Below are 72,089 nucleotides of genomic sequence, written 5' to 3' on the forward strand. Positions count from 1 at the left end.
TTTCCAGCATCTTAATCATTCTTGTTTGGTCATTAGAAGAGGGGGTTTGGATGAAGTTGTTCATACCTGTTTGTAAAAAACGTTCCCCGGTAGATTCTACAGCTTTACTAACATTAGTTGATACGGGCCGAGTGAATGCAACTGAGGCTGTAGAGGACAGTGGTGCTGCAGTAGATGATACTGGTGCATCAGAGCTTGCAAACCCTTGCTCTTCTGTGAACATGTCAACAGAATGGTCAGTTGTATCAGTTGTCTGCATTAAATCAGGTGTGCTTTGTTCAGTAGTTTCAGACTCCACTGTTGCATTGGTACTTTGGTCATCATTGCTATGAGGTACGTTATCGGTGGTGCCATCCTTTCTACGAACTGTTTCCTTCCCACTTGTATTGGCCAAACGTCTTATCTTAGATGGAACAGACACATGATTGATCGACACAATATCACGGAAATCAGTCTTAGACGTTCTCTCACAAGCTTCGCCTTTTTTTAGATGGTGTCGTATGTAATGGCGTTTCATTTGATGCAGATTGCCTCTGCAAAGGATTGCAATTTTCTGATTATTCAGCTTCGGATCATTCACACATGTTAGACATACATGAACATCACGATTACTTTTTCTTTCTTTCTCTTTTGCATGAGCTTTTGCCTTTCTTGGAGATTGAACTGATTTCTGCACAATACCGCTTTTACCAGGGAAAAAGGATGTAATTGCACCTTGCACATGCTTTTTTGCTGGGTGATGCGTAGGTGTCCGCTCTTCAATTTCATCAACTTCGAGTTCTGATGCACTATTGTCATCAACAACTGCTACTGAACTCTTTACCGCTGCAGCAGGACGAGTAGACTCGTTATCTGAAGATTGTGAACTACAAAGCAGTATGTTTGGTGATCACTGATTGTTGAATACATCAAATGCAATAGACAGAATAGTTGAATGGACAGATTTCAGTTTTCTCTGCTGACTACTCAAATAAATGAATATTTAAGGTGGCTCCATACAGTTTCTTGAAAAGTGGACAACACATGTTTCAGACCCAAAATCTTGTATATTGATATTTTGTTAGATGAATGAAACTAAGTGTCTTGTATAGAACAACGTTTTGAGAATCAGAAACTGTAACAAAAAAGTGCTTAACTGTGGTTGCTATGGCAACAATGGCGTTTCAAAATGGCCACTAATTCGTGTTTAAACTAGTTTAATTAATTCAAAAATAACGTCGGTGACCCCCAACTTTTATTTTGTTAAAGATTTTCTTATAGTATGAGTAATCAATAGGCCAATTTAAAAAAAAATTCTGTAGATGCAAAAAAATTTTATCAAAAATAATCATGTTTTTTGGATTTGATAAATTTTGGATCTACAGAATTTTTTTAAATTGGCCTATTAATTACCAATACCAGAGGAAAACTTTTAACAAAATAAAAAAGGGGGTCACCGATGTTGTTTTCAAAGTAAACTGGTTTAAACGCGAATTAGCGGCCATTTTGGAATGTCATTATTGCCATAGCAACCACAATTACGCACTTTTTCGTTACTGATTCTCAAAATGTTGTTCTATACAAGACAGCTAGTTTCATTCTTCTAGCAAAATACCAATGTACAGGATTTTCGGACTAAAACATGTGTTTTCCACTTTTCAAGAAACTATATGGAACTTAAATGACTTTAACCAAGGCTTTATTGAATTTGGTAATATATTAATATATTCATAACTATAAGTCATAACCGATCTTCATAACTTCATTGCAAAATGAACAAAATATGAAATTTACCTGTCAACATCACTGCTGTCATCCATCAATGTCCACGGTTTATATTCGAATTTACCTTTAATAAATACGTATTTTTCACACTAATTTTAATTTCGGGACCGGCTTAATTTTCCGAAAATTTTCCGAAAATTATTTTCGCTATTGGGGTTTTGGCGCCAACGGAATTCTGTCCAGCGGAATATTTATAATAAACTTCATGTAACACGATTTAGAGGGTTGAAAATACAACACAAATACCATTGCCCATTGGGATTTTGGCATTTGCCGATGCATTTCTATTGAGAGGCTGAGAGTGAGAAAGACAAGGGTCAAGGTAAAACAATTTTCAAATTTTCACTTCTAGTGCTTTCAAAATTCAAAATTCACGCCTTTGTTTGCACGCCAGATCTTCTGGAGCAAAAATTTCACGCCGACACACACGCCAATTTTTAAGACTGTACGCCGGACATGTCCGGCGTGGAGCTTCTACATTCCAGTCTGGTCTATACCTAAACAACTAGGAAAGTTTTGTGTTTACATTACAAAATTCACCTTCGTGCAGCTTTGTTTAAGTTTTCTTCTGGTTCCCATGTATTATTCATGCTAGAATAACCTGCCCATTTTATAAAATACTCCACCTTAAATATAAAAAACTGAGAGTCACCAAAATATATTCAATACAGGTGTCGTTAATAGTGCTTGTAACCAGCAAATTTTAGGATTCATTATTGTACAAACCTTTCCTGATATAATCCTACTGGACACAACTCTCTCGATTTTTTAGAACTCTTTAGATGCTGGAAGTTTTCTTTTTTTGCTTTGGTAAAAATCGGGCGTACTTAACTTGGCGAGTTCTTTGTAAAAGCCAAACAACATTTTGACAAAGCGCACACTATACTGAGCCTGCAATGTTATTAAGATATATTGCAGTATTTGTGGATAGAGGTGTATCAGATTTCTAGCCATGATACAGGGTATATAAAAAAATGTCCCAAATGTAAAATTTCCATTTTTCAGTATATTTTGTATAATTTGGGGAATTTTTTTGTTCCTAAGGATAGTTAAGACTTATCTGGTATACCTAGGGCAAGTTTGTTTTTCATTAACAAAATTATGTTACCAGGAGGGTGGTTCCTATTCACTGAAATTGTGATATTATTTAACTGTCTAAAAGTAAGAAAGGTTTTAAATAAACTGTCAAAGTTTCAGGAAAAATAATGCGTACTAGGAGAAAAACCTTTCCTACTTTAGACAGTTTAATAATGTTTGAATTTCAGTTTCACATCTTCGCGTAAAGCCCTCTTAATATCAGTGAATAGCAACCAACCCCCGGGTAACATGATTTTGTTGAAAAAACAAACTTGCCCTAGGTATACCAGATAAGTCTTAACTATCCTTAGGGACAAAAATTTCCCAAACTCCGCAAAATATTCTGAAAAACAATACATTTGGGACATTTTTTTGTACACCCTGTATAGTATTAATTAACGGCAAAATTTTAAAAAACAAGCCTTAATTCCAACAGTTCTATTATATCTCAAGTCAATGCAAGCATAAAATTATAGGCATATTATTGAGAAATTGAAAATGGTCTCACCTAGTGTAGCGCTACAATACATTTACCTGATTCATACTTGGACAAAGCTAACAAGTACCTATTTTAAAACGTTATGGTATCCTCATTTCCTTTGGTTTGCTTGAAATCCACAATTTCTTTTATTTGTTCGAAACTGATTACTTGCTGGTCACAAGTAGGAAAAATGATTTTCAGGACGTCACTCTGACATCTTCCGATAAAAGTGTGCAAATCAGTTTCGTTCAATCCTGGCATATATAGAAAAATACAAAGATTACTTTGTGTTATAAATCCTGTGTCGTACTTGGATTACTTTCATTTTTAGGTTTGTTTACTATGTTATACTGTAAAATACGTTTTAATTTCCAATATCAAAGTATATATGCCATGACTTATCAAAACAATCCCTTATATATCCTAATGCTAATTAATTTACATATTAAACTGTACAGTCATATTTACATAAATTGTCATACTAAATGTGACATCTCCCGTTTTTTCAGTTTTTTCACAATAATCATACATAGTTCCTAAATTATATTACCAGTATTATAAATGATGTTCAAACCTGAACTAAATTTAATACGTCCTATTTCTACTAAATTCAAACTCAAATATACTTAGCTAAATGTTTTCAATCAATCGGGATGGTGCTCTTCGAATTCTTGTACTTCTTCTCAAAGATGGTCGTACTCGGTCTTCCTCTATTTCTGTACTCGGGGATATAACTGGAGAAACAACTGGTAAACGTTCAATAGTTGGGGCTATAACTGGACAACATTCTTCTTCACTGACAGGTTCCATTGGTGGTGTAATGGTCATTGGTGGTTCGTTAGTTGGCATTAGATGATGGCGATTTCTACGTAACTGCGTTCCATTTGAAGTTGCCACAATATACGAACGAGGTGATTTATGTTGTTCAATGACCACAGCCGGATTCCATACACCTCCCTGTCGAACTCTCACCGACTCTTTTGGCTGTAAACTGGATAACTGTTTCGTTCCCCGATCGTATGCTGTTTTCTGACGCAACTGACGTACTCTCAATCTCTGGCGAACATCCTCAACTGGCTGTGACTTCGGCTTAAGAAGATGCTTCGGAATTGGTAACTTAGCTCTCAGCTTTCTACTCATCAACAGTTCTGCAGGCGATTGTTCCATACCACTAATTGGAGAATTACGAAACTCCAACAAAGCTAAAAATGCATCTTGTTTCGAATCATTTGATTTTTTCAACAGAAGTTTAATTGTGCTGAACATTTCTTTCCACAAGTCCATTCGAGCGCAGATAGTGCGGGCTGCTTGTCACAACCTCAATTTCCCACTCTCTAGCAAAAGTCTTTAAATCTAAGGCTGTGTTAAAAGGCATATTATCGGCTATAATCTTTTTTGGAATCCCATGACGGGCAAACATTTCTTTCATTGCTAAAATGACTGCTTCACTACTCTTGTGATTTATCCTTGTCACTTCAGGATACTTCGAGAAATAATCAACTACCAATAAATAATCTCTTCCTTTATAATAAAATATGTCCCTGCAACGGTTGACCACGGCCTCTCTGGAATTTCCTGCGGCATCAACGGCTCTCTCTGATTCCTTCGCTGAAATTGTAAACATGTTCTACACTCTGAAACCATTACATCAATTGCACTATTCATTCCAGGCCAGAATACTGAACCTCTCGCCCGTGCTTTACACTTCTCGATTCCCAAATGAGCTGCATGTATACGATCCAACATTTCTGATCTAAGAACATGTGGAACAATTACACGATCTCCTTTAAACATCAAACCATCATAACTGCTTATTTCATCTCTGTAACTCCAATAAGATCGAATTTCTATGGGCGTTTCAGGCTTTGTCTGCGGCCAACCATCCATTACTACTCTATGCAACTGCTGAAGTTCAACATCCTTCTTGGTCTCCTCAACCAACTTCTCAAACATAGTCTCAGAAATCTGACCCGATTCCAAAACATTGACCTCGAATTCATCTGGATCTGGATCGTTTATCTGTACGGGCATCTGAGATCTAGAAAGAGCATCTGCTATCAATAGCTGACTCCCTGGAGTATATTTCACTTTAATCGCATAAGGTTTAATTCTGAGTATCATTTTCTGCAATCTAAGAGGAGCTTGATGGATGGGTTTCTTCATTATTGCCTCTAACGGTTTATGGTCAGTTTCCACGAGAACCTCGCGTTGCCCATATAGGTATTGATGGAAATGCTCACAACCATAAACTATTGCAAGCATTTCTTTTTCAATCTGTGAGTAGTTCTGCTGACATGAAGTTAACGCTTTCGACGCATACGCTACTGGACGATCATTCTGAAGAAGCACTGCACCCATACCTTTCGAGCTGGCGTCAACCGACAAGCACACAGGTTCTTTCTGATCAAAGAATTTGAGGATTGGTGGATCGATAATTGCTGCCTTTAAAGTTGTAAACGCTTTTTCTTGCTCTTGTTCCCAAAACCATTCAACATTTTTCTCCAGCAACTGACGCAACGGAGCTGTTATCTGTGCCATATCTGGAATAAACTTGGCGACATACGTAACCATGCCCAAAAATCTCTTCAACTCTTCACTATTTGTGGGCCGCGGCATCTCTTTATTCACTTCAATTTTCCGGGGGTCTGGTTTCAGTCCATCTGAACTCAAAACATGGCCAACATAACTTACTTCAGGAACGCGAAATCTACACTTCTCTGGATTCAACTTAAGGTTTTTATCACGACAGCGTTCTAAAACCATACGAAGTCGTTCGTCATGTTTCATTACGTCTTCTCCCCAGACTACTAAATCGTCCACGATAACTTCAACTCCTTCTATATCTGAAAACATGTCCGACATAATACTCTGAAATACTTCCGGAGCCGAAGCTATTCCAAACGGCAAGCGTTTATAATTATACCGTCCAAATGGAGTATTAAAAGTGGCTAAGTCACTGCTTTCATTGGCCAATTTAACCTGCCAGAAACCATGGTTCGCATCAAGAACACTAAACACCTTGGCATTGGGCATTCTGCTGACGACCTCTTCAACAGTCTGCATAGGAAAATGCTCTCGCATAATCACTTTATTTAAATCACTAGGATCCATGCAGACTCTAATTTTGTTGTTTGCTTTTCTGGCGATGACTAGGCTATGTACCCAAGCGGTGGGTTCATTCTTTTTCTCAATCACCCCCAACTTCTTCATTCGACGCAACTCTTCTTCTAGTGGCTTTCGAAGTGCCATAGGAACTCTTCGAGGAGGATGCACCACTGGATTAGACAATGAATCAATCTTAATCTGGTACTGAACATCTTTAATCTCTCCCAGACCTTCGAAAACGTCACTGAATTCTGTTTCGATCTTCGGTGGATCCATTTCCAAACTATAAACTCGCTTTACCAATCCGAGCTCTAAACAGGATTTCAATCCTAAAATCGATGGTAGATCTTGCTCAACTAGTACAAAGTCTAACACAGTAAATTTGCCTTTATACTCGCACTCTAAACTGACTTTGCCTTTCGGATTTATCTTACGGCCATCGAACATCTTCAACTTGCTTTTGCTTTTAACAATCCTTGTATTTGTTAATGACAATTGCTCAAACGATGATTGCGAAAATCACATTACAATCTGCCCCTGTATCTAATTTGAAATTCAAATCCATTCTTCCCAACTTAAGCACGACATGCCAGTCATTCTTTGAGCCGCCTTCATTATTTGATTCTACTGAAAATGTCAATAAATCATCATCACTAACTTCGCCGTCTTTGGATTCCCCTACAACATTCATTTCTCTTGGTCTATAGTCACGTTGTCGTTGCTTCGCTCGACACACACGCTCAAAATGTCCCGTCTTCTTACAATAATTACAAGTTTTGCCAAACGCCGGACAAGACCTTGATGCGTGAACCATACCACAGAATCCACACTTTTCGGACTTTGTTTTTTCACGGCGGCCGCCTGTCTGCTCTTTTCCTTGATTAGCACCATATCGAAGAACATCTACCGACTGATTTGCTTCGCTTGATTGCTCCCTAACATTCATGACTTTAATCTGTTCCTTCGACGCTTCGGCTGCTCTCGCCATACTTATAGCTTTTTCCAGTGTTAGTTTCTCTTCTCGTAATAACCTTTCTTTCACAGCTACGTCTTGTATACTAAACACAAACTTGTCCCTTACCATATCGTCAACCGATGTATATTCGCACGATTTTACTTTGTTCTTTAATCTTGTGACAAATTGGTCAACCGTCTCTGAATCTCTCTGTGTAATTTTCCAAAACTGATATCTCTCGAATACAACATTTTTTCTGGGGTTACAATACCTTTCAAACTTCTCGATAACCTTATCCAATTTTTTTTCATCGCCAGCAACAAACTCGAAAGTATTAAAAACTTCTATAGCATCTTCGCCGGCAAAATTCAACAATATGGCTATTTTAATTGTGTCGTCTTTGTCTTCGCTTCCCGACGCGACCAAATATATCTGATACTGCTGCTTAAATCGTCTCCAATTTTCTGATGTATTTCCTTCGAAACTTAAAGAACTCGGCTTATGAAAGCTATCCATAATCCCACACCTGACACCATGTAAAATACGTTTTAATTTCCAATATCAAAGTATATACATATATGCCATGACTTATCAAAACAATCCCTTATATATCCTAATGCTAATTAATTTACATATTAAACTGTACAGTCATATTTACATAAATTGTCATACTAAATGTGACATATACAACATTGAGATGAGATGTTGTTGTACTTCGAGTATGAAGCTCCCCAGTGTATAAATCCAGAAGTCCATTTTTGGCCAATAAGTATTCCAGACACGTTTTATAATCGAATTCATGGTCTTCTCCTTCAAAGAAGATTACGGGCTTTCTGCTATGTCTGATACCTTCTCGGACGAGTTTCATTGCGCATAAAAGAAATTCCCTGACGAGCCCACTTCCCACATCTTCTTCGCCCTTGAATCTTACACGCAATCTTGCCCTCAGTTTGCAATTACTATTTTTGTAGTTACTAAGGATATCTCTTTTTAGCTCCTCAGATCCATCTTCTCACGACACAGTAAAGCGCTGCCTTGTTAAGTTTTCGTCGATGACTGCTTTTCGAAATGTATCCAGGTCAGAATACACATTCCCTTTAATATTGCTGGCATCAGGTTCAGGTTGCGTAGAAATACACGACGTTTACAGGATTTCAATTTTATAATCTATAAGTGAACATGTCATTGTAAGGGAAGCAGGCAACTCATGAAGATAACAGCAAGTGTAAATTAATTGGAGTTTGCAGCTTTGTTCTTTATATAAATATAAAACGCATATGAATATGTACAAAATTGATATTAAGGGATAGCTACATCTCAACTATTTGTATGTACTTTATGTTTATACAACCTGTATGTTTAAAACTTCAATAAAGTTTACACTTTACACCGTACCTGTGTCATCTCCAAGTAATACTTCCACTGCTTCTTCCACACAACCATTAACATTGTCCAAAGCTTGTGTAATCACGCATTCGTCAGGATTTGGAAAAATATTGAGTTGACCCAGACCTACAAAACAGAGACTGCTAAATGCCTCCCTCATTTCATATTTCCAAGGAAGAACGAGAACTTCCAAATGGCATACTAATTTTTAAACCATAATAACTGCATAGCATCAAATGCAGGTATAACAACTGTCTAAAATAGACAAACACTTCTCAAGGTTTTGAGGGTCTTCGTCAGGAGAGTTAGTATGATACTATCATATATTAACACTCCCTCAGGTCGAAACGTCGAGTGTTTAGTCTATTTTAGGCAGTTGTTATACCACATTTGATGCTAACTTGTTTGAAGACGCTGCCATGCTGCTCCTGGTTATGTTGGAAAGTATCTACATAAAAACCGCATTTGACACAAAAGGAAATGGTCATGCAGGTAGTGGCCAGACAAACACTGTAATTGTGTACAAAGCTCTTACATACTGCAGTTACCATTTTATGACTCTATTTTGTTGAAATATTTGCAGACAAAAACGGCAATAGCGGTAAATTTATACTTTTAAATCTCAGCGCCTTACCCGGTAATTCTATACCTCTATTTCTTGAATTGATTTCTCCAACTATTTCTGTTTCTCCACAATCACTGTAACAAAAAATATGACAAAAAATGACATGGACTGCAATATGAATTAAACACTCATGCAATGCATGTAATATAACTTAAATAAACTAATTGCAATTTAATCTAATTAAAAAATACTACCTGGTATTTTCATTAAATGTCATCCTTGAGCTCCCTCTGCCACAGGAATTGTTGTGCATGTGCATTATGTCTATGGCAATAGACTTGTGGCAATTGACATCAGCAACGTTTGGAGTCATTAAAAACATTGAATTACCAACATATCACATGTTTTATTGAAAAGGTAGTAATTACCATGAAAACAGTATGTTAGCTTACAAGCAATTAATTGTTAAGACTGTGAATCAAAACTACGGCTGTATGCACTCCTCATGCACAACAAAAACTCACTGATATGTAAAAAAATGTGTTAGTAAACTTCACACAGTGTAGTTCATGACTCATGCAGCCTGGTAAAATAAGGTTAGTATATAATAAAAACTAAAAGAAGACATTCTCTAACCTGACTTTGACCATATTTAAGAACTGCACACAATCTAAAGGTATGTCTTTTTGTAATGGCCTAATGTACGCTTTTGCTGACCCCATCGTTGATTTTAGGGAAGTCACTGTGTAACCTCCTGGTGGTATTTCTAAAACAACTGATGGGTGCTAGGATCCACAGTTCTCAAAATTTCATACCGCCTACATTTGCTAGCAAAGGATATGTTTCTAAAACTTTTCCGTCAACATGTTCGCTATTTCCATCTTTATTGAAACATAATATGGTGTGTTCTTTCAATCCAATCAATGCCATGCTCACTCTCTCTGCTGTAGTTGAAGGCATCACAGCATTTTTCTTAGGCAAGCACACAAATTTTTGGGTCCAAGTCAGGCGGTGTGCATATTGGGATCGCAAAGCACTGTGGGCGAAGCTTTTAAAAAATGGCGCCGAAAGTGTGAAATCCAGGTGCGTTTTAATGCAAATTTTATGTTATCAATATTCAATATTTGGTTATGATTTTTGCCGATTGTATTTTGTTAAGGTTCTATAAATACCATAAGGTATTTTTAGTGTGAATTATTCCCTCGTATTCACATGTTTAAGCCTGTCTGTTTGCCTGTATTTTCGTGTGCTAATTTGACATTTAGATTTGTTAACCAATTGTGTGTTACTCCTGGCAGTTTGAAGCTGAAAAGAGGAATGAATACCTTGTAAGATAAATATGAACGCTCAATCCTCCCCATTGCCGCATCCATTTTTAGCTCTTTCAAATTTACATGTAAATGTAATGGTTTTTCTTACTTGGAACAGGACGGAAAGGTCAACACGTCATGGCATCAAAAAGGCAAGTAACTGAAGAAGGCAACACGCCTGGAAAGCCATCAGAAAAACGTGTTATGGCAACTGCTACCTCTCAACCTCTCAAACAGTTGTTTGCTGATAAACAGATAAGCTTGTTTTACAGATAAAGGTTTGCCTTAGAGGTGGACAAAGTATTGGCAACTGGAAAGTTTCCAGAGATGTTCAATCACATATAATATAAATGTATACATCTATATAAATTAGCAGTCGACTCGATGCACATGAAATCATCAAAAATAAATTGACAAAATCACTGGCACTAAGCCAAAACCCTATTTAAAAAAAGGATACTTTCCACAGAGATACTGCACTTCTAGAGAAAGTTCAGTTGTTGTTTCTTGCAATGGTACAGTTTGACAAGTATTGATGTCAAAAACAGTTTGATGGTTAAAAACTGCAAAAACTTTGTTAAACGAATCTATGTACTCTGCAGGTGCATTGGGTATGAATTGCAAAAAATCAGATCCATACATCTTGATTGCCTTGTATGCTTTGTTGATGCCAAAACCTTTCACATTCTTCAGGTAGTCACATCCAGCAGCGATACACATGTTTTGAAATTGTGGAATGGTGAGATGTAAACAATCCAGTACTTTATCCAACAAAAATAACTCACCATCCCCATTCATATTAACCTTCGCCATTACCTACAAAGTCATAAAGTATTTATTCACTGTGACTTCAGGTTTACCGTGACCAACATATGAGGAAGATGGTATTCCCAAGAAGCAAATCACAGCAAATTGTTGACTGCTAATTTATTGGTAACACAAAAAACAAAGTTAGAAAATGTTTTATTAATCAAACCTAGGTTGCAATTGGGAAACAAGGTGTAGCATACCAGGAGAATAACAGCATGTAACAAAGTCTGTTCAGTCACCCACTTTTTTTCACCCATTAAGCTCCAGAGCTTCCCGATTGACTAGTAAAATTGTCTGACGTTTGTCAAAAACAAATAAGTAGGGTGCACTGGGGTCCATTGTGGCTTAATGGGTTAACTAAATAGATTGTCAGATTTTTTGGTTAACCCATTAAGCTGCATTGCGTCCCAGTGAGCCCTACTTATTTTTTTTGACAAACGCCAGATGATTTTACTTGTCAATGGGAGAGCTCGTCAACTTAATGGGTTAACCACAAAAATTGACAATGTCTGTAGTTAACCCATTAAGCCGCATTGCGTCCCAGTGAGCCCTACTTATTTTTTTTTGACAAACGCCAGACGATTTTACTTGTCAATGGGAGAGCTCGACAACTTAATGGGTTAACCACAAAAATTGACAATGTCTCTAGTTAACCCATTAAGCCGCATTGCGTCGTAGTGAGCCTACTTTTTTTTTTTTGACAAACGCCAGACAATTTTGCTTGTCAATGGGAGAGCTTGGCAACTTAATGGGTTAACCACAAAAATTGATAATGTCTCTAGTTAACCCATTAAGCCGCATTGCGTCCCAGTGAGCCCTACTTATTTTTTTTGACAAACGCCAGACGATTTTACTTGTCAATGGGAGAGCTCGGCAACTTAATGGGTTAACCACAAAAATTGACAATGTCTCTAGTTAACCCATTAAGTCGCATTGCGCCCCAGTGCGCCCTACTTATATATTTTTTTTGACAAACGCCAGACGATTTTACTTGTCAATGGGGGAGCTCTGCAGCTTAATGGGTTAAGTTCCAGAGCTTCCCCATTGACAAGTAAAATCGTCTGGCATTTGTAAAAAACATAAGTCATACTAGGGTGCATGTATTGTGGCTTAATGGGTTGAATTACCAATTGTCAAAACTTGCCAACAAGCTGGGAATATGCAGCGCAGACACAACCAGATAATTGTTCTGCTACAGTTTGTTTCCAAGTTGTGTGGGAGCCTCTGGTGCCTTAAATTAACACACCTGTTTACAGCCATAGGTCAAAAGGTCAGAGTATTCAGTGACAACAAAATCAGCGTCTCCATTCTTAACAAGATAAGCCATCTGGGCATCAGCTTCATAAGGGTAAACAATGTACATCACATCTTCAGACTTGCAGACCTTTCAACAGCAAAAATTACATGTAGTATACCAAAACAGCAACCAAACCATGGGTTTTGAACTATGCATTACTGTTAAATAATAACATGATCATATGATCATACAATGAATTATTCATATCACCTTACATTTATGTACATCACAATATCTTCGTAGGTGATAGATGCTGCCTGGCTTCGTATTTTTTTAGCCTTTTCTTCTGAAATACCAGGCTGAACAGCTGTAGCTAAAAGACTTTCTTTTTTTCAGAAGAAATTTTATATACATCATGATTGTTTATACTTGACAATATTTGTGAACTTCAAGCCTGGGTCTTGTCTAAAATAGTTAATGCTGTATATTTTCAAATTCTGAGCTATAATAAATCTGATATAACAGTACATGCTGTTAAATGGATGCACGAGTGGCAATATTTATTTGCTGCAAGTTTTCTTACTTTTGTCTATGTTGATGCTCGGTAGCTTTTGCTGGCAACGGTAACCCATCAAACACCACAATTGGTATTAGTCCGCATTCTTTTACAATGACCAAGTGTCGTTTGAAGATATTAGAACATCTATAAGGAGACCCAATATCACTAAAGTACAATGGCAATTTAAGTTATTATAAAACCAGCAACTATAAATATTTCAAGGCTGAATGGCGAATTTACTTACCCTTCGCGATCTCCATTTTGATTTATCAAAGTATACAGTCCTTTGTGGATCCAACACGAAGCATCTATCACAACCTTCTGGCCCGAAAACATGCGTATGTTGCATTGTTTACCAAAGCATTTTAAAAATGGTAACAAACCAGTAATTCCCATATAAATTAAACTTGCAAAACAATAAGCTTAGCCATTTATTCGAACGTTTTGCTCCTGCGAACATCACTCGAGCATGGTCTGAATGCAAATGAAGTATTTTTGTTTTCTCCCGTCATGCTTTGCGATCCCAATACGCACACCGCCTGGGTCCAAGTATTTCTTATTGGGACAGAAAAACATTCTCCAGATGCTGTGGAGGCTATTTTTCGAATGTCCATATGAATATATAATTCCAACCACCATCAAAAATGCAAGTAGAGATTATAAAAATAAGTTCCTGGATAACCTACAATCTTGGCCAAAAGTTAATAGGACGGCGCATGCTATCGCAATATCACAACTACTGTGACCACCTACGCTTGCTTTTTCCCCGATTCCCCCCTCCCCCTTTTCAATGTTAATATATTAATTGTTGTAATATCATAAAAACGAAAGTGCATTAATTTGTGGTAAGTACATCAATTTGTGTTTCAAACCAAACCAAGAAACAATGCCTGGGGGCAGGATAACTGCAACGCAAAAGGCCTATGCCCAATTCTTGCACACAAAAGCACATGCATCATACAGCGAAATAGCTAAGTTGTGTAAAATATCCAAGTCGTCAAGCCAAAGAATATGAAGAAAAGAATTATGTAAAAAAACGGGAAGACCAAGAAAGTTGGACGAACAAAATATGCGTCCTTTAATTAGAGCATTAAAAACATTGAGATTACACGAACCAAATGTGTCTGTTACGCCACTGATGACTGAAGTGTGGCCTTGATTCAAATATAACCATCCAAAGAACAGTTTCACGAATAATCGAATGAGCATGGTTATGGTTTTTTGCAACGGAGGAAGAAAGGAATATTGTCAGATAAAGATAAAAAAATGAGAAGAAAATTTGGCAGAAAAATCCAGCAATCCATGAGAGTAAACGAACATTTTTGGATGAATGAAGTTTCCTTCATTCTTGATGGGGTCTCATTTGTACACAAGTACAATCCAATGAGAACAGCAAAAAGAACTGGAAATGCTAGAGTCTGGCGAGGGGCTTGTTTATACAGGCACTGGGAGCAAGGATTTGGGGTTATTTTGGCAATTCCTTACCAAAAAATAAATGGACCATTCTTTGCCAATTTCATTAAGGATCATTTCAACATTACGTTTGGAAAAGCTGGTCCTAAACATCAAGGAAGCTGCATATTCGTCATATACAATTACCCATTGCAAACGAGTAAAGTTGTTATGAAAGCACTTGAAACTATCGAGGCACAGCTATTACAGATTCCTGCACGATCACCGGACTTAAGCCTGATTGAAAATGTTTTTCATCTGGTGAAACGCACCTTGTGCGACGAAGCTATAGGACAATCCTTTGAGGCTGAAAGCTTCTCTCAATTTGAGGAAAGAGTAGTCCAGCAATAAATAACACACCGATTGACGTTATCGCTAAAACTATAAGCAACCTTCCAAAGAGGATTTGCGCAATGATAAAGTCCCATGGCTGCCGAACGAGATATTAGCGGATGTTTATATAATTACCATGTTAACCCTATTAATTCATTAATGCAAAACGCACTTCTCAGTACATTACTCACTACAAATGTTTAAATTTTTTAGACTATTATTCGCTAAATACCAATGGAAAACATTAACTGTGATTTATATACATGCCCTCTGTCAATACAATGTGTTTATGTGTTAGAAATAGCAGTCTATATAAAAACCGACATTACTCACCTAAATTTGAGACTTAAAACAAATTATAGAATCATGACTTATAATAATACAGATTGGTGAGTAATGTGAATTTCACATTATAATACCTATATTTACAATTTAAACAATGTTTCAGATGTCAATTAGGGACCGGACATTTATTAAAGGGGGGGGAGGGCTAGTGCATTTCTATTTTCTGTTGCATAATTTTAAACGACCCTCCCAAGAATGTAGCAGGAAAAACACTAGCCCCCTATATAGCCTTGCATAAATTCATGAGACCCCCCCCATTTCTCTTAACACATAAAAAGCATACTTTCTTTCATTTAATAAAAAGCGGGTTGCATTTCTCCCAGATCTTGTCTTAGTTCTTACTACACTAGACATTTCAACATCATTTCCAGCTTTGTTGTCTTCCTCGGAGCTTGAACCGATTTCTGCAAGAGCAATGTCAGTTCCATCCTCATCGCACAATGAGAAAGTGGATTCAATATCACTTTCATCTCCAGAATCAGAGTCTGATTTCTCTTTTTCCGCTGTTTGACTGGTAGCAGTCGAATGGTGTGTAATATGTCTCTGGACTGCAGATAACTTTGCTTTCTTGTTTGAAGCAGAGTGCAGCTTGTGATGTCTCAGGTATTTATCCAAGACAGCTACTTTTTGTTTGGTGAGAGACCCATCATCCATCGAGCATGGCATTCCAATCATAATCTTCGTATTTCTTCTTTGCTAAAGCAGATGCTTTGGCAATTCTTTGTTTCTTTCTCTTATCTTTCCTGAGTTCAAGCAACTTCAAGTGCTTAAGATAATCTGTAACGCATTCTTCAGATACTATAAACTGTCTACTGAAGTTTGAGATACTGGTGGGATCTTCCAAGGAGCATTCGCCTGAGATATAAGCCTTCTTTAGCTGTGTTCGTGGTAAATAATCGTCGACAACCCTGTTGTTGGTTGGAGTTTTGTCCGCAGGAAGGTAATGATATCCAGGCTTTTCATGATCTGGAAATGGCCTTGGGACATGTTCAATCTGGCTACAGCACTTTTCTCTTGAGGTGCAAAAGTCACATAGTTTTCCATGAGCATCTTTGCAAGATCCTTTGAGGTATTCAAGAAACATCGCACCATGAAGACAATGAGAGTCTATAAATGCATATATTTTCTTGAAATAATTGCACCCTGTTACCTCATTCTTCTTAGCTTCTGTTTTAGCAGCTGCATATTTCATTAGGTAAGGTTGATTAAAAAAGAACTGATTTTTTTCTCGCTGAGTAACATAACATTTTATGAAGTCTCCAGCAGGACCTGGTTCATCATCAATCATTGCTGCCACATCATGGGCTACTCTCCACGCATTTTTTTCCGTGCATAAGTTCCCTTTTTCTTTAAGTTCATTTGATGATAGTTCATCTATCTCTTCACTTGTCAGCCCGTCAAAAGGCTTGAAATACTCCCACTTCAATGCTGTTCCATCTACAAGGGCCTCTTCAATGGATGCATTGGTTCTCTCTGCTTCATTCTGTGCCGAGTCACCTGGGGCACGGTGAATCCGATTTACACGATCACTTGAATGTATCCATGCAGTTTCTATATCTCTAAAACAAACCTCGGTATTGGTTACTCCCACCCCAGGACCTGCATCTGTAGCCTTAAGAATACTGCAGCAATTATTTGCGTATTTCAGAGGAACTAACCTTTTGAGATACAGTTCACAGGCTCTTAAAATGTCTTCAGTTACAGTCCACAAGTTGTCCTCTTGTATGTGGAGTAGCATTTCTTTCTGCACTGTAGCTGCATTTTCTTTGATACGGATAAGGTCTTCCAGCAGTTCATTTGCTAAAACAAGCTCAGATTCGTCAACCGCTTGTGGTGTTTCCTTCCACGTTAGTATAATTTCATCAATTTGATTTCAAAACCATGTAAGCTTTTCTGCCTCGTAGCAAAAGTGCTTACAGTCAGGCTGTGATGTGGCACGCACTACATCGTCTTTCATGGTAAGGTCAGTGAAGTAAAACATGGCATCATGAGAATGAATAGCAAGCCTTTGAAACTTATGCTATAGTCAGTGTCGGTTAGATTCTCTTGAAAAAGTGAAGGGAGTTCATGATGTAAGCGCATATAATCAGATGCCCATACACTGCCGCTACTTCCGATATAATGTTTTGGTCTTATGGTGACAACACTTTGATCTTGATCGGTGATTAACTCATTATTTCCTTCAATTTTCTCTATATGTTGTTTGATGAAGCGAAATGATGCTGGCGTTTGATTGACTTCGGGGATGTTGAAATCATGCTCTAGACTTGACATTTCTTGGCTTCCATCGATTGGTTACTGTAGTCGCAGACTTTATCAACTTCTTCCCACGTCTTAAGCGTGAGTAATTAGCAAGAGCAAAAAGTCTCTTTTCTTCACTCTATGGTTTGTAAACAGTGTTGTTTCATGCCTTCTACCATGGCAAGTACTCTTTGAAGAAATTGCATTGGCAATAAACTCTTCATCTTCTAAATCTAACAACGATGGAGCTCCTGCTCCCAATTTTCTCCTTTTGATCCTCTTAGAATCAATTACATCTCTTGCTATTTTTCGCTTTGCTTCTTGTGTTTTCCTTTGTGGATAAACAGTATAATTTACTTCTAACAGTTTAAGATTATCTAATCTCTCTTTGAGCACAATCTTTTCATTTTCAATGTCACACTTTCTATTTTCCGAAAGCATAGCTGATTGTTTTTGCAGTTTGTGGTCAATGCTTTGTATTTTATTTTCAACTTTCTTTATCTTTTCTGGCGTTCTAACCTGAAGGATATCTGCTGCTTCCGTTAAAGCCTTTTCACTTTCTTCTGAGGCTGAAATAACTTTTGAAATAAACTGCACTGCTCTGTCGGGCTTAATGCCAAGGTTGTAAGTTTCTGATCTTGAATGCAGAGCGAATACTACAGCTTTCAATGTCATTCTGTCATATTCAGTATCCAAAGAGTTTAATATGGAGTTTAAGGTTGTGGCGTTCAGATGCAAATGATGTTTTACACTAGCATTCATGTTTTCTTCATCAAGCCTCTCCAATTCTAACAAAAAATCTTCAAGACTAATCTCCTCATTTTGTAATAAGATGTAGCGTTTGCCTAAGATTTCGGTTACAATTACACATAACCCATAGTCTTTGTGAAGAAGGTGATCATGAAAATTTGCTTCGTCAGGAGTGCTATCAATGAAGCCACAGTAAAAACCATATGCATCTTCAAATGACAAAAAACCAACAGCTTTGCAGTTGCTTTCACTTTGTGCTAGGAGCTGTCTTAAAACATACAAAAGACCTTCTAATATTTTTGACAGAGATTTACTAGTAGCACACTTTAATAAACCCTCAAGTTTCGCCAAGTTATTCCGAACTTTACATGTCTGAAGTGACTTTCGTATCTGTTTGCCAATAGAAGATTCCTTCCTGCTCTTGCTCCTTAATTGTGAGAAAGATAATTTGCTTTCGTCAACACTCTTCAAACTTGATCCATTCAAATTGTCGTTCCTCGAAGACGAAATACCCGCCATTTTCTATTTTGTTTTTTAATTTCGTACCCAGACTTCTGGGACCAATATCTCAGAAAACATGGCGGACGATTTGACACCATTTCTAAAATCTGCTGATCTTGAGTCAAAGAGTTCAAAGCCCATTTTAACAGGATTGGAATACGCTGTGTTGAGCATTTTCAAGATGTAGACATTGACGATCTCAAAGAAATAGGTGCGGTTACTAACTTATAATTAAATTTATGTTTAAACATTGTGTTGTCAACCATGAAATTATGCCATCTTCAAGTTGCTCGACATTTATAAATATTAATGAGTGCTGTATTTTTACTATAGAGGGTAACAGAATCTTGACTTGTTTAAATTTTGCTGCTATAAAGCAAATGCCAAATTACTTTTTATGTTCTGTATTGTTTTATATATTTTGGTATTTTGCTATAAATTTAATTTTGTTTATTATATACTACAAATGCAATAAGCATAATAATACCTGCTGAATAGTAATTAGTAGAGCTATTTGATAGCCATTTTTTGAGTGTGTGTATTTTTTGTCAGGCCTCTCAAATGTTGAAGTGAAACGCCTTTTAAGGAAGAAAAGTGAGCTACAGACAACACAGAGTAAAGTACAGAATTCAGAGCAGGAACAACAAAATATAGATTGTGGGTCTGTCAGTAGTGTAAACAATTCATCTAACTTTCCAAGTAAGCCTGCCAGTACAATTCATCTAACTTTCCAAGTTCCCTTCAAAGGGAACATACAGACAAAAGACCTTGGGAACAAAAAACATTTGGATGGATACCAAATGCATCATCTGTTCGTGCAAAATTTATGAATGAATGTCTCCCAAAATGCTACAAAGCATTTTACCACACTTGCAAAAGTCTTCGCGAGTTTGTGAAGCAATTTCACAGTGAAGGAAGGAGGCAGTATGACACTCATCAGCTTATAACAAAGTTATCATTGCGTATTGATGCCATTTTAAGCAATCATGATCCAGGTGCTGCAGGAAAAGTTTAAATGATGATGGATGCATCCTCATCCCATCAGACCAAATTATTCTGAGGACAAATATACAAAAAATTGCAGTGTTGCAAGAAGCTATTAAAGGCGAAGATCAAGCTATCAAGGAGAACCTGGATGGTCTTTTTGCCAAATCTGGAAAATTGAAGCATGGGCAGGAATGTTCGTATTCATTTGATGAGAATATTATCACCCGACTGGGAGAATTAAGAAACAAACTTGAGAGTATTTTGAAGGATCTTAAGGAAAAGGAGGAGCAGTGCAAAGATATGTTTCGTGGAACGTTGTTAAAAAACAAATCCAAGAAAAGGTCAAGAAAACAGAACAAAAATAAGAACAAAAAAAGAAAAAAGCAGCGAGAGGAAAAGAATTTCCAACACATAATTCAACTCATATCAGCAGATACAAATGTGTCTATTATTGATGAAGTAAATGTGGAGGCACTTTCATCACTTGGTGCAAACAAAATCAAGTGGCTGACAAGGATGGTGAACCAAGGTCAAGTGACAGAAAAAGCTGTTGTTACAATTAAAGACTATGTGAAAGGATTTATGGAAGGAACAGATGAAGCAATTGACAAGGAAAGGAATAATGATATAGGTGATGAGGATGACAGTGATGATGACATAGTTGATGAGGATGACAGTGATGATATGATAGTTGATGGGGAAAGGGATGATGAGATAGGTGATGAGGAAAGGGATGAGATAGTAGATGAGAATGACAGTGATGATGAGATAGTTGATGAGGAAAGGGATGATGAGATAGTTGATGAGGAGAGGGATGTGATAGAATACAAATTATAGCTGTAAATAGAAAATTATTGTTTCAATATTGTGTTCAAATCCTATGAAGCAATGGACGACTTGCGCTATACACTAATTTTTTATCTAAGTAAAGAAAAGGAAATAAATCACCAAAGCTGTAAAGAACATACTATTAAAAATTAGTAAAATTGCCAAGTTTGGTTGCAAAATGTTGTAAAATGCGGAAAATGTGGTCATGCGAGGTTGGCAAGTTTTGTGCGAGGTTGCAATTAGTTACACACTTCAGCCCGTAATACAAAAGTATACAAAATTGGCCAACTTCGCACGGCTATATTTTCCGCATTTTACAACAGTTCGCAGCCAAACTTGGCAATTTTCCTAATTTTAGTAAGTTCTTTACGGGAATTTCCTTTTCAATGTCAAAATCAAGAATTAGTCTATAGCGCAAGTCGTCCATTAAGTAATTATTCATTGCTGGCTTTAGTTAGTGTTTTTAAAACATTTGTACATTATTTATAACACTATAAATTCAAGTTTATGTTAAAATTAAAACTGCATCTTTAGTTATTTATATATTTCAAGAACTGGTTTTATGCAATATGTAACATAAATAGCCATACATAAATAGTTGAGTTCATTACTATCTTTGTTCTCTTTCAGCATGATATCTGTTGTATTACAGAGGAAATTCCGCATCTCTACTATACTCATCGATTGGAGCAGAAATATATGTGACCCTCCCCCAAATGCATGCCCAAATTTTGAAGACCCTCCCTTTTGGCCTGCACAAAAAATATTGACCCCCCCTCTATTTGCACCAGCCCTCCCCCCCCTTTAATAAATGTCCGGTCCCTTATATAAAACTTAACCTGTGTGAATATTTTTTGTTTCATTTGAAGCAAATATTTCGCCATGCTTTGAGTATTTCTATGTGAGTAATGACAGTGAGCTTTGTGCTAAAATTAATTGTAGTGTTGTATTTAGCGTCTGCTTAGACACATGTGTATCACTGTCCCTGACCTGTGTTTGCCCGATCAGTAGAGTCACCCTTCACAAGGACTAGCGGAGCATCAGCCATAGCAAAAAAGGTGTGTCTGCTGAGAGCTCTAAATCCCTCTTGCAGAAATTCTTCGGCGCAGGAAGATGCACAATAACTCCTTCTAGCACTTGCAATAAATGGCCCATTTAGATAAATGTTTCTGCTTCATCCGCACCCATCCACGTGAAAGAACCAGTAGCCGGATTACAAAAAGCCTTGAAAACAGCCTTTAACAGGGAGAGTATGAATGTTTTCCCACAATTTGCTGGACTGTGAATATAAATATTCTGGTATTTTCCCCTGCCTTTTTCGAGCGCAGTGAATACAGCTTTGCAAAACGACCTCACTGAAATATGGTTACTACTCAAAAGTCGCTCTGCAGCCTCTAACCACTTCCCTTTGCACCCTGGACAACAACTTCCTTCATTCATGGTTCCCTCAATATGCCAATACAGCTTTTTTGGGATCTGGCCAGCTTAGCCTCGGCTTCAGAAAACTCCTTAGCGACACTGAGTGCATTATCTACACCGTTTTCCCCCGTGTTCGCTATAAATTCTGCTAAGGCTGTATCTTCTTCGCGTTTCTGCTGCACGGCAAGACAAACAAGTTCCAGCCCCTTTGTGAGTTTTCGTTGCTGAATAATCTGCGACACATCATACACTGTCAATGCTCTCTCTCTTGTCTTTTCTTTTTTCTCGACGTTCCGGCATTCACTTTCCGCTTGTTGGCATTTACAGCCTTTTCTGTCTTTGGCGCATTTTGTAAGTCAGGATGGGGGTCAGAGTGCAACGGATCTTTATCTTCCTTTGTTACGTACAGATAACCACTATAATATGTACTGTGGTGATCGCTGAAATTCACCTGGATTCCAAACTCTTTGTCAAGATATTTTCTAATTTGAATCCATCTGCCTCGACGTTTAAGCTTTAAGGCCTGGTGATTATGGTAAGAACAGTTTGTTGATTCTTGCCCTGTCTCCTCAACAGCGTGTTCTTCCTTTGATACAACCCATTGCTCAACAGCGTATCCACACGCATAAAGCTCTGTTTCGTTGGCAGTTTATTTATTTCTACTCTTCTGTAAGTAATAATATAAACCATCCTTTGTTGCTGCTTGCTCAAGTCTGCCATACTGCAAGAAATTCAGTGAAATATCATGCTTGATTATTTGGCTGGTAAATAAGAAATACTTTCACATGAAACAGCTGGGTATCAAAAGGTGACCTAACCGCGCTATAGGTATGAGAAAGTCCATCATTGCCACTTCCTGTAGTCATCAGGTTAAAAATTGAGTGAGTTGTAGCAGGAAGTGTTGTTGATAAATTTATTACAATAAAGAAGCAGTTTCCCGGACTGTGAAACAAAAATTAGATTTAGAAAAAGAGAGTTCCAAATTGGTGAAAACAGCTGATGGAACATTTAAATGCCTAGAGCCTTCGTGCACGAAAAACATTTAATTACAATGGAAAAAGAAATAAGTATCATGAAGAGAAAGCACATGGTATAGTCAAGTCCACGGTTTCAAAGGCTTCTTATGACAATGATATGTACAACTACAATAGTTCATTGTTGGAATACTTGATGATCTGGGGAAATTTTACTGATGCGGCAGATTACTGAGGGTGACAGTGCACAAATTCTGCTGGAAATTGTTCCTCTTGTACTTGAAAGCTGATGGTGTGTCGAGTCAAAAGTATTGTTTTGAAGGTCTTACCTTTTGTTCCAAATAAACTGCTTGTTATCGCCTTGAGAAGCTTATCGTCTGGTTTGGAATCGTGGCGTGAAAAGGAAGGCAGGTCATGGTGGAAATATTTCTTTTGATTTGGCAATGGAACAAAAGCTCACTTCGTGGCTTTAAATATCATGCCTTTTACGCATGGATAGACCAGCACAAGATAGATGTTGATAAGTAAAGAAAGCCATGGTAATCCTTCTGAACGTTTACCAGTTGTGTCACTATAAGCTGCACAAACATTTGTTTGAAAAATGAAACTATGAAAGTGCATTGAGAGTTAACCAAATGATATCCATATTTGTAATAATTATAGTATCTATATTAGTATCTGCTATGCCTAATTATACTGTAATATCAAAAATGCTATGTGTTGTTTAAAGTTTTTCATGATGTTGAAATCACCATGAATTTTATTTCATTTATTAGCTTTCGGCTACAATTTAAGTTTCTCTGAAGATGACTTGGGCTGAAGCGCCGAAAGCTTTAATTAAATGAACTCCATGTTGAACAAGCATCAGTGTCATAATTATTTTTAAAATGCTATGCTTCATCAAAAGAGGGTTTTTCCAATATATGTTCGACACTTATTTCGTTTTCATCTTCAACTGTGACCTGCGAGCTTTCTTCAAATGGATGTAACATGTAGCTGTCCCAAAATGAAAATAATTCAGCTTCTGAGTCATCTCTAATACTGATCCATTCATCTGGAAGACTCTCCATTGACTGATCAATATCCATGAAATCAATAGAATCAGTATTTTCAGTAATGTCATCTAAAATCTTATGCAGCATACACAGTATGTTCAAAGCATGAACTTTGCGCCATATTTCTACATGATTATGAATGTCATCTAATGTAAATAGGTATTGACATTTGTTCATAACTTGGTTAATATGAAAGCTATAAAATTCTGCATGCACACTTGGCAAAAGTTTTGTTTTTTCTTCAGTTAATTTGTCATGGCATTTTCAGTGAGAAGCATATTCAATTGCTTTCTATGGTCTGGCAAAACACTGTGTGTGGTAACCTCTTGTGCTGGTGTGGTTCTTGTCGCTTCATTCATTGTTGTCCACTCACAGCATGATAATGAGCAAATACAATTCTTTGCACAGTTATCACAAGCATTCACCGTAGCATGTAGGTGTGTTGAAGAATATGTCTTACCAGTTACAAAATGCTTTAATCAAATTCATTGGGTCGTCATAAAGTTTATCAACATGGAATGTATATTTAATGAAATCAAAAGCCTCTTGAAACGTATTATTCATAAGCCTTTCGCTAGCCGCCATGTTTTCAGTACGCATAAATTTTTATTGACATTACAAAATGCATTAATTTGCATTAATTTCCTATGTTTTGTTGGAAATCGCGGGACGAGAAATTTGAGAATATTGCACAATGCACTCACTATAGGGAGTGAACTGTGATGCAGCCTACAACAGTGGGGCTCACCTTATATCCATATGCTTATATGTGTTGCAAATGCACCAGTCTTTGGCATTGAAGAGGATGTTATTGCATTTATTGACCAGGTAATAACTTGTAGTAAGCATGGTCGCAAAAATATTTTGTACTCCCAATTGTACTCACAAACAATTGTACCCCAAATTAGCCTTTCTAACGCTATGCGACCAGGCCTTATCAGCCATTTTTGGGTGGCAAACCGCATGAGGCCAGAGAATGACAACAAATTTAAAGAGCGAGTTTTGAAAATAAATAGAGTTTTGGAAAATTTGAATGAGAATAAAGCGTTTGAAAAATATTTAACAGGGGTGTATGAAATTATATTTTTAAACTGCGTTGAGAAATTACGGAAATATAGCTGGTTGAAATAGGGTGCAGTATCGCTAAGCGAACAAGGTGAGGAATAATTTCCTATCTTAGTACACTAAATTTTACCTTAAAATAAACATGCTCTTTTTGGCATGAAAGCCTTTACATGATAAATATGCAATCATTAGCTATTATGTAAACTAAAATTATAGTTTAAAGGTTAACTTATTCCCTTTATGGTAGTTTCCCCCTACTAGTTACTGTAAGAAGAGGAAAGCTCCTACTGTTCGAGGGCCTGTTCCAAACTCTAGGCCAAGAAAAGAATGTTTTAAGACATAAAGAAAAACTACTTAAAAAGAGGTTAGATAAAAACCTCTTAAATTTTGATAATTTGAAAAAGCAATTACATGACCTGGAAGAAAAATAGATAATGAATAGGACAAACAAAAAGAAATAAATGAGAAATTAAAAAAATATGCACATGAAAGTGAAGTTTGTTAAAATAAACTTTGGTTTGTTAAAATAAATAAACAACAGCAGTTTGGCTATGCAAAATTAATGAATGATGACAGTAAGATGATATTCTACACTGGTTTGAACAGCAAACAGTTTAATGCACTTTGGGAATTAATTGAACCAGAGCTATCAACATCAATGCGAAAAGATATAAGCTAAAAAAAGGATTTTTTTGCTGTGCTGGTTAAAGGCTAATTTCCACTCCGGAAAACAAGCAGCAGATCGGATTTTTTTCCGAGCCTGGTCCGATCCATTAAGTTATTTCGGATTGGATAAAAAAAGTTAAAACTATTTGAACTTTTTTTATCCGGTCTCGGACGCTTTCGGATCAATATAAGCCGAAAATTTCAACAGATGGCGCACACACGGGTAATTTTTGGCTTATATTGATCCAAAAGCGTCCGAGACCGAATAAAAAAAAGTTCAAATAGTTTAACTTTTTTTATCTGATCCGAAATCACTTCATGGATCGGACCAGGCTCGAAAAAAATCCGATCAGATTTGCTGCTCCTTTTCCGGAGTGGAAATTAGCCTTAAGTGTAGATTGGGATTAGAGTTTGAAGATTTAGCTGACAGATTAGGGCTATCGCGACAGACAGTGTCTAGAATTTTTGAAGGTTGGATTACATTCCTAAACTTCATATTTGGCAAAATAAACTTATGGCCAAGTGCAAGTTAGAAGCTCACATATGCCGAAGAATTTCAAGCCTGAATATGCTACGACCAGAGTAATTCTGAACTGCACTGTACAAATAGCATCCAACTGTGACCTTCTGTCTATGAACTTTTCATCATACAAGAATTGTGCTACTGTGAAAGGATTGATTGGGATAACCCCAGATGGAGTAGTCGGTTGTTTTTTCAGTGACCTAATGCCTGGGTCAACATCCGATAATGAAATAACAGTGAAGTCTGGTGATATGGTTGAGCCAGGCCAGGGTGTGATGACAGATAGGGGATTTACAATCCAAGATATATGTGCCAAGAAGGGGCTATATCATTATGCACCACCAATGCTACAGGGAGAGCAGATGTCAGTCAGTGAATGTGCCAAAACAATTGATATTGCTCATCTTCGCATACATGTTGAACGATTTATTGGAAGAATGAGAAATTGGCAAATTCTAATGTAAGAATGCTTGTGCGGCTCTGTTCTTCCAATGCATAAAGTGTTGCAGAAATGTGGCAACATAACCCAGACTACCCAGCAGGGCATCTACAAAATGCTTTGGTTGGCTTCTTGTCAGTAAACGAAATCCAAAGAGGCCTAGCAGGTTTGTTTTCCATGGTTGGTCTTACCAAAAGCCTTTAACAACAATGCATTCCCATTTACTGTTGCTGTCAGAATGTTAACAATTTTTCTAGAAGCAAACATGCGATACCCTTTCTCCTGCAATGCTTGTGCTGCTTGTTCTTGTGTCTTAACAAATTTCAAAACTAACTGTTTCAAAACTAACAAACGGAAGATTTTCTCTTGCATTGTTCCACTGAAAGCTACTTTTATGGAAACTATCAACGTCAAGAGCTGTTTCAAGTGTTATTTCAGGAGTAGTTTGGATGCTGCTTAAGATATCAGGATTCTCAATGTAGCTTTAAACCAATGCAGTCGCTACACTGCTCGAGGCTAAGACCAAGAGAGGGATCTGCATCAAACAAAGCTAATCAATTTGGCAAAGTGATTGTTAAATTTGTAAGAAGGGAAACCAAAGATCAATTCTATTATGGCCGTAAACACTTAAAGAATAAATCTACAAAAGATATCAGTTTATCATGGCTCTCAGAAAATGCATTTTTTGTCTCAGAAAGTCTAACTTCCAAAAACAAGTTATTATTTAAAGATTGCCTGAAATTCAAGAAAGATAATAACTACAAATTTATATGGACCCAAAATGGCCGTATATATTTTAGAAAGAACAAAGATTCCCCAGCACGTATTATATCCAAGAAGCAAGACCTCTAATGAACCCAGATAAGTATCACTGTAATAGAGCGCAGTATAATTGATAATCTACCTAGACTAGAATCATTATCTAGTCTGACAAACATTTCTAATCTAGCTAATGCCGATGTTGACAGCAATATCCTAAGTCAAGTTGACTTTAATTATTACTCAGCCAATGATTTCCAAAATAGTAGATCAATTAGACAAATACGTTCTGAAAATAATTCCTTTTCAATAATACATTCTAATATAAGAAGTCTGGCTGCCAATCATGACAAACTAACAACTATGCTATCTAATCTTGGTCATAATTTTGACGTAATCAGCTTAACTGAAACTAGAATGATGACTAGTAAAGATCCTATAGGTAATACTGATATTCCTGGTTACAAATTTATATCTCAACCAAGCTTTCACTGTGCAGGTGGTGCTGGATTTTACGTAAAAAGCAATTGTGACTTCCATATCCGTGATGTCTTAAATTCATCTGCTGACGATTTTGAATGTTTATGGATAGAGGTCAACACAAAATATCACCATAACACAGTATGCTTGGTAATTTACAGACATCCTAATAGTAATTTTTAAAATTTTTCTAATTATTTAACAGCATCTATGGATAAAATTTCAAATGAAAAGAAATATTGTATCCTTATGGGTGACTTTACTATTAACTTGTTAAATTATTAATCACACACCCCAACTGAAGAATTTATTAATAATTTGGGGGTGTTCTGTTTCCAACCACATATTTTACAACGAACTAGAATAACAGATCACACAGCTACCTTGATTGACAACATCTATTTTAACTCTATTGAGCACTACTGTATTAGTGGAAATTTGATGAGTGATATATCAGATCATCTCCCTAATTTTCTGTTTATTAATAAGCTTTCTTGTTCTTCTAATCAGACTATATACCGCTGTGATTATTATAAATTTAATGAACAAAAACTTATTGAGGAAGTTCAGTCAGTCAAATGGGAGGATATCTTGCCTGTTACTGAAGATGTGAACCAAATTTTTCAATCCTTTCATATTAAACTTTCAGAAATTATTGATAAGCATGTCCCTTTGAGAAAATTATCCAAAAAATGCATGCGCTCTTTAGCTAAACCTTGGATTACAAATGGACTTAGGATCTCAATTGCAAATAAGAACAAATTTTACAAAAAATATTTAAAGTCTAAAAATTCTTATTACTGTTCAAAGTTTAAAATATATATAAATAAACTAAATCACCTTTTGCTTATAAGCAAAAAAAAATATTGCAATAATTATTTTGCAAACAATAAATATAATGTTAAGAACACTTGGAAAGGCATTAAACAATTGATTACTACTACACAGTCAAGACATTCAATTCCCTCTGAAATAGATTTAGAAGGCACCAAATTAAATACACCAAAAACAATTGCAAATGCTTTTAATATTTATTTCTCTAGCTTAGGTTCTGATATTGCTAGGGCCATACCAACAGTTAACACGCCATTTGAAAGTTTTTTAAACGGACCAATTTGCCATAGTTTTGCAATTTTTCCAACAAGTACTTTTGAAATTGAAAGCATAATTAGCAATTTTAATTCATCTAAGTCAACTGGTCCATTTAGTATTCCTAAGTTACTCATTCTTCTCAAAACTCTTGTATCTGCACCACTTGCTTATTTAATAAATGTGTTATTCTCATTAGGTGTTGTACCTGACAAGCTTAAAATAGCCAGAGTTATACGGTTATACCAGTGTATAAAAAAGGACCAAAATCCATTCTATCTAACTATCGCCCTATTTCTCTGCTCTCAGTTTTTAACAAAATTCTTGAGAAATTAATGTTCAAATTTCTTCAAATTTCTTGAAAAACATGGAGTACTTTTCTCAGGTCAATTTGGTTTTCGTACTAACCATTCCACTTCACATGCAATCCTGCAGATTACTGATAAAATTCAAAAAGTGTTTGAAAATAAGCTTTATTCTTGTGGTATATTTCTTGATTTTAGTAAGGCTTTTAATACGGTTAATCACAATACCTTGTTAGAGAAATTAAAAAATTATGGAGTAAGGGGAGTGGCAAATGATTGGTTCTCCTCTTATCTGCAGAATAGGCAACAGTATGTTTCAATTGGTAATACTAACTCTGAGCAACAAACTATAATGTGTGGTGTACCGCAGGGTTGAGTCCTAGGACCATTGTTATTTTTGCTTTACATAAATGATTTTAACAATTGTGCATGTGGAATTGATTTTCATCTATTTGCAGATGACTCTAACTTACTCTGTAGTCATAAAAATCTTGAAAGTTTAGAAAGAAATGTTAATGAACAATTGCACAAAGTGAATGAATGGTTATGTGCTAACAAATTGTCTTTAAATATTGCAAATCTAATTTTGTTCTTTTTCATCCTCCCCAAAGAAAAGGTAACTTTTTAATGAATCTTAATATAGGTGGTAATGAGATTAAACAAAAGAAAAGTATAAAATATTTAGGAGTTTTCATGGATTGTCATTTAAATTGGAAAGATCATGTTCATGAACTTTCTAAAAAAATTTCGAGAGGAATTGGCATTCTATTGAAGCTTAGAAATTTTACTTCCACGCATGTACTTAAACAAATATACTATTCAGTTATCTACTCATTTCTCACATATGCTGTCATGATCTGGGGAAATACTTATAAAACAAACACGTATCCTCTAGTAATCCTCCAAAAGAAAGCCATACAAATTATTACTTTCTTGGATTTTCGAGGGCATACCTCTTCTCTTTTTAAAGAGCTAAATTTACTTAAATTTGTTGATATTGTTGATCTATATACTGCATTGTTTATGCTTCAGTACAGTAAAGGTAGCCTTCCAATTGGCTTTGATGGATTTTTTAGTTCGATCAATAGTATGCATATGCATGGAACACGCTTAGCATCTACTTTAAACTATAACCTACCTTTAGTTTAGACAAATTATGGAATATTTAATATTGCTTTCAGTAGGCCGAAAATTTGGAATTCCCTAGATGAATCTTTGAAAGTATTAAGTACATACTCCTTTAAAAATAAATTTAAAATGCTTTTGATTGACATGTATTAGTTTTTCTTTATATTGAATTTTATCCTAAACATTTAAACGATTAGTAATGGTAACCTTAAAATTTCATTGGTGTTGGCTTTTGGCATTGTTGTCCTTAGTTTATTGTATGTTGTCTTCTGTTTGATTTTTGTTGCCATCCGCTTAGTCATTGTTGTCATAATTTCTTATATATCTACATTGTTAAAGGTCATCTGACCTGTCTAGCCCAATATGGTTATTTCAGATGGCCTTCACTCTTTTTCATGTAATGATTATCATCTTGAACTGTAAAGTATGATTTGTTTTTTGAGTGATAATAAAGATTTATGTTATGTTTATGTTAAAAAAAAACCTTGAAACTAATTCACACTTGTTTCCAGTTAATTTTGCACCCTTAACAGTTCTCAAGAACTCAACACATTGTTCTTTTGTCCATTTTTCTATGCTAGTATTTTCTGACTTGTTTAAGTTATTTTACTTTACATTATCTTTGTTGTACCACTAATTACTGCAGTCTGAAACGAAACATTTAACTTGTCCAGGCATACCAGCAACGTGGCAACCATTGGACTATAAAAACACAATAAAATCCTTTAAAATTTTATTAAGTTAACCTTGAAACTATAATTTTAGTTTACATAATAGCTAATGATTATATATTTATAATGTAAAGGCTTTCATGCCAAAAAGAGCATGTATACTTAAGGTGAAATTTAGTGTACTAAGATAGAAAATTATTCCTCACCTTGTTTGCTTAGCGATACTGCACTGTATTTCAACCAGCTGTGTTTCGGTAATTTCTCAACAAAATGTATAATTTCTCTACACAATTTAAAGATATAATTTCATACACCCCTGTTAAATATTTTTCAAATGCTTTTTTCTCATTCAAATTTGCCAAAACTGTGATTGTTATTTTTTTTAAAAACTTGCTCTTTAAAATTTTTTGTCATTATCTGGCCCTGCGCGGCGTGGTTTGCCACCCAAAAATGGTGGATAAGGCCTGGTCGCATAGCCTGAGAGAGGCTAATTATAGAAGAGAAATCTTTCTTCTTTCTACGGTCCTCCTGCCCAGTTCCAACTGTATTGAAGAATGCTATAGGCGAATTGATGGGGATGTGTGTGATATCTCAATCCTTTTATGTGTCCAATCTTGTCAGGTTTATTGTGATGGATCAAGTTTATTGTGTCCGATCTTGTCAAGACAACCATTCCTGCTTGCCAGGACAATCCTACACACTGTTTCTTGGGGATTCTTGAGGAGCATGGGATTATTTAAGAAAAAGACAACAGAACAGATTTATTTTGTACTGTTTATATTTAGTTTATTTTAAAAGTATAAATAAAAATCTAAAATCATGCAGAAATCTCTCTGAGTGCGAATGCAAAGCAAACTGTTATAAACCAAAAGACCTATGTCGGTATTTGCACTACCAATGGTAGTTAAAGTCAAAGACTTATCTTAAAGAGATTTTCCTACGAAGATGAGCTTCAGTTGGCAGAGATGTAGTAAAACTATTGATAATTTAGCCAAAGTGAGCAAAAATGTAGCAAATATAAATACAACGTCAGTACAAAATGTCTGGGACCAGAGCAAACAGCACCCAAGAGGATCAACCTACAGAGAAAGGAAGGGAATATATCAAACAGTTTGAGAAATGCTTGAAATTCAAGACGAATTTTTAAGCAACTTGACAAGGAAATAATTCCAAACTTAGCAGTTCACAGCGGTTTTGTTAAAGTAAAGAGGCAAGTAACATTGTTATCAGGAAAAATAAACTCCGCCAGGAAAGCTTTGGATGATTGGTTAGAATTGTCCAAAGATCCAAATTAAATTTGTGAGGCTATAGTTGTTCCTGTACATGTATATAAGTTCCTGTACAAGGAGTATGCAGCCAGATTCAGTGGAAAGAATGACACCATTTCCACTAGATTACAACACAGCAATCACAGTAGAAACAGTAGCAGTAGAAGCAGCCACAGTAGAAGCAGTCACAGTGATAGCTGCCTAAGAGCATTAATATTAAGTACTTTATGCTTGAAGTCTCCAATCAAGAAACTGTGCATGAAACCCTCACTGACACTGGAAATGTGTATGAGACAATTACAAATCAGCCCCTACGGCGATGGCAGTCGTATATCTGGCAGTAGTCAATAGATTTATATATTTTATATTTCTGTTGGCTATTTTTTATAAATGGAGTTTTAAATGCTAAGATAATAATGGTGGAAAGCTTATGCTTCAAACAACAGTCAGTCAACTGAGGGGTGGGCAAGATTTAATTCACCGCCCAAATTTTTCACAAATGAAGACAAAGAAGGCTCACAAACGAAGTTTGGCCACTGGAAAATTCCTATGCACATGTCTGATAGGAAGTAATGACTGATATTGCTTTGGTAAATATTCTAATACAGTGCAATAATATATTGTTGAATCCTGGATAATCGTGGTAATCTGTTCTATTTGCGATAAGTATATCAGAGGACTCAGGTGAATGCACAATGCTTGATATGTAACTTATATATATCCACCTTGGAGTCTAAACATTGTTAATTGTGTTCTGTTGCTGCACCATCTTCATGCGATTCTACTGGTAGTACCTTCCCATTATTACCTGTCCTAGCCAATTTAGTCAAAACCTGTGGCCCTAAGATTATCAACTAACTAAGAAAATTAACGAGTTGCAGTTGATTTGTTCCAAAATATTTCCAGGTCCCAAGTTACAGAAAGACTTGTTTTACATTTTGGTATGTGTTTGCCAGAATCCTATTGCTCTCATCTGTTACATCTCTGAAATGTATATTCGAATAGAAATCGCTCCTAAAGATCGGTCATATCAACATTTCCTGTAGCATTTGTCAGATGAAAATAAGAGCCTGGAAGAGTGTGAGTTCAACTGTGTGGTGTTTGGAGTAAATTCTTCACCATTTCAAGCTCAGTTCGAAGTATAGTAACATGCAAAATCGTTAGAAGAGATCTATCCAATGGCCGCTAAGACCATTCTAGATTCGACTTACATGGATGATAGTATGGATTCCGTTTCAACAGATGCCTAAGGTATCGAGCTATATCATCAGCTAAGTAGACTGTACGAAAAAGCTAACATATATCCGCGTAAGTGGCTATTGAACTCCACCATGGTATTGGAATAGATTCCAGAAGAAAAATTACCTATGAATGTTCTTTTGAACAAATCGGTCAGTTTACCAACTGTTAAAACTCTTGGACTCCAGTGGTTAGCTGATGTGGACTCATTCACTTTTAACGCAAAATTCTTCAAGAATGATCTTCCACCAAAGAAATGTAATTTCCTGAAAAAAATGCCTTGTTATTTGATCCAATGGGATTTCTTGCGCCATTCGTTAATCAAGGCAAGATAATCCTCCAAGAGATATGGATGCGGGGATTTGAATTGGATGAAGAAGTGGACAACAACTTACTTGCGAAAGCACGAGCATGGTTAAAAGAATTGGACAACATAGAGGATATTCATGCACCAAGATGTCTAGGTCTTACCTAAGAAGAAGTTATTTCCTTTATTTTACAAACCTTCGCCTCCGCCTCCAAGATGCGTATGGAGCGGTGGTTTATGGAAAATATGTCTATCATAGTGGAAAACAATTGTGTTGTCTCATCGCAGCAAAGACCAGAGTCGCCCCTCTAAAAGCAATAAGCACTCCACGCCTTGAGTTGATGGAAGCAATATTTGGTGCCAGGTTGACAGCGTCTATTACTAACCTGCTTACAGAAAAACCTGGTCAGACTGTTTATTGGTCAGACAGTATGAACGTTCTTTGCTGTATTCGCAATCCAAGCAGAAATTACAAGGTGCTTGATGCAAATCGCATGGCCGAAATTCAAACATCTTCCAATCCAAATCAGTGGCAACACATCCCTTTTAAAGAGAATCCAGCAGACCTGCTTTCAAGAAGAGTATCAGCATCCATGAATTCATGGTGGCATGGTCCTTGTTTTCTAGAAAAAAATTAATCTCTGTGGCCCTCCAATCAAATTCCAGTTGAAGGAACTGTAAAATGAAAAGAATCTGATGCAAGTAAAGTAATTCTAGAGAGAGTGATGAAGGCTGTTAGGAAACATTGGCCTTAGGGAGAATTATTGATGTTAATCCAGGAAAAGACGGCCATATACATATTGTCAAGGTGAAGGTTGGTAAGACAGTGTTGACCAGACCAATCACAAAAATTTGCCCTTTAGAATTGTAACTTTAAATATTATGTTGTGTGGTGTTGATCTTCCCCTTAGCTGCCAAACTCTTTGCTTTAAAGCATATGGACTTTATCTTTTTTTCTAAAAGTGGTCTAGCCTTCGGCTGAAAAGGATCAGTAATGCTACTCAAAATCTTTGGGTCATCTTCAACATCGGATTCACTCACTACTTCCTGCTCACTTCCCTGATTAATCATCATTATATATAATACTTCAGACTGATTGCCATTGGAACTGTTACTAACACATAAAATATAATGCCTAAGAAACGAAGAACGACCATCATTCCTTTCATAGCTGGTATCTGCACAGACTACAGAGTTGGGCATTGCTCTTTGTGTGTGCTGCTACAACGCTGTAGAATCTATCAACAACCACTGACTGCAAGTGCCACATCCAAGGAAATGCGTTCTTTTCCAAGAGAGTGGAAAATTTCTTTATTGATGTAAAAAGATGCAAAAAGATTTTCCTCGGGCAACTTTGCCTTGACAGAAATTCTGGATATAAACTCCAGGCTGAACCACTGATCCAAGAATTGATCATCAACAACAGATAAAGACAACAAATTACTCTTTTGAAACTCTTAAATAATATTGCCCTTCAATGTCCACAAACAAGTCAACGCAGTTCCCCAATCCAAACCAACTCTTTTCTCCAATGTGACCTTAAATCTCTTGAAGACAATATCACTATCATGATGGAAAAGCAGCAAAGTGTCATCTTTATCAACGAGAGCACAAACATGAGGAAGGTTGCAGCGGCTTCAAAGAAATTATTGAACTAATTAGCATCATTAGTTTCCCATTCTGTCCTATATTCTCTTTTGGCAACCGGCTTGCCATTCTCAACGTTAAAATCACAAAGATGTCTGTAAGCCTTTTGAAGATCGAAAATTTTATAAAGATCCTTTACAGCATCAGAAATAGCAATGGTATATTTAGATTGCATTGCTGAATTAAGTTTGCTGAATTAAGTTTGGCAGAAATGAGCTAGATTGTCAACGCAATCTTCCCATACGAGCTTAGGTACGAGCTTCCCATATGCATGTTGTCTTCTTTCTATTTCTTATTTCACTAGTGTCACCAGTAACTAACCAGCCTAATTCCAATGGAACACCCTGACAGATTTAAACATTAAAAGATAAAGCATGCTACAGTAGGTTATATGGATTTAGCATCTAGTAGCAAAATAACGTGTAAAATACCTTAAAGATGCCTGGCTTCTGCTATTCCTCCTCCTTAATGTTTAATCTTCCTGCATGAATTGATTGCCAATGATCTTAGCTATGAGAGAATCAAACATGATGGCTGGGCACCTTTCTTAACTTTCCCCAACCCCAGTTTGCATGTCTTCAAAACTTCTGTGACACGAGAGAACCATGAAATCATTTTCCCTGGTCGTAATTTAACGGTTTTGGCTCGAAACATCATCGAAACAATTATGAAATCCTCTCCATGTACCTATATTAACATGTTACAATTTATGTTACATAAATGTATGTTTATACTTCATATTATAATATATTACTAGTTCTAGAGCTAAAAATATTTTTTTACCTGATATTTGGTTTCTTCATCATCATCATTATTATCCTACATCTACTATATGCTTCTATGAGTGCTTCATAACTTTGGTAAATTTTCTGCCACTGATCAAAGGAGGAATTGAAATATCTTGTTGAGAATGTCACTGTCTCCAGTCCTTTTAGATCCAACGAACTAGACAACCCTGTATATTCGACATGACCTTGACCACGGCTAAACATTGTATGAAACCTATTTGCTCTTTTGATCAATCATTTGAGTAATGATGAGGGAGTGGAATCCTCTTCATGCAAATCTGTCATAGCTAGCTTGGAAAAAAATCTTCCGATGCCTCTGTCCTTCCTAGCTGGGCAACCAAGGCTTCTTTAAAGGTGTTGGATTGATAATGTCCATCCGCAGAATGCTAACAATTTGCCTGGCAAGATCATATCCAGTGCCCCCTTCAATACTGTTAGTGACTTGATCAACTGTGTACACAGAAGGAGCATCAAGTGGCATTGCAATTCGTTTTCCTTCCACTGGCAAAAGAACTAGAACTGCATGGTTAGTATCACGATGAGGCATTGATTTATCCACAGCTATGGATATGTGGGGAGGAAGCGATGTGCACTCTACAATCTACAGGCTAAATAATGTTAGGGTCAGAACAGAAAAGAACTTTAGTAATAAAACTTATCCTACCATCCATATCCAATGTTTCGGACATTAATCTCACAAAGAGAAAGAAATCCAATTATCCTCTCATATGACATTCCAGCAGCTTATTTTTTTTTTGTTTTGTCGGGATTCGCTTTAGCCGGCATATAAATCACGTTTTGTTTAGTTTAAATTCACTTTATTTCTGATCACACGCTCACGTTTTTTCCTTCCTCCCATAATTCCATGCCAACTACAAAACTACCAAATATCAACCAAAAGATTACTAGATATGCCAAACTCGCGACACTCTCCCCCTATTTTATACTGTAAGTATTAAATATTATATTCCGTAACGTAAACCTTATCAACTAGAAGTTTATGAATAAATTTACTGTATGGTTCAAGTAGTTAGTTCCTCTTGATTTGCAATCTCTTTTATTCGTTCTCTCGCAACTACGGCTGCTTTTCTAGGAGCAAATTCTCTTGCTCTGGGATTAAGTTCTGCACCTTTCTTTGTATTTTGTGGTATATCACAGGATAATTCCATTGGACATAACTGCTGCACCGCTCTTTCAATAAATGACTTTCCAGCTCTTAGCCTCACTGCACGAACGACGCCGTCTCTCCCTTTAATCAACTTCACTACCACACCTATATTCCATTTTCCTCTATTCCGCTCATCTTATGTTATTAATACCACATCTCCAGGTTTGATAGAAAGTTGCTTGGTCTTATGGTTAAGGTTATGTCTCTCTCTCAAGCCTTTCATGTACTCTCCAGACCATCTACAATGCATTCTTGCACCGCCTTAGATATCTTGCTCTCTTTCTCAGGTTATTATCTTCGATCGATTCGGTATCTTCCTCCGGCAATAGATTCGACTGTTCGAACATCATTGAATTTGGGGTAAGAACGGGTAACTGAATGTCATCTTCGACGTATGACAATGGGCGATTATTTAGTGCGATTTCGACATCGAGTAACAATTCTTCGAATTCGTTCCAGGTTAATTTAGCACGTCCGCTGGACTTATACAAGGCTCGTTTCACTAGCCCCACTAGTCTCTCAAATTGTCCTCCCCACCAGGGAGCTCTGCTCAAATTAAATTGCCATGCTATGTACTGGTGGGCGAGGTAATTTTGAAGCTGCTCGTCCTTCATAATCGCTCTGAGCCACTTCGCTGCAGCTACAAACCCTTTGGCGTTGTCGGAATAGATCTTAGCAGGTCTACCGTGTCTCGCTACAAACCGCTTTAAACTTCTGATGAACCCCTCAGTCGTTTGATCTTTCAAAAGCTCGAGATGATGGCTCGGGTAAGACTACACGCGAACAACAGGATATGTGCTTTGCCATGTTTTGTCGAACTGATCTTGTATTCCATTGGCCCCGCATAATCGACACCGATTACTTGGAAAGGGGTTGAACCAATGGTCCGGTCTGTTGGTAGATTCCCAGGTGGTGGACTGTGGAACGCAGTGGCACGGAATTTCTTGCACCCAAAGCACTTGTTGATAACTTTCTTTGTTAACTGCCTTAATCGTGGGATCCAATAGTCACGTCTAACCAAAGTCATTGTGAGGCCAACTCCCCCGTGCAGAGTCAAGATGTGGGCGTCCTCAACGATCTTCCTAGATAACCTTGCTGCAGGTGGTAAATATAGAGGGAATTCTCCTTGAATGCGACCACGGCACTCGTACAACCCAGCTGGGTTCAGCTGTAGGTTCAGTTTTAACTTATCCTCTTGAAACTCCTCTGTACTGCTGGCGCTGTCTTGGGTTCGTTTGATCCACCACTCAACTTGTTGATGTATATCTTTAGTTGTCAAAGGACCAGTAACTCTAGCTAGTTTCTTCAACTTACAGTTCGTTAAGAACCTTCTAATCCAAGCCATGATACGGACTGCAGACCAAAAACGATGTTCCGACAATAACTTTTCGAACTCATCATTTATCTCTATGGCTGCTGCGAATAATTCTCGGCTCAGTTTCGCTTCTTCGGCAGTCTCTTTGCTTGCCGTAGGAACAATCAACTCCGGCCACTGGTTGGGGTATGGTAGCCATACTGGTCCGTTTAACCAAATCTTAGGGAGATTGCTTCCAAGGCACCCTCTGCTTCCGACGTCAGCTGGATTCTGGTCAGTGGTTACATGTCTCCACTCGATGAACTCCTTCTCGTTTATCTTACGCACTCTGTTAGCCACGAACTGTTTATAAGTTCCACCCCCTTTTATCCAATACAGGGCCACGGTGCTATCTAGCCATCCTGTAACAGACCTCACCGGTTGACCCTCAAGGGCATTCTTTGTATTCTCCGCCAGGTTTGCCGCCATGTGCGCTGAAACAAGCTCTAGCCTCGGATAGACAAGCCTTTCTTCGCTAAACGAGACTTCGCGGTGAGTAGACCCAGGCTAACTCCTGACTCTTGATGAACAACCGCATGAACTGCTGCGGACGTCCCAACTCCACTTGTGTCTCCAAAAACATGTAGATCTATCGCTTTAGTCGGTTCTTGGACTGTTGTGATACTTCGTGGTACCTCCACTCTCTCAGGTAAGCTGTTCTCGAATTTGCACCACTGATCCGCAATGCTTTCCGACACTTTCGCGTCCCAGGGTATATGTTGGTCACAAACTTGCCGATACATCAGCTTTCCTGTAAGTGTTGTGGGTGTCGCTAACCCCAGTGGGTCATATATCGAAGCTAAGAATCGTAACATTTCTCTCTTGGTCGTTTCAAAAATTGGTTGTGGAAAAGTAACAGATAAAGTGTCATCGTTTTTATTCCACGGCAATCCCAGCATTTTGGTTTCTCCTGCTTTGACTCCTAGCTGATCCTTCGCGTAACTCTGCTTCTCATCACCAAGTTCACTGTTCGCTTCTAACACGGACTCATTTGAGTGCCACTTGTGCAACTCAAACTTGGCTTCTTCGAATATTGCTACAGTGTTCTCCTTGAGATCAAGCACTTCGTGTTTTGTGTCTCCCCCCGTGATGACATCATCAACGTATAGACTTTTTCCAATTTCTGCGACTTCATTTGGATATCGTTCCTTTAAACTTTCTAGATGTTGTTTCAGCGTTGCTCCGAGTAGAAACGGTGACTGTACTAACCCAAACAGAGCTCTGGTGAATCTGAGAACTTCTATCTCTGATGTTTTCTCCTTGACCCAGTGGAATCTTAAGACATCTCGATGCTCTGGTCGGATTCTGATCTGGAGAAACGCCTTTTTGAGGTCACCGGCTAATGCAACAGGTTTCAACCGATTTCTCACCAACACATCCCAGAGGATATTTTGCAAGGGCGGCCCTGTCTCTAAACAGTCGTTCAGTGATTGACATTTGTCATTGGCTTTAGCTGACGCATCAAACACGATACGTGTTTTGGTGGATTCTGCTGACTGCCTTATGACAGGCTTATGCGAAGGTAGAATTCTTCCCCGACTGGATCACTGGTTACTCGTTCAACAACACCCTCAGCAATTTGATTTTGAATGATCTCATCATATTCATTCATAAGGTTGGGATCTCTTCGCAGTTTCTTGACTAAATTGTCTAATCGTTTTAAACTGCCATGTTCATTACTCGGAAGGGGACCATGACCCTGTTTCCAAATCAATCCCGTCTCATACCACCCCTCCTCGCTTCGTCTAAGCTGCTCTTTGAAATCATCATACACTAACTGCTGGTCACCTTGTGCTCGATCTTCCAAACCCAGAACATCCAAATTACACAACTGTTCGTAGTCTCCAAACGATGTTCTGGTAAGGTAGGTATTGCTAAGATTCATTTCTTTTCCTGGGGACATCAACGACCAACCAAGTGCTGTCAATTCTGCAACCGGCTCACCAGGATTTCCAATCTTGGGCTTCGTGTCTGTCTTTATGCGAGAGTACTCACTGGCACCCAGGATTAAATGGATTGGTAAAACAGGTTTGCTATCGTTATCATCCATCACCACTCCTTCTAGATGAGGATACTGGTTGATTTTTTCTGCATAACTTGGATTTGGAACTGCCAAGAGAACTCCCTTATCCACTCTACTGACTTCTGCTTCCATGGCAAATTTCCCTGTGACGCTAGAAACATTCACATTATACACTTCGATCTTCTGTACTGTTGAACACATCATCATATCAATTTGTTTATGGTCAGTCCGCGTTGGTCGTTTTGAAAGCCGATCTATAAGAGCTGCGGAAGCATAAGAGCTTCCCGAACCGGTATCAAGCAATGCTCTGACCTTAATTTCATCGACAAGAACCACAACTACTGGATAAATTACTTCACCTTTGACTGAAGCTACCATCATCTGCTCCGTCCCTTTGTTACATATAGATGTGTGATGCCTTTCGCTACATTTTTGGCAAACAGTTTTACTGCGGCACTCTGATGCCCGATGTCTTGTCCCAGTAGAGTTGAAGCATAACTTTTTCGAGCTTAACACCTTTCTCCTCTCAGCTACGCTAGTTACAGTTTTACAGTCAACTGATTTGTGCTGTGTAGACTCACAATAAACACATGGTCTTGGTTTCCATTCACCCTGGTTTGCTTGAAATGATTTATCTTTGGGTAGTTTCGACTTGTATTTTTGATCTTCTGGACCAACCGGGTTACGCTCACACCACTTTCTCAGAGCTTCAATCATTTGACTAAAACCCCAGTCCTGCCAATCGTCGTCTAGCCGTACCAGGTCAGCTCTAATATCAGGTAATTTATCGAGAGTTGCACGAACATAGCCATTAATTTCTCTAATCTTTCCAAGGGTTTCCAATGCCTGAACATTTGTCACCAGGGTCCCATAAAATTCATGTATCCTACCAGGCTGAGAACCCCGCACTGTTTGCAAGGACATAATCTGTTGTACATGAGCATTCGACACTTTGCTTGGTTTTCCATATTTTGTTTTGAGTATATTTTTAGCTCGCTCATAGCCTTCGGATGTAAAAGGAAGACCATCTATACTCGCTCTCACTTTAAGGACTAGAAGCTCTTTTAGGTATGAAAATTTTCCCACCTGTGTTATTTCAGATTTGTCGATTTCCGTTTCGAATTGACTCCAAAATCGTTGCCAATCTAATGGTGTGCCTTGAAACTTGCTTATAACTAACTTGGGTAACTTGACTTTGTTAATGTTTCCTTGGCATGATTTACTTTTGTCCATAAGTTTTTTCTCATACCCATGTTTCATTTGCATTTTTGCTTCCTCGAGTTTTAATTCTTCTTCAAACCGCTGTCTTCGTGTGTTTTCTTCTCTCCATTCATCCTCTTCCATAGCTTTCGCCTTTAACATTTCAACATCACCATGTAACCCCGCCATAGCTTCCTCATACTTCGCAATCTTTCCTTCGATCTCAAGTGTCCATTGTGTAACATCTTCTGGATTTTCACCTTGCTCGATTTTCGCTGTTTGTACTAAGACTTTTTGCTGTGAATATTGTCGATTAACTCGCTAAATACTTTCTCTTGTCGCTCTAAACAATTTAGTTCTTGTTTCTCTTGTATTCTCAGGGTATCACTTCGCGTAAATTCAAGCATACGCAGCTTCGCTTCGATCTTGTTTAACATTTGTTTTACGTCCGCCATCTTGAATTTATAATTTTCGTGTCAATAAAATAAACATACAAATACCGATACATTTCACTCTAAAATACGTTCTCCAGATAGTTCTTGTTTATAAAATCCTGTTCAGGGGTCGCCACTTATGTCGGGATTCGCTTTACCCAGCATATAAATCACGTTTTGTTTAGTTTAAATTCACTTTATTTCTGATCACACGCTCACGTTTTTTCCTTCCTCCCATAATTCCATGCCAACTACAAAACTACCAAATATCAACCAAAAGATTACTAGATATGCCAAACTCGCGACAGTTTTATCTTTTTTGTAATCATGGCCTTCACCCCAGGAACTGTTGCAAGTGGTTTGACTTTGTTAAAAAAATGAGAACTTTCAAAAATTATTCAGATTTCTTTTGGTCAAGTTAGTTTTTCTATTGTTTCTCTATGCCACATCTATTTTTTTTTAACTACATGGTATATACATATGCCTTTTTGGGTGCATCTATGTTGCATTAGGTATAATTCTACTTTAAATACATACATTTTTCTTTTTGGTTTGGATTTCTGAAACTGCTAACAAGAATAGCATTTAACAATGGAACCATCCTCCAAGTTTGCACAACAATATCTGGGTGTTTAAGTGTAAAAGATTGGATGCAGACATTACCCCTGTTACGTCCTCATTAACATGAACTTTCTCACTCAAGGGTCTTAGGTTTTTCTGGAATGGTCATTGATTCAAGCATGAAAATAACACAGTTCATGTCACTTTGCAGATGCTCCACATCTGACTTGGCTGCATTGGTTCATTTTGGTGTGCAGGTTTAACATCAGGAGGCTCATGATCATCTCTAATTTTTTTGCTGGGTTCAGTGTGTTGTTGATCATCCCTTTTTTAATTGCATATAAGAAATTTTTTAGCCTTTTCATGAGTTTTTGGAATAGTGAATTTTGCATAGTTCTTATTTGGCTTATCTTGGTGTTTTTGTTCCCAATGCTGTTTCATGTTGTAGTTACGCCCTCTTGATACTTCACACCCACAATCAAGGCAAATATGTGACTCGGCTTTTTCCTCAGACTGGCTTTCAGCCTTTTCCTTAGACTGGCTTTCAGCCTCAGATGGAACTTAATTTTTTAAATTTTTTTGGCAACTGGTTGTTTGTCACTGAAAGGTGCCTTTCTTTTGAAAGCTGCCAAAGATAAGGTTTCAAATTGCTGAAAATTGTTAGAAATTTGAAAACTAGGGTCCGTTTTCCACAAATAAAACAAATTGTTATACAACTTTGTGTTGTATATCAGTAAATACACCCTAAATTGGTGAAAATTGTTAGAAATTTGAGAACAAGGGTCCATTTTCCACACAATAACACAAACATTATACAACTTTGTGTGGTATATCCGTAAATACACCCTAAATTGCTGAAAATTGTTTGAAATTTAATTACTGGGGTCCATTTTCCACACAATAACCCAAATACTATACAACTTTGTGTTATATATCAGTAAATACACCCCAAATTGCTAAAAATGCTTAAAAATTTGATAACTAGGGTCCGTTTTCCACACAATAACACAAATATTATACAACTTTGTGTGGTATATCAGTAAATACACCCCAATTGCTGAAAAATGTTAGAAATTTGATAACTAGGGTCGGTTTTCCCCACAATAACACAAATATTATAAGACTTTGTGTTGTATATCAGTAAATACACCCCAAATTGCTGACAGTTGTTAGAAATTTGAGAACTAGGGTCCGTTTTCGACACAATAACACAAGTATTATACAACTTTGTGTTGTGTATCAGTAAATACACCCTAAATTGCTGAAAATTTTTTGAAATTTATAACTAGGGTCCGTTTTCCACACAATAACACAAATATTATACAACTTTGTGTTGTATATCAGTAAATACACACCTAAATTGCTGAAAATTGTTTTAAATTTGATAACTAGGGTCCGTTTTCCACACACCAACACAAATATTACACAACCTTGCGTGGTATATCAGTAAATACACCCCAAATCGCTGAGAATTGTTAGAAATTTGAAAACTAGGGTTGGTTTTCCACACAATAACACAGATATTATAACATTTGGTGTTGTATTACAGTAAATACACCCCAAATTGCTAAGAATTGTTAGAAATTTGAAAACTAGGGTCTATTTTCCACTAACACAAATATTATAACAGTTTGTGTGGTATATTAGTAAATACACCCCAAAATTGTTAGAAATTTGAAAACTACAGTCCCCATTTCCAGAGAAGAACACAAATACTATAACACTTTGTGTTGTATATCAGTAAATACACCCTAAGTTGCTGAAAATTGTTAGAAATTTGAAAACTAAGGTCCATTTTCCACATTATAACACAAACATAATACAACTTTGTGTGGTACATCAGTAAATACACCCCAAATTGCTGAAAATTGTTAGAAATGTGAAAACTAGGGTTAATTTTCCCCACAATAACACAAACATTATACAACCTTGTGTCCTATATCACCAAATACACCCCAAATTTCTGACAGTTGTTAGAAATTTGAAAACTAGGGTCCGTTTTCAACACAAGAACATAATGTTTGTTTTGACCAAAGTTACAAATACACACCAATTATTATAACACTTCGTGTTGTATACCAGTAAAAATACCCCAAAGTGCTGAAACTTGTTAGAAATTTGAAAACTAGGCTTCCTTTTCCACACAATAACAAAAATCTTAAAGAAATTTGCGTGGTAAATCCGTAAATACACCCCAAATTGTTGAAAATTGTTAGAAATTTGAAAACTAGGGGTCCGTTTTCCACACAAGAACACAAATATTATAACACTTAGTGTTGTATATCAGTAAATACACCCTAAATTGCTGAAAATTTTTTGAAATTTATAACTAGGGTTCGTTTTCCACACAATAACACAAATATTATAACACTTTGTGTGGTATATTAGTAAAACACCCCAAAATTGTTAGAAATTTGAAAACTACAGTCCCCATTTCCAGACAAGAACACAAATACTATAATGCTTAGTGTTGTATAGCAGTAAATACACCCTAAGTTGCTGAAAATTGTTAGAAATTTGAAAACTAAGGTCCATTTTCCACATTTTAACACAAACATTATACAACTTTGTGTGGCACATCAGTAAATACACCCCAAATTGCTGAAAATTGTTAGAAATGTGAAAACTAGGGTTAATTTTCCCCACAATAACACAAACATTATACAACCTTGTGTCCTATATCACCAAATACACCCCAAATTTCTGACAGTTGTTAGAAATTTGAAAACTAGGGTCCATTTTCCTTACAATAACACAAACATTATACAACTTTGTGTGGTATATCAGTGAATACACCCTAAATTGCTGAAAATTGTTTGAAATTTGATAACTAGGGTCCATTTCCCCACAAAACACAAATATTTTACAACCTTGTGTGGTATATCAGAAAATACACCCCAAATTGCTGAGAATTGTTAGAAATTTGAAAACTAGGGTCGGTTTTCCATACAATATCACAGATATTATAAAACTTTATGTGGTATATCAGTAAACATACCCAAATTGCTGAAAGGTGTTAGAAATTTAAAAACTAGGGTCCATTTTCCACACAATAACAAAAACGTTATACAAATTTGTGTGGTATATCAGTAAATACACCCCAAATTGCTGAAACTTGTCAGAAATTTGAAAACTAGAGTCCATTTTCCACACAATAACACAAACATTATACAACTTTGTGTGGTATATCAGTAAAAACACCCCAAATTGCTGAAAATTGTTAGAAATTTGAAAACTAGGGTGCGTTTTCCACACAAGAACAAAAATATTATAACACTTTGTGTTGTATATCAGTAAATACATCCCAAATTGCTGAAAATTGTTAGAAATTTGAAAACTAGGGCCCGTTTTCCAGACAATAACACAAATATTATAAAACTTTGTGTTGTATATTAGTAAATACACCATAAATTGCTGAAAATTGTTTGAAATTTCAAAAATAAAGTCCATTTTCCACAGAATAACACAAACATTGTACAACTTTGTGTGGTATATCAGTAAATACACCCCAAATTGCTGAAAATTGTTAAAAAATTTAAAACTAGGGTTATTTTTCCCCAGAATAACACAAACATTCTACAACTTTGTGTGCTATATCACTAAATACACCTCAAATTTCTGACAGTTGTTAGAATTTTGAAATCTAGGGACCGTTTTCCAGACAATAACATTTGTTGTGACCGAAGTTACAAATACACACCATATATAATAACACTTTGTGTCGTATATCAGTAAATACACCACAAATTGCTGAAAATTGTTAGAATTTTGAAAACTAGGGTCCATTTTCCACACAATAACACAAACACTATACAACTTTGTGTGGTATATCAGTAAATACACCGCAAATTGCTGAAAATAGTTAGAAATTTGAAAACTACGGTCCATTTTCCACACGATAACACAAATATTATAACACTTTGTGTTGTATATTAGTAAATACACCCCAAATTGCTGAGAATTGTTAGAAATTTGAAAACTAGAGTCAATTTTCCACACAAAAACACAAACATTATAACACTTTGTGTAGTATATCAGTACAACATGGTCTCTTCCTTGGATTTATAATAATTATAAAATTGTCTTCGCCTTCGATTTACAATTATGCTTAATTGTAGAGCACTGATTGCTCTCCCCAGCCTTATTCTCGGTGCGTGTGTGAGCCAAGGATAAAAGCAATATGGCGGAAAGCAAGAGTGGCCGAAAGAAGATATCGTTGGCTGAGCACATGGCTTGCCTGGCAGAAATGGTGCAAGAGAACAGCCAGAAGAAAAAGAAACCTGTTCAGGTTGTTTTCAAGAGACACCCATCTACAGGAATGCGGATCCACACGTCTAAATACAGACCTTGAAGAAAAAATATAAGACCTAAGGCTACGGCTACAGGAAAGCGACCAGCATGCCTGTCTCCTGAAAGAACATTGGAAGAACGCGAGTTGTCCGGTGTGTATTCACTTATTTTTCACTGTAAGACTAACTAAATTTACCGGCTATTTTTCAATCAAATAACTACTCAGTATTTTAGTGAAATTACAAATTTATATGCCTACAATTAGCACAATACTTTTCATGATTTCATGTGCATGTTTTAAATTTGATGTATATATATTTTGTGTAAATGCTGCATTTCTCATTGAGTCTCTTATTTTAATACATTTTAGAGTTTCTAACATTCTCTAAAACTGTATTCCTTATTTTTGACAGTGTCTAGTGCATAGTTTAACTACTTTCAGTAGTTTTAGGTGTTAATATCGTATACACTTTATATACATATTTTATAGCAATTTTGCAGGTAAACTTGTGGTAAATATGCTGTATGTAGGCCTACATATATATACTTACGTATAAGATAATTTAATGTATCACTTCTTATTGTTATTAAATAATATCCCTTTATATTTGATAGGAGACATCTCCTGGGATAGTGAAATATGCACAGAAATTGATAGTGACCATGATTCCATTTGTAAAAGTGGTAAGGCAATTTATCTATCTGGTATCATGTTGACTTCCACATTATACAGTAAGTACTAGACTAAACATTCTTTGCCACATTTTAACACAGATGCATTGGATAACCTCATAATTGAAACCCAGATGTTTCTGGATAATTGCAAGAAGAAAAAGGTTATGTCCTGGAAAGAACGAAAAAAGAATGCCAACATTTGCTGGGAATCGTCCAGGCCTAAGATCTTCAAGGCAATGGTAGAGATGCAAACCCCTGGTGAAGCTTTGTGCAGTATTTGTGAGGAGGCACCTGCATTAATCCGTTGCTTTCAATGTATTGGAGGTCACCAAAACTTTTGTGGATCTTGTGATGTCGATTGGCATAGGATGCTACCATTTCATGACAGAGATTTTCCAGGCTGGGTATTATGAATATGTACCATCCACAATGAGTTTAAGTAATGAATCCCAAGTTATCACCATCAGTAAGTAAGAAGCATAAATGCAAATGCTGTGACTTGGCAACCGCTTACAAAAAATTCCACATGACTGTGTTCCAAAATAACATGTGATCACATGTGATTTTGGAACACATGTATGTGGACTTTTTTTAGGGGACATTTGGCCTCATTATTACCTATTAAAAGTATTATATAAATATTCTTATTCAATAGCAAACCACAATACACAAGTTACAGTACTCTATATAGGTCAGGTTTCACACTGCATGGTGGTCAAAGTCAAAAGTGTTCACTCTGATAGATGAAAGTATCAAGACAAGAATCAATATTATTTACCAGTTATAACTGCATGTTGATAACGAAATGTTCTTGCCATAAATTGCTTAATGAAAACTACCTGATGTAGATATATTTCTTTTCAATTGACAGATATTTGTATAAAACATTTGGTGTCTAAATTTTGCAATTTAACATGTACCTGAGATTCTACTCTGAAAGTAACTACCGTACGGAGTTTTTGCTGTACAAAATATGCTGTACCAGTAAACATTATTTATTCTGTATATACAATGTTCTCTTAATAGAAAAGTCGGTTCCTGTTTATCGAAAGCCTAAGAAGTGCCCAAGCTGTGGTGAAAACAATGATTTATAATTCAGTGATGGCCAGATAATTTGTTTCTCTAAGAGTGTACTGTGCATGTAGCTTCCAGAATATTAGTACTGTACACTTGACATTGGAGCTTTTTAGTAAAGAACTGTATTGTGTATTTTGTTTGCCTGCATTACCAATTTATTACCCCGGACCACTTTATTTGGCACCTAATTGTTATCTTTCACTGTGCCAACTGAACAATAATGCTCATCTTCTATGCACAAATATATTTATAAAACTTACAATGTGACACACATTTGGTGTACTTCATAGGTCAGAAGTTATGTAGCTCGATAGTCAATTTATTAAAATTAATCATTTTTTATTATAGAAAGATATGATCTTAATGTCGTGTCTTCATATAAATGCCGTTCCTGTTTGGTGGAAATCCCTTCTGAAGCTACATTTGAAAGCTGCATTAAAACGTGTTTTTGGCCAGGAACGCCAACTAATATTTGCCACTTGTTTCACCAAGACCTGTTTTTGTACTGGGACAACCTTCAGAAACGAATGCATGGGTCATCTGAAAGGTCATTCTTATTTGGTCTTCAGGATTTTTCGTTAAGTCGTGGAAGTTTACTACAGTACCATATACTAGAGAAGGAGTTAAGCAGTAACGTTTTGTTGATCGCGTTCTATATTTGCCACATGGTAACTTATTCTTTCTTCTGAATAACGCCAGACGATTTTACTCATCAAAGCTAACATATTGTCTCTAAAGTTATTGCAACCTTTAAAGTCAAGTGAGGTGGAAACGATGAGTACCTAACTCTAATTTGGTCCTTTTGTTACAGTGAAATCACTGAAATGCATTGGTGGTGTAATGGTTAACATTGTTGCTATTGATGCAGCCGATCTGGGTTCGAGTCCCAGCCAATGCGTAGTGTCACACAGTAATTCAACCCATATATATGGCCCCATGACACTCTGCTCATGTCTGGATTCGTTGGTGCCACTGTGCTTAATTGTTGTTGGTACAATTGTTTTCGTTATAGAATGGAACAATAAATATGCCAACATTTAACAGAGCTTTTAAAGAATGGAAGTTTGGCCAGTATGAGTTAACTAAACTTCAAGGAAAAAACTGGATGGAATGTCCAACATGCTCACTGGATCAGCACTCTGCCCATGTCGATGGAAACATGAAACTGTATCGCTTTAAGTCTGCTGGAGGGTAAGATAAATTATTTTTATTGACTCGCGAAAGAATAAAAAATTGTAATATCTATTGCATTCTTGTTGCCAGACGTGAGCGACCATGTTACTACGGCAAAACATTCTTGGTGTCACCAACAAAGGTCGATAGCCATATAAAAGAGCTTTATCAGGGCGGAAAGAAATCTCAGGTAATGTCTATTAATATTTTGTAATGCGTAATGTCAAGTCTTGTATTTGTGGCAGCCTGCAACATTTGAAGATTAGTTCTAAATTAGTGCATGAGAAGTTACAGGAGCAATTATGTTCAGAAAGAAACGATGATACCGAAGAAAGTGCAATTCATGTGGTACAATATCATCTGCAAGTACTGGCCATGGCTTCAAAAACGTGATCCTGAAACATGGAGCTTAATGAAGCCTAGTTTATCGGTGATGCATGCCAAAGCTCACAGCTGGAGTTGCCAGGCATGTTTACTACTATTATATTCTTATTCTTGCAGCCAAATTAATCTTAACCCTAAACCTTAACCCTAACATTCAACGCTTACATTCCCTGTTCCTCACAAGCAAACGAACATTTTTTCTATAAATTAGTATAGTGTATAATACTTTGGTCTGGATATTTTTAGGTTTTATGGGGCGGAAGATGGCAGACTGCAGCGGCAGGTACTACGGGGGAGGAAGTAGAACAAATAAATGGACACTTCTCAAGACTGGGCAAGCAAGCAAGTGACATAGGCTATACTGTAGATTACTAAATTGCAAACACTTCGTCAGGATTTTGATTTAACGTTCCGATTATCTTATAATCATCATCAGAAATGGTAAGGATTGCTTTATCTACAGTATTGGAAAGGAACTTTAAGAGGATACTGCATGTAGGCCTATATTAAAGAAATATAAAACATTTTCTGGTTAATATGAATATCAAGTTTATCAGTACGAGTGGAAAACGAGAAATTGTGTGGAAACACCAAGCCGAAGGGCCAGTGTTTTCACAGAATTTCGTGTAAATCAACACGGAAAAAATCTTTTATATATTTTTATTATATAGCATAAAAACTACAAGCAGCAGGAAATTTTGCATGTTGATATTGAGTTATATCAACCCGGCTCTTAGCCAATCAGAAAAATTGCGCTTCGCAGAAAAATATCGACCAGTAAGACGTCAATAAGAGAGCTTGTCTTGGCCTATAATAGTTTGAGATCGTCGTGCAGTTTACAGGTGGATGATGTAGAATGTGGAAAGTTTTTGTGGCAACAGGATACACAGGAGAGAGGTACTTAACTTCAGCTCCTGAGTGTTAATTTGATCTTCAGCCATCGATCTAAAATAACTATCATTTAAAAATTAAAACCGTGCGACCGCTTTACAACCATTTTATATGCAGAAGTAAAATTTATTTCCTTGCTTATTTAACAATTTATAAAGTTTTCAATCTCGAGATTCGTTTGACGGATGTTTAATCACAGATATACTGTAGTTAATCGTTCACCTTTCTTTGCTTTCGTCAGAGATCCCCACTCGTGTTAAGAAGATGATTGCCGAACAAGAGATGGAACGGAGGAGATTCATTGAAGAAGTTGATTTGGTGAGGAAGGAAATGGAAAGCTTTCTGCATTTTTACAAAGAACTGGTAATTCCTAATCTAGAAAACCAGCTGAAGGACTTTTCATCAGGTCTTGAAAGTATGTAAATCCTTTTGCCATACAGGAATACTAAATGCGCATGGCTGATTCTCATTGCCTATGGTACTTTCATGTTTAGTACTGCAGCTATAGACAAGGGGCAAGACCACACAAAAGTCGCGTTCATTCATCGTTCCGCACTGTGCTAGCCAGACTTATTTCAGTGCCATATTTGTGAGTCCTATTGTATTGTTTAACAATACAATATACTCATTTAAGTTTAATCCAAATTTGTAGGAATTTCAGTACGTGATGATATAGATATTGATGATGATAGTGAATTGTACCAGGTACAGTACTAATAACGTTGTTGTGCAGTGCATGCGAAGATTATTATAATACATATCGTTTAAGTTTCCTGGATGTGCCTGTCTTGATTGCACCATGAATCGAAAGAAAAGCTATTTGAATGATGGTTCTTTCATTGTTTGAGCAGTAAGGAATATTCTTTTTAATATTCATTTAGGGAAAATACTATTATTGTTCACGACAACCATCTGTTGTTCTTGGTAAAGCAGCCCTAATACGTAAAGGTATTGATTTTGCCTTCAATCAGTTATCTTTTGGAGCAGATGTTTTTGGAGAAGTAATCAGCTCTGAGTCCTCTTCGAACATCCTAAATGATATCGAGCTGGCATTGAAAGAAAGAAATGAAGGAAACGATGATAGCGATGGTGATGATGACAATGATGAGGACGATGAAGACGATGAAACAAGTGAAGGAGATGGGGGTTACATCATTTCTGATATTGCCGCCGCGATTGGTGAAGCGCATTCAGAGGTAGTTTCTGCTCAGTTTTATAGCGATAATTGCGCGTTATGGAAACTGCCCTTTGAAATTAGCCAAGGAAGTGTTGGTGATCGCAATGGAAGCAATGCTTGCAGTCTCATCGCACTATTGATCGCTCATGTTGCGGAGGGTCGGCGTTAGATCATATCGAACTAACGTACATGACGTCATAAATTTTTGCAATAACGGAAGTATAATAACAGAAGTCTTACATGAAGTCTTTCTAGAGCTGTTCATAAAAATGATAAAATAAAAATTGCAATGAATGATGATACATTTATACATTTATAAATGTACACGAAAGTGTAAATGTCTGTTACCCTCATACCTAGTATAGGAGTGATCATATACTTATGTAATAGTATCTCTGGCTTTACCTTAATTACGGTTAGGGTTATTGAAAATTTTATGACGTCATGTACGTTAGTTCGATATGATCTAACACCGACCGTTGCGGAGGTGCAAAAGGTCCCGTTTCCTTATACTGAAGATCTCCCACCTATTTGGATAAATCTTTTGGTTCGTTGCATGCAGCTTGGAAATAACGTATACGACGAGAATAGACAAAATTTGCCATCGCATTTTCTGTCTACTGCAGAAGCATGTGAAGTGTTATCCGAAATTGTACCTTTTTCTCCAAACCCACCGTTACCTGTGCGTCTAGTTGACACGCATCGTCATTCGACTATCAGTGAACAACTGAAGATTTTATTTGAGGAGGCAGATGACAAAGTTGCTGGCCTAACTATCTCTGAGAAGTCGTCAGTCTTCATTTTACGTCCACCATACGCACTCTTCATTGATACCCACTGTCATGTTCCCTATGGCGCAGCTATTGTCAGAGGTGAGAGTAAATCAGTAAACAAGTTTTGTTGCTTGGTTTGGGATATTGGTGAACTATCAGCTGATACATACCGAAACCTGGTTGTCTTAAACATTTCATGACTGTTGATTAATTAACAGCAAAGCTATATTATACAAGAAAAGACGTTGACATGTGCTATATACCTCAAAATTCTTTAACCACATTTTGTAACCATCGTCAACCCCTATATTTTCAGTATGTTGGGCCTGGTTTAGACGGCAAACTTTTCATGAACCGAATCTATTGTTAATGAGCTCACAAAATGGGAAATCTTCATTTACATTAGATTCTGCACATGAAAAGTACGACGTCGGTCTAAACTGGGCCAAAAAGAGCAATAACAAAACGAGATGTTTTCTTTCTGGTTTCTCGTTCATTTTATGCAGCGTTACTTGAAATACTAAAACGCCTTTTGAAAACATGCCACTTGTATATATATATTTTTCATTTTCATAATCTATAATTAACACTTCGGGTGTGTAGTATACAGTAGTTCCTCCACTCAAGGAAACCAATGTATGTTTAGAGAAAAATGTGAGCGTGAAACGTTATTGAATCTATGCATGCATAGCATGGGATTTTTGACATAGCTATACAATGGCCATGACGAAATATTATATTGAACAGCCATCAAATATCTATTCAAATAAATTACATTTTTTTCTGTAATGCCTTTAATGATAACTTACGATAATATAATATATTATTCTTGCATGTTGGAGGAAAACCACTTTTTATTTCAATATGTGTTTTAATTGAGTTCGCTGAAAAGTTCCCACGATTGAGCTGTGCCTGTCTCAGCGGAAAAAATAAACACACAAAAATTGTATTCTATTCAAATAATTTGATACTTCGAAACAAAGACATTGTAGATTCGTCGCTAATGTTAAATCACTCATGCAACGACTTATTGAAACAACCAGTAAATATGGCTGCACTTCTCAGAAGTAGTTGAACAAGAAATGCGGTAGGTCACCTCAATAACCGATGAATACTCATGCATAAGCATAAGTGCAGAGGTACATAAACATGAACTTGAACTGTTTGAACATGAAAGTGATGAAACTTTATATAAAGGCACATGTGCCTTTATATAAGACTGTGTTGTAAGAGTGTTTTATAGAGTATAAAAGCCTACTCATGTGTTTAAAAAAGTTCATTGGATTGGTCAAAACGTCTATTGAACTATCAATGAGTATTTCAATCAAATGTCAACTCCGAAGCCACAAGACTATTGACCATACATGGTATACACGAAGATCTTTGATGTTGCATGTATTCCCACTTACTGTAACTCCAGCAACACTTTACGAATTTTGCAAAAAACATTTGCAGTTACAACAGGTTTGGTAAGTAGATAACAGGCAAATGGAGAAAAATTGAATGCGTCCATGTGAACTCGCATATTGAGTAGTATAGAGCTATAGATAACTGCGTCTATGTATGTGAACTCGCACCCAGGATGACATATCAGGCATTGACAACCTAGACCGCATTATACAAACTCCACTAAAACTTTATCAAATTTGCTGATATTTTTGAATTAGCATGATTTTTGTGAGTATAGATAACTGTCAAAAATTTGGAGAAAAATATTAAATGCGTCTATGTGAACTCGTATCACACACCCTGGATGACATATCAGACATGGACAACGTAGACCGCATTATACAAACTCCACTAAAACTTTATCAAATTTGCTGATATTTTTGAATTAGCATGATTTTTGCAAGTATAGATAACTGTCAAAAATTTGGAGAAAAATATTAAATGCGTCTATGTGAACTCGCATCACACACCCAGGATGACATATCAGAGATGGACAACGTAGACCGCATTATACAAACTCCACTAAAACTTTATCAAATTTGCTGATATTTTAGAATTATCGTAATTTTAGTGACATATCAGACATGGGCAACGTAGACCGCATTATACAAACTCCACTAAAACTTTATCAAATTTGCTGATATTTTTGAATTAGCATGATTTTTGCAAGTATAGATAACTGTCAAAAATTTGGAGAAAAATATTAAATGCGTCTATGTGAACTCGCATCACACACCCAGGATGACATATCAGAGATGGACAACGTAGACCGCATTATACAAACTCCACTAAAACTTTATCAAATTTGCTGATATTTTAGAATTATCGTAATTTTAGTGAGTATAGATAACTGCCAAAAATTTGGGGGAAAATATCAAATGCCTCTTTGTGAACTCGTGTCTCGCAGCCAGGATGATGACTTCGCATATACTCACTTTGCAGTATTGTATTATATTGTAATCCAATATGTCAGGCATTGACAAAGACTATAGACAATTGGGTACGTACAGCGTTTTACAAACACGACTAAAACTTTATCAATTTTGCTGATATTTTAGAATTAGCATGATTTTAGTGAGTATCGATAACTGTCCAAAATTTGGAGAAAAATATTAAATGCGTCTATGTGAATTGCATCACACACCCAGGATGACCAATCAGACATTGACAACGTAGACCCAGGCATTAAAATAAGGACTTTTTGCAGGGACACACTTTACCTCAACGCCAAGCTGCCGAGGCAGAGGCCGCGGAGGGGCTGAATTTCGAGACCGAGGCGTAAGCCTGTTGTGTGGGTGCATTTGGGGGCATGTCCCAGGAAATTTTTAAAAAATAAAATCCCGAAAACGCCATTTCCTGCAATTTGGGCATGAAATTTTAAGATATAACTAAGTCGAGCGCATTCGCACAAACATTCGCACTGTAAGAAGGCTACGAAAAGATATAATTAAACAGTAAAAGGAGCGAATTATCACATGCCAGACAAAAATCATGATTGATAATAGTTCGCGCATTGCCTGGCGCGATTGTGTTTATATCTTCCACTGTTTCAAGATATTTATTTAGAGAACCCTTATTAAATACAGAACGAGTTTCACAACAACCATGCAGGCAACTACTTAACTGTTTGGTTGCCTTATATACTATTCTTCTCACTCTTTAATATTTTCTACATTCTAAGTACTAGTTTAAATTAGTAATTTACCAGCATAGCAAAAAGTGTGGGGCTAAAGTCTCCCCCCCCCCAACATTCAGGTTCCGCAGCCCTTAGGTGCAAGGGCAACATTCAGTTGGAATTAATGGGTGTCTCAAATATATCCATTTAATTTCTGATTTGTAAGCTTACATAAAAGACGTTTTATAGAATTTTACAGGAGTTTATCGACTTGTTGTAAACAAAAAAGCTATAGAAACATATTGCAAAATCGTAGATAGCCAGAATGGTTTTAATGGTTTAATGTCATGTTTAGAAAATTGTATTGCTATGCATTATCCAGAACAATACAGGCAGGAGTATTCCTTAAAACCTACATCAAGTATCTGTTTTGTATAATATCAAGTACGCACTTTTCCATTTACAAGGACACATTTTCCTGTCAAAAAACACGCTATTTTAATGCCTGCGTAGACCGATGCGTAGACCGCCTTATACAAACACCACCAAAATTTATCAAAGTTGCTGATATTTTAGAAGTATCATGAATTTAGTGAGTATAGATATAAAAAATTGGATAAAAATATCGAATGCGTCTATGTGAGCTCGTATCTTGCACCCAGGATGATATCAGCATTTTTAATTTATTAAATTTGCTGATATATATTTTAGAATTAGAATAAGTTTACTGAGTTTGCAAAAAATTTGAGAAAAATCTTGAATGTGCCTATGTGGATCGACCCATTCCACTATATGTGTCTATCTACTGTGCAACTATATAGAGGCAAAACCCAGTTAGTCTTAAAACATTGTCACTATGTGACGACTTTACGGAAGTGAAGGGACGATCAGATGATCTACACTTTCCCGTTTATACAATTCTAATAAATTATAAAACTACAGATACCAATCATACCATGGCTGCAAGAATTCACTCGAAGCAATATGGCCTTTTAGGGCGTAATCCAGAAGAGCATTACAGGAATCGAACCTGCACACTGATATAACAGGAACCATTATGCTCTCTAGAAACACTCTCCAAAATAAAAATCAGTTGGATGTATCTTTTATCTTTTGTTTTGAGTTGTTTCGTTTAGCGTTTTATTGTTCAAATCCCAAAGATTTACTTACGATCTTTAGCTTTGACCATCATTCTTGCATTTAGGAAGGAGACGTTTAAATATCGCCAGAGGGTGGTCTCTAAATTCACATGGTGCAAGAATGCAGGAACTACATTACGACAAGTGAATTATGATATCATTTCATGTATGTTTCAATTTCAGTTGTGAATGAATTATCAGTACACCGTAGTGTTAAAATAGACTCGGTTTTCCACTGTCATTTGTTTTACTGTATATTAACAGCTTTGGTATGCATGAATTACAGACAAGTTATACTCACGTAAACAAACAAAGAATTTAAATACAATAAAATTTGGAGTATCTATACAGTACTAGATTTAATAACCACACTTATCAGACTGAATTTCAGCAGTGCGAAAATCTGGCTGACAGCAAAAACAGAATTTTCATCTAAATCCCCTAATGGAAGGGGAGCTTCAATTCCATCACGTTTGGTTCAGCTAAGTTGGACACAGTCATAGTCCGGTGGAATGTCATGTCCATGAAGTCTTCGACGAGAAGGGTGCGTAAAGCCTGAAGCAACTTGTTCTCCTTTCAGTGTTATGACAACAAGGCGGGATTCCATGGACATTGAGGACAAATTTAAGGTCAATGGCTGTGATCTGGTCTCGGCAGCAGGTAATTGGGATTGCGTGGCAGATAATTGGTTTTTGGTAAAAGGTGATTGGGTATGGGTAGAAGGTACTTGGATCTGGGTGGAAGGTATTTGGACCTGGGTGGAAGAAGGTACTTGGGTATTGGTGGAAGAAGGTACTTGGGAATGGGTGGAAGAAGGTACTTGGGTATGGTGGAAGAACGTATTTGGGTCTGGGCGGAAGGTACTTGGGTCTGGTTAGAAGGTGCTTGGGTCTGGGTGGAAGGTACACAGGGCTGGGTGGAAGGTACTTGGGTCTGGGTGGAAGAAGGTACTTGGGTATGGGTGGAAGAAGGTGATTAAGTATGGGTGAAAGGTACTTGGGTCCGGGGAAAAGGTACTTGAGTATAGGTAGAAGAAGGTACTTGGGTGTTGGTAGAAGGTACTTGCATCTGGCTAGAATGTACTTGGGCCTGGGTGGTAGAAGGTCCTTGGGTTTGGGTACCAAGATTAGTCTGCAGGAGAGTGCTACTTTCATCATCTGGCGCAACTTGAGGTCTTACTCCACGTTCTAAAATATTCATACAAAGTCGGAAGAAATAGTTACAAGGCCGAATGTACTGTACTACGTGTCATATATGCATGTTGCAAAATTAAACATTCTACGATTCCTAGCAACAGTGTAATCATGAATCATACATATTATATGATACGCCCTATTATGGAAATATTACTTGTCAAAATTTCTTAAAAATACGGACGCTCACAACGTGTTCGAGCGCTCATAGCTTGCTCTGCATATTATAGAATACATGGTTTAGAAACTCAATGGAACGACAATACAACTCAATGTTTGTTACTGTTCAAGTTTTATGCAGAAATGTGGTCCTTCTTCATGATGTGCGTCTGGTTTTCTTATTCAAGAAAAATTGCGTCGTGTAAACACATTTAACGAACACATGGTTGGGAAACTCATAGGAATCCTTATTTATGTTATGCAAATAATTTGGTCCATGCATCCACATCACCTGTGTACTATATTTTCAGGTAATGTTGGTACCCATGGTAGATGGTAAACCATTTGGGAAGACTCTGTTCTCTAGGTTAATTATATGCATTTATAGCCGGGTAGATTCCACAACGGTTGGTCTCCCTTGTTCTTTGAGTGACTGTACAGTCACTGCGGCGTGTAACACTAATGAAATGGCTCGTGCAAATAGCTTCGCAATTGTATTGAATATTGCACCGCGCAACAGAGTCTTAATTAACCTTTTAATTCAATACCATGCACCGGGTAAAATGGTCTTGAATAAAATTATAATCAAAGTTAACAAATATGTTGGGAAAAAAACACCAACTTAACACACCTTTACAAAACTCACGGAAGGCTGACATCAAAATATTACCATAGGAAGGTTTATCATTATCCCTGTTCGACCCTATAAATTCGCGAGCACAACCCTCCGTGGTATAAAGTCGAATATGTGCCGGGGAGACGGGCCAGGTTTGCACGAATGATACAACACAACAATATCGTAGTTATGCTGTTTCCAAAGCACGTCGGCCTAGATATACACATGAAAAAGACGTCAATCAAGTACTTTATTTTTATTTCCTACACTGTATATATACATTACAATTTGATATGAATATAAAACTTGATTTTCAGATCTCTTCATGAGGATGATTCTCTATTTCGTTTACAATATAAGTAGTTTTATAAATTTTAGAACTAGTACAGTTTATTATAGGGTATGCATACGCGTTCACCTGCCAAATTCTTGTTATATCTTATAAATAGTACTTAACACACTGCTCGTCTCAAATACCAAGATGCATGAGTCCGAATCCTGCTCGAGGTAAAGAATTTTTTGTTATCTCTAAGCAGTGTCAGAGTAATATGAGATTGGTTTAGTTTTCAGATCTCACAGGATAATTCTGAAACAAGTGCAATTGTGAAAGTATTTAGGGGCTGCATGTTTACACGAGAGTCGACACGGGACCATGGGCCTTTTCGGTAATTACGTCGCAACTGCATGGAGGTGAGGCTGAGGGGCCAAAGCAAATGAATATTGGCATAAGCATTGTCCCCTCAGCCTCACTTCCATGCAGTTGTGACGTAATTACCGAAAAGGTCTATTGCCGGGACGAGACAAATAACAGGATCCCGGTTTAAAAATACTTCCCTAATAAATTTTACAATCCATTTACAGGACATTTTTCATCCGACCATGGCTGAAGCGGGACGTTTTCGTTCACATTATAAACACTTCGTCCTGCCTACCCCAGATGGTATAGTATATACGTTATGCTGGGCAAAATACTTGCATGTAAGAGTGAAAATTGCTCACTGTATGTATATATAGGACTAACTGCATCCTCAACTAGATACAAAATTAGCAGTAACTTTGTTCTAGTTCTCGAAATATTCTCCATATTTGAATTTGAAAACAACATCCCGGTAGTCGAGCGACAAAAACATCGGTGTAAAAATTCACACATAAATGCGAGATGAAAATCATCCCGTCCCGCGGCAATCGTCCCGTCCCAGCTCTCATGTAAACAGCCCCTCACTATTTCCGCAACAACATGACTAACCCTTAACGGAAGAGATCGCTTCTGATAGGTTACATTTGTCATCTTTTTCTTTGACAAACTCTCCAAGTACTCCTGTCTTTCTTCCTGTTTCTCGGCTTCGGTTTTTCGAACTTTCCTCTAAAACAAAACATTAAAGATGGAATATAAACACGTACAATACATTACAACAACATGATAAATATGATGGTAAAATATATAGCCTATATAGAGATAATCTGATTTATTTCATGATTGAGTCGGTTTTCTTTGATGTACCGCGGGCCGTATCCTAGATAAAGTTCTTGAATACTAATTGGGTTGGAACAGCAACGAAAATCTCAAGAATTTCGAAGTCAAAATAATAAATCAAAACAACAGAAAATCATGTAAGAAAACCTCCTCGATGATGAAATAAGTCAGATAAAGCCCTCGTTGTCAGGCTTTATGTCATATACAGCCCTCGGACGCTGCACGTCCTCACAAGATACAGATTTAAGCCTGGTTCACACTTGTCGTAATTCATCCCCGATCCATTGTTTTCTTTACCAACAGATAAAGCATTTTATACGCCAGTGAGCACCGACAATGAACATCCCCGATTCTTAGGACTACAGTGTGTATAAAAAAAGGCCAGTCTTTGAAATTCAAATTAGTAGTTTGAGAGCTCTATTCATTGAGGGTCATTTGTGTTGCATCAGCGAATTACCACAATAGGGTACTTTGAATTTCAAACAGCCCGACTAGCCTTTTTTATGATACACACTGTAGTGTGAACCAGGCTTAAGAGTTGTGTCTCATTATACACACTTTATTCGGAATGCTTTTACAGTATTTCCTCTATTTACTCCCCTCTGGGCTAATTAGAAGGGGGGCTAAATAGAGGAAATACGGTAATTTATCGACTTCCTTGACTTTTATACTGTGCACTTGCTATGCATGCAGGGTGTATCAAAACAAAATTCTGAATTTAAGTTGAGGAGGGAAAACATATATATTTTAAACTTATGACATTAAGTAATCCATAAAACACCGAAAAGATCATCTGTTCATTCTTTTTGTATTTTTTGCGACATCTGCAATTTGATATTAAAACTTAGGCCCGGTTTAGGTGTCATACTTTTCATGTGCCGAACCTAATGTTAATGAGCTCACACACTGGATGATGCTCATTTACATTACAGTAGGTTCGGCACATGAAAAGTACGACGTCTAAGGCCTAGATTAGACGTCGCATTTTGGTCGCGTCGAATGCAATTGAAACAATAGATAATGACTGTATGTTCATTCGCGCAATTCTTAACTTGCATTTTTATGTGTGAAGGAGAATTAAAACGTATTTTCAAATCCTAGAAGCATAATCAGTTGCATAGGTATTGAGATGCCATTTGCAGTATGCCACTACGTACTTATGCAGTTTTTTTTATACACCCTGTAGGCCTTAAAGACACCAGCAGAAACCAATGTCAGGAACCTCGCGTGAAACTTGGAATCAACACATGAATCACGACTCATTTTGATAAGGTAATCTAATAATCTAATTTGCTAATAGGTAAATTCTTGGCATTGACTTTGAACATCATTGCGAAGTTCATATAATGTACTAATCTAAATTCAAACACAGTAGCTGTCTCATCTACTTTTTAAATACACAGTATTGTTGTTAGATTACCTTGCATGGTCTCTTAGTTTCACAGGATGTTCTGTTTATACCTAAAACAATTGCTGCAAAATTATTGCTGTATTGCTACTCAAAAAGTGCAGTTAACATTTTTCATGGTAACATTTGATAAACTGACTTTAAAAATTTCGTTTTTCAAAGAATATCTTCATATCTATACCGATATTTGTGTCAAATACTGAAACTGTTAGGTCAAAATTAAGATAACATACGAATGCTGATTCTCACACACATTCACATTCACACACAAAGTTATGTTAAAATTTTGAAAGATCTATCAAATAATACAACGCAAAATTTTTAGGTCCCTAAGGTGGACATTACCAGATAGCTTTGTTAATCCATTTAGCGCAAAACTCTGCAAAGTGAAATCTTCTATGGCAGTGATATTTCGAATTTCTTACAAATTCATCATCAGACTGCATCATCTAGCCTTTTTGGGTGCAGTGGGCCTCAGTGTGGTAATATGGAGGTTTAGATTTGACAACGAGCGCGAGAATGAGTATGACTGCGACATTTTGTTTTTGAAAATCAGTCACTTTGAGCTTGTTGCCATCCTGTTTTTGACACAATGTGTCTTGCAAGCAACAGTTGAACAAAAGCGAAGAAGAGGCTTGTTAGAGAGAAGATAGAATCTCGTAGTTGTACTCAATCTCGTACTCATAGTCAAATCTAAACCTCCCTATTTAAATATCTACTTCAATTCAATCTGTCTGCAACTTTTTAAGGGTTGTGTTCGCTATTTTGTCATTCTTACAGTAGTTCTTCACTTTCCAAGCAACAGACAATCTTACCCATCAAAGGGATGTTTCTGGTCATTGTCTAGTTTACAAAGACACATCAAAATTTAATTTGCGAATTATTTGGAGAATAACTTTTCGCACGTTATACTATGTAATGCAACCATGTTATACTAATGTAATGCAAACTTACCACAAATTTATCATACTGCATACTACAGAACGTAACGCAAATGAAATTTTTCAAAAATATTAGGGCAAACACTCAGTTGTATTACAATATGTAACTACCTGTACTAGCTAGGGAGCTAAACGAATGTACTAGATAGGTTTTATGGCTAGAGGCCTAATAAGCCTCATTCTTCAAGTTTAAATAAATACTGAAAATACAACAATGCCCTTCTCAGTTATATATATACTATTTCGCTAATGCTAATGACAACCACATGCATTTACACACTGCATATTCATATATTCATGTTCTACATTAACAGATTCTTTTCAAATTGATTCTTATCACAGTTTGTGAACATCAATATACTGTAGAATATACCCCCCCCCACACACACACACACACACACAATTAATAACTAATAAGGTTGCCACGGCCCAGGCCAACTGTGAACAAGATCAAATATATAGTAAGTGCATGCATTCTGTATGCTTATATTGATGTATTACCCCATATTAAATAAGATAGAGAAATGTTGTATTTGAATTGAATGAAATAATTAATATATAAATGGTGAACTACAGCAATTGTTGGGTTAATGGGTCAAATGAATTTGAAAACTATATTGTAGTGTTAATAGGAAAAGGAATGCTTGAAAAATAGCTCAAAGTTTATTGAAAGTAAGTCTTAATTAAAACGTAGGGCACATAATTTATAGTTTGCACTACACAGTAGTTCACAGTCATGCATAGCACATAGCCTCCATGATCTGCTGTAAATTCTTAAGCTAATTCAATGACGTACTGAGGTACAGTCACTGGGTACAGTGGGCACTTACTGTAATGGCAGATTACAGTATTTTATAGAAATTTAATGCATTTGTCAGAGTTGTTAGTTGTGGATGTTTATTTGGAGATCATACGCTCACGAGCACGACCGTGCGTGGTCACGCGCAAAAGTGCTCCGAAATTTAGCGGAATTTGAACAAAATAAAAAGGGTTTCATGAAAAGATTATTGTCTATTGTGCTTTGTAATACTTTCGTCTACTGGAATTTGAGGTTTGATTAACGTATTATTTGTTCTAAAGTTTCTATTTTGTGTTATTTGTTGTTTGTTCTCGCTGATTTTGGGTTTGAGTCCCAAAAAGTCGTTTATTCAGTTGGTTAATTGTGATCGTGCTCAATCGCGAGACTTAATATGCTGTCAATAGCGCGCAGTTTCAAATTATGTGCGCGTGCATCGCTAATTAAAGAACGAAATCAGAAACAACTCGCCTGGAACTCTTTCCAAAATTATGGGATTTTAGACCTAGTGAAGTGTTTTACAATAATTGTGACAATTCTCTGGCTTTGTTTGAAACTACGACTCGATCATCCTCGGCAAGAAAACGGTTTAAATGGAATCATTATAAACTCATAACTTGTTTCTCTACCTGAGAATTTGTGCTGCATTTGGACATCTACACAGGATTTCAAACAAAGAAAACTCAAATACCCATGCAACTATCGCTACGGACTCGAACTACGAACTAGTCGTAGGTTACTTCATATTATTTTATGCATTCTATTAGCTGGGGATGTAGCGACAAACCCTGGTCCTTATACCTCTGTTACAAACAACCGGTCAGTGAAATGTCTTGCACTTAACGCTAGAAGCTTAACAAGTTTTCACGATTCAAACGACAGTGAAGAAAAGTGTAGTAACATGGAACGCTTCCAGAACTTGGTATATACTGAGGACAGTGATATTATCTGTGTAAACGAAACATGGTTGAGAGAGGACATTGGGCCCAATAACTTGGAAATTTTACACTCTGGCCACACGATATTCAGGAAAGATCGAAAATCTTGTGGTGGTGGAGTGTTGCTAGCAGTGAAGTCATCTTCTTTTAAATCTGTGCGAGAGATCAAACATAAAAGTGACATAGAAGTTACATTAGCTGAACTAACGAATGCCTCCGATATGAAGTTACTCGTTGCTTCATGTTATCGTCCTCTTAACGAAGATTAGACTTGGATGGAAAAATTCAATAACTTTCTTGGGGATGTTCTAACAATACAAATATCATACTCGCGGGAGATTTTAATCTACCACATATCTCATGGCGCTCGCTAGAAACATCAACGGGGATCAGCAAGAATACCTTCATCGAACTTCTTCATGATTATTTTCTCGTTCAGCTAAACAACACAGCAACTAGAGTAGATAACATACTTGACCTCATTATTACGAACATCCCTGATATGGTTCAACTATGCGACGTGTGGTCTCCTGCTGAAGCTGAAATCTTCACCGACCATAACGTTATCAATTTCGAAATCTTAATCCATCCAAAACGTCCAACCAAAATACAGAGAACTGTATACGACTATCGCCGCGGAGATTTTACCGCCTTACGATTAGCTCTAGAGTCTTCAAACCTTTCAGCTAATATTTCTGCTAACGGTGATATCAACGACGATTGGAGCAACTGGAGGAATACTTTTTTTACCATGGTATCACACTACATCCCATCTGCAAAGATACGTGGCCGGAATTATGTGCCGTGGATGAGCAGTGCGATACTTCATAACATTAAAAAGAAAAGTTCTCTACGACGTAAGCTGGCAAAATCTAAAACCACTAAAGAAGCCCTAAAAGCAAAAATCAAGGAACTTAGAACTGCCATAAAGAAAATGTTGCGTGATAGCCGCTCAAGGTACATAAATTATATCTGTTCAGACGGCATGAATAATCCGAAGCGCTTCTGGTCTCTCTTCAAACTAAAATCAAACGTTAGCAATGTACCTGAGAAGGTGTCAATAGCTGAAAGCGAAGTTACAAGATCATCGCAGAATCCTCAGAGGCCATCGCATCTGCCTTTAATTCCGACTTCACCTCAATCTTCACCAGTGATCAACCAAACACAGTCAACGATTCCTGTTCAATCGAAGCAGTTCGTGACAACTCACGAACAACACCTTGTTGGAGAACATCACGTTAAAACCAGTTCATATTGCTTCAGTCTTAAAAACTCTTGACAACAATAAAGCGCATGGACCAGATGGTATTCCTGCACGTTTACTTACAGAAACAGCGTACCAAATAGCGCCGTCGCTTCGTGATCTATTCAACAAGTCACTGCGCACTGGAGTAGTACCGCGAGATTGGAAACTGGCCAATGTCGTTCCTGTTTTTAAGAAGGGAGATAAGGAATATGTTGAAAATTACAGACCAATACCTCTACTTTTTTTAATATCTAAAGTATTGGAACGCTGTTTGTTTGACTACATCAAAGAACATGTGTTTAGCCAGATTAATCATTGTCAACATGGCTTCATGCCAGGAAGAAATTGCGCCACCCAGTTAATCGAAGTATTTGACAAAATTGGTAACTTGTTGGATCGTGGTAAACAAATTGATGTCTTATACCTGGACATGTCAAAAGCCTTCAATAAGGTGAACCACAAACGTCTTCTCCTTTGTCTTCGTGATTTCAGGTTTAATGGTAACATTCTCAGATGGTTTGGCTCATACTTACAAGATCGCAGACAATAAACGACCATTCTTGGTGCAACATCATCTCCTACACCAGTAACATCAGGAGTACCCCAGGGCTCAATACTCGGTCCACTACTCTTCCTATTGTATGAAAATGATCTACCTAACAGTATTGTGAGTTCTTCTATCGCAACCTATGCTGATGACACCAAGATATTTAAAGAAATCAACTGCCTTGATGATGCTACAGCGTTGCAGAATGATCTGTCAAACTTTGAAACTAGTTCCTCGAATTCTGGTCTTAAAATAAACACATCAAAGTGTAAGACTCTACGTATTACCAGGAAGCGCAAGATAGTCAATCATTCCTACACTCTAAAAAACAAAACCCTAGAAAACTCAGAACATGAACTTGATTTAGGTGTATGGATTTCCAACAACTTGACTTGGCGAAAACAAGTATTGGAACAATGTTCAAAGGCAAATAAATCACTTGGATTTTTGAAACGATCTACACGGAATATTAGCAATCAATCAGCGCGTCATACTCTGTACTTAACTCTTGTTAGATCACAAATCGGTTATGCAACGCAAATTTGGTCACCACATTCTGTCAAGCTCATATCCCGATTAGAACGAATACAGAGACGTGCATCAAAATATATCCTTAGTCTGCCATTTCTTTGTGAAGCCAGCTACGAACAACGTCTGAAGCAATTGAAATTTCTTCCTATCAGTTATTGGCACGAGTATTTAAATATGATGTTATTATTTAAAGTAAATTGTGGTCTAATAAATCTCTCGAACGCAGTCCTTTCTACACTAAACCTCTTGCATGCTGTTTTTTAATAAAGATGTTTTAAAATAAATAATGTTATTATCATAATATAATATATAATTTATTGTAGTATAATGGGATCACAGTAATTGGCCAAAAGCTGTTGTGAATACCCTGTCACAATTGTTGTAGTTTGTTCAATGTTGTATTATTAGAAATAGTGTAATTGGAGCTATCTTGCAGTGAGGACTTTCACAGATCCATGTCTATTCTAATATGTTTAATAGTTTTTTGACTGTAAAATTGAAGTCTGCAAGGATAGCTCTAATAATGTTATAAATTATAATAGTGTTTTACTTGTAAATTTATATTGTGACAAAGCTTATAAAATTAAAAAAAATTAAAAAAATACGAACATAGTTCTGTTTTCAGCCATAAATTTACATATAACACAACAATTTAGCAAGGTATATATAAACTATACATATACATAAGGGTGACTTTTTTTAAAAAATAAAAAAATCCCTACTCATTAATACGCAAATGCAAAGTGGGAGCAATTATAGAACACCAGGCCAAGTATATAATTGTTGCCTAACAAACACTGAAACACACTATATATATACCCAGGCCATAACACAACCTAACCTTAGGTCATGCATTTCTAAATGGATACCAATTCTGTAATGTACCAAAGTGGAGGTGATATCCAAACTGACTGGTGTTTAGAGTGTGAATTAATTAGCAAATTTCAACCAAAGCACCATGGCCAAAGGCAACGGTTTCACATGCAGCACTGTATTATAACATATACAGATCACCAGGTCAGGCTATAAGTCATAGCAATTGTTGCTAAGCAAGATCAATCGATAATTTGGGGGGACATGTTGATATATTCATGTTCACAAACTGAAAAACAATCAATTTCAAATGAAGTTAACGAATTAATAATGCAGAACATGAATCTATGAATATGGGCCCCCTAATTATCGATTTTGCTATGGCCCTGAGTATACGGTTGGCACACTCACACAAAATAGTCGAAATGTATCAATGTATTTATACATGCATAAAGTTAGTTGTTTACCATAATTTAATGTTCATATTATTCTCGGGTTCACAGTAATTGGCCAGCGGCTGGTGCGAATACCCTGCCATAGTCTTTTTAGTTTATTATATGCTTTAATAAATAACTGTTTAATAAGACTATTAGGCGAAGCTAATAAATAAATATATAAAAATAAATATATAAAAAAAAATTCTGGCCTACAAACAAATATATAAATATATAAAAATCCCAGGCAAATAGGCCTTCTAAATAGACAGTAAGGTTCAAATGTAGTTGTCACTTGGCTAGTCATATACTTGCAATTCCAGGTGCTGAAAGCTCAGTGCTCGGCGCAGTGGAGAGGCTAGTGGCTACATTTTATATATGAGAATTCAGATCAATTCGTAATCCGTATCTTACGAAATTCGAAATACAGTCCATAACGTTTCATAACCTTTTCGTTTCTTACCAATGGCGGTCAATATAGTTACCAGCAAACTTAATATTCTATATTCAACTGTAATTTCAGTAATTTACATATTTAAAATGAATAATTCATTACTTGACAATTCCTGCTCGAGAGCTCCCTTGCCCGCCATTTTACTTCCAACACGTTGTGACGTTTTGTATGGGGCGTAAGGCTGGGGAGAGCAATCAGTGCTCTACAATTAAGCATAATTGTAAATCGAAGGCGAAGACAATTTTATAATTATTATAAATCCAAGGAAGAGACCATGTTGATCAGTAAATACGACCCAAAATCTGAATATTGTCAGAAATTTTAAAACTAGGGTCCATTTTCCACACAAGAACACAAATATTATAACACTTAGTGTTGTATATCTCTAAATACACCCCAAATTGCTGACAATTGTTAAAAATTTGAAAAATAGGGTCCGTTTTCAACACAATAACACAAATATTATACAACTTTGTGTTGTATATCAGTAAATACACCACAAATTCCTGAAAATTGTTAGAAATTTGAAAACTAGGGTCTATTTTCCGCACAATAACACAAACACTATACAACTTTGTGTGGTATATCAGTAAATACACCCTAAATTGCTGAAAATTGTTTCAAATTTGACAACTAGGGCTGTTTTCCACATAATAACACAAATAATATACAACTTTGTGTTGTATATAAGTAAATACACCCTAAATTGCTGAAAATTGTTAGAAATTTCAAAAATAAGGTCCATTTTCCACACAATAACACAAACATATAACTTTGTGTGGTATATGAGTAAATACACCCTAAATTGGTGAAAATTATTTGAAATTTGATAACTAGGGTTCGTTTCCCTACAACAGCACAAATATTTTACAACCTTGTGTGGTATATCAGAAAATACACTCCAAATTGCTGAGATATGTTAGAAATTGGAGAACTAGGGTCGGTTTTCCAGAAAATATCACAGATATTATACAACTTTATGTTGTATATCAGTAAATATACCCAAATTGCTGAAAGATGTTAGAAATTTAAAAACTAGGGTCCATTTTCCACACAATAACACAAACATTATACAACTTTGTGTGGTATATCAGTAAAAACACCCCAAATTGCTGAAAATTGTTAGAAATTTGAAAACTAGGGTCTATTTTCCGCACAATAACACAAACACTATACAACTTTGTGTGGTATATCAGTAAATACACCCTAAATTGCTGAAAATTGTTTCAAATTTGACAACTAGGGCTGTTTTCCACATAATAACACAAATAATATACAACTTTGTGTTGTATATAAGTAAATACACCCAAAATTGCTGAAAATTGTTAGAAATTTCAAATAAGGTCCATTTTCCACACAATAACACAAACATTATATAACTTTGTGTGGTATATCAGTAAATACACCCTAAATTGCTGAAAATTATTTGAAATTTGATAACTAGGGTTCGTTTCCCTACAACAGCACAAATATTTTACAACCTTGTGTGGTATATCAGAAAATACACCCCAAATTGCTGAGAATTGTTAGAAATTTGAAAACTAGGGTCGGTTTTCCATACAATATCACAGATATTATAAAACTTTATGTGGTATATCAGTAAATATACCCAAATTGCTGAAAGGTGTTAGAAATTTAAAAACTAGGGTCTATTTTCCACACAATATACAAATTTGTGTGGTATATCAGTAAATACACCCCAAATTGCTGAAACTTGTCAGAAATTTGAAAACTAGAGTCCATTTTCCACACAATAACACAAACATTATACAACTTTGTGTGGTATATCAGTAAAAACACCCCAAATTGCTGAAAATTGTTAGAAATTTGAAAACTAGGGTGCGTTTTCCACACAAGAACAAAAATATTATAACACTTTGTGTTGTATATGAGTAAATACATCTCAAATTGCTGAAAATTGTTAGAAATTTGAAAACTAGGGCCCGTTTTCCAGACAATAACACAAATATTATAACAGTTGTGTGTATAACAGTAAATACACCCCAAATTGCTGAGAATTGTTAGAAATTTGAAAACTAGGGTCTATTTTCCACTAACACAAATATTATAACACTTTGTGTGGTATATTAGTAAATACACCCCAAAATTGTTAGAAATTTGAAAACTACAGTCCCCATTTCCAGAGAAGAACACAAATACTATAACACTTTGTGTTTTATATCAGTAAATACACCCTAAGTTGCTGAAAATTGTTAGAAATTTGAAAACTAAGGTCCATTTTCCACATTTTAACACAAACATTATACAACTTTGTGTGGCACATCAGTAAATACACCCCAAATTGCTGAAAATTGTTAGAAATGTGAAAACTAGGGTTAATTTTCCCCACAATAACACAAACATTATACAACCTTGTGTCCTATATCACCAAATACACCCCAAATTTCTGACAGTTGTTAGAAATTTGAAAACTAGGGTCCATTTTCCTTACAATAACACAAACATTATACAACTTTGTGTGGTATATCAGTAAATACACCCTAAATTGCTGAAAATTGTTTGAAATTTGATAACTAGGGTCCATTTCCCCACAACAACACAAATATTTTACAACCTTGTGTGGTATATCAGAAAATACACCCCAAATTGCTGAGAATTGTTAGAAATTTGAAAACTAGGGTCGGTTT

At 36.6% G+C, this 72,089-nt stretch overlaps 3 protein-coding genes across 3 annotated transcripts; all 3 read right to left on the bottom strand.

Annotated features, from left to right (window-relative positions):
* Positions 1-8,526: 8,526 nt before the first annotated feature.
* LOC114528318 (exonuclease 1-like) lies at positions 8,527-16,026 on the bottom strand. The gene is made up of 7 exons (XM_028549946.1): positions 16,004-16,026; positions 15,722-15,890; positions 12,700-12,837; positions 11,104-11,459; positions 9,403-9,467; positions 8,778-8,894; positions 8,527-8,549 (listed from the first exon to the last, which is right to left on the bottom strand). The coding sequence occupies exons 1-7, from the start codon at positions 16,024-16,026 to the stop codon at positions 8,527-8,529; spliced, it is 891 nt and encodes a 296-aa protein (XP_028405747.1).
* Positions 16,027-37,915: 21,889 nt separating this feature from the next.
* LOC114528319 lies at positions 37,916-39,459 on the bottom strand. The gene is made up of 2 exons (XM_028549948.1): positions 38,539-39,459; positions 37,916-38,449 (listed from the first exon to the last, which is right to left on the bottom strand). The coding sequence occupies exons 1-2, from the start codon at positions 39,457-39,459 to the stop codon at positions 37,916-37,918; spliced, it is 1,455 nt and encodes a 484-aa protein (XP_028405749.1).
* Positions 39,460-39,476: 17 nt separating this feature from the next.
* LOC114528320 lies at positions 39,477-42,708 on the bottom strand. The gene is made up of 3 exons (XM_028549949.1): positions 42,700-42,708; positions 40,586-42,550; positions 39,477-40,541 (listed from the first exon to the last, which is right to left on the bottom strand). The coding sequence occupies exons 1-3, from the start codon at positions 42,706-42,708 to the stop codon at positions 39,477-39,479; spliced, it is 3,039 nt and encodes a 1,012-aa protein (XP_028405750.1).
* Positions 42,709-72,089: the final 29,381 nt, after the last annotated feature.

Source organism: Dendronephthya gigantea, unplaced genomic scaffold (assembly GCF_004324835.1).
Source record: "Dendronephthya gigantea isolate DGI-Jeju-01 unplaced genomic scaffold, DenGig_1.0 000049F, whole genome shotgun sequence".
NCBI classification, from domain to species: Eukaryota; Metazoa; Cnidaria; class Anthozoa; order Malacalcyonacea; family Nephtheidae; genus Dendronephthya; species Dendronephthya gigantea.

Bases quoted from the DNA above. Each gene is read 5' to 3' on its own strand.
- LOC114528320 (XM_028549949.1), bottom strand. The intron at 40,542-40,585 runs GTAACCAGTGAT...CCTTCGCATAAG, and splicing joins CTGAGGGTGTTGTTGAACGA to CCTGTCATAAGGCAGTCAGC.
- LOC114528318 (XM_028549946.1), bottom strand. From the start codon at position 16,026: ATGGGTCTCTCACCAAACAAAAA. The intron at 12,838-15,721 runs GTAAGAACTAAG...TGCTGTTGAAAG, and splicing joins ATGTTGAAATGTCTAGTGTA to GTCTGCAAGTCTGAAGATGT. The intron at 11,460-12,699 runs GTGTGTTAATTT...ATGACTTTGTAG, and splicing joins TGACCTATGGCTGTAAACAG to GTAATGGCGAAGGTTAATAT.
- LOC114528319 (XM_028549948.1), bottom strand. From the start codon at position 39,459: ATGGCGGCAAACCTGGCGGAGAATACAAAGAATGCCCTTGAGGGTCAA. The intron at 38,450-38,538 runs GTAATCGGTGTC...GTTCGCGTGTAG, and splicing joins TTGGTTCAACCCCTTTCCAA to TCTTACCCGAGCCATCATCT.